Below are 72,089 nucleotides of genomic sequence, written 5' to 3'. Positions count from 1 at the left end.
ATGGGTTTTGAGGAGCCCAGCAAGAATTTTCAGGAGGTAAGGAAGACTGCCAGGTGCGTATGAAAACCTTCTCCCAAGCATGAAGGTGGCAGGTGAGAAGAGAACATGCTTCTGCACTTTTGTATTGAGGGCTTAGTCAGTGAGAGGTGCTGTCAGGGCCGGCTCAGAATTCAGAGCTGTTTTCTGGGCACTCAGTGGGAAATAATGGAGGAAGGAGGGTAATTCATGAAAGGCCTTAGCAACTCTGTTTGCTGTGAGAGAAGACACTTGAAGGGTTTTAGGAGAATGTGCTTTGTGATGAAGGGAATAAGTTCAGAAGATGATCTTTAGAGCAGCTTTCTGAATGGATCTGAGTGGGGCAAGGCTGTATTTCAGGACAGAAGAGGATGTTGCAGTAGTTGAGCTGATCATGCCTTGAGGAAGAGGTGTAATTTTGCAATACCTCGTGAAGGCAGTACCTCACCCATGTTCCACAGCCTGTGCAAGACTTGAACAAGGGGAATAAAAACCTATAAAAAGGTTCAAGCCAAAATTTGTGTGCATCATAATTATCATCCTGTATGCATCGTAATTAACTGAAGCTCTCTCAGGAGCTCCCTTCTTGACTTGTCCTGCTGTTTTTGGTAACAGCTGTGAATACGAAGTTCAGGGGAAATCGGGGCAATAGATTCACAAATACAGCTACTTTGCAAGGCTTTACAGTTACTTTGCAAGGCTCTGGCCTATCATATGCCAAAGTCAAGCTGCATATAAGTACCATGTGCCTTTTTTTTTTTTTTTTTTAACTTCTCAACAAAGATGGAATTTTGCTCTCTCAAGGAAGAACATGTAATGCAGTTTGAAATCAGATGCACGACGAATATATATAACGGGCTGGAAACGTCATAGATCTCACAGTACCTTCTGGGGTAGACTGCACTTGATTTTTGACTTAGTGTGACCTAATCTTGTTTTTGTTATTGCCTTTGAAATGCTTGCAGATGGAAACACGCAGTCTATAGGAGCGATTCCGCATCCTCCGCTGCTGCTGATGAGCAACATTCTGCCCAGGAATCTACTGAATAGGAGGAGCAAGTGCCTGACTGTGAAGCATTCTCCTCCCTGCTCTTGTAGAGAGTCTAAATGGTGGCAATACTTAATGCGCTGGCATAATATGTAAGTTGTTGGCACTGGTGGCTCTTAACTGGGCTCTCTACCATTGGACTTTTAGAATTGATTCTTTAAGAGCAATTGGATTTCTTTGGAGAGGTTAGGCATAAACTCTAAATAGTTTAATGTAAAATTCTACTGCCCCTGTGCTTTACAGTAGGCTATTCAGAAAGAACCCCCCCCCTAACAGAAAATGTATAAATAGAGGCAAGGATGGGGTTTCTTTGCCTTCCTTTAACCTAGGACATGGGTTCTGTTGAATTTATCTTTAGGTAAACTGAGGCATCAATACATCTGTGTGCTTGAAAAACTCCTGCCAACACTGGGCTTTTATAGTAGTAGTAAAAAGCCAGTTCTTAAGAATTTTTAAAATGCAGACTATATGGAGATTCAAGGTAGAGAGAATTCCTTGCCATAGTTAAAGGCTTAGTGACTTGTGTGATCAAAGGAAAGTCTACTCCAAAAGTGTCCTGGTTTAAAAAGGTGCTTTGTGGTTTTGTCGTCTTTGAGTGTTTCATGTACATGTGACCTTGATTAGTGTATAAGCAGGAGAGGGTTATCTGTTAGAAGTCAATTGTAATCTTTTGCTTGAAAGAGCAGGTGTTTCCCTTTGTGGGCACAATAGCTGAAGATTTAAGAGTTAGCTGTATATATTCTCTATCATCAGCAAAATTCAATTCACAGCATGATGAAACAGAACTTTAAATTCTTCTCTTTCAATAAGGTTAAAAGTACTGCAAATAAGGAAACCAAAACCTTCAACTGTTTTGCTGCTTTCTTCATTGACATGCTCTTCTAAACAACAGTAGGTTAGCTTTGCTAGTTGGTATTTAAGTATTATCTGGAAATGCAGAATACCTTTTTCTTCCTCCCACCTTTACCCTTTCTCCTCAGCTCTTGCCGACCAGTTCTGGGAGACAAAATCCAATAACTTGCAACTTTTTAAGGAATGAAAGGCTTTGCTATCAAGTCCTGCTTGTCTATCTGGAGATAGATCAGATCCATGGACTAGTAGACTGAGTTTAGTGAACTGTTAAAGATATGAAGTGGAAATGGGAGGAGGCAGATGGGCTGTGGGGAAGCAGCAAGGCTTTAGATAGCAGGACAGCATGAGTCATGATATTTGATGATGTCATTTGAAGGAACTGCAAGAAAGGCTTCAGGTAGAGCCTCAAAGATGTCAATGTCTGAGGTAGTGCTACTTGGGCTGAAGGGCTTTGAACTCTTTGAGGAGGCCTACGTTAATTGTTATATGCTAAATCCATTTTCTTCTCATCCTCTTTGGAAAGATAAGGTGGAACTTTTGCACCTTGGCTGCTGGACATCAGAGAGTGACATGGCTTCCCCCAGCCTGAGGAAATGGAGGACTGTTTCCAGGGCCAGCACTGACCCCTGACCTGGGGGCTTAGCCCGGAACTACTGGAGCCTTCTGTGAGAAAAGGGACCCGCTTTGCTGCCAGAAACTGTTGACATGCTGGAATTTCAGTATTCAGTTTTAGAAGGAATTTACCAACAGTCTCCAAGTTAAGCACTTTCAAAGCCTTTGGTGGTAAACACATCCAGTTAGGGTTTGTGTTTCCATGTTCAGGAAGACATCAGCAGCTGGAGAGTAACCTGTTTCATCTTTTAAACACCTTCCTTTAAGGCCTGCTCTCAGAAGCCTGGAAAGTGAAGGCTGTACTCCTCCTGAAGTCTGCTGATGGAAATTGAGGTAGTTGTTGTCTTCCTAAAGTCACTGAAACACAAGATGGGATTGAGCTTCATAATTTTTCAAGCTTTGGCCTTTATGAAGCAAGAGCTGACACTGTAGTTAAGGCGTTGAAGTGCTCAACTGATTTCTCTGCTGAACAATGTAACAACTCTACTTTGCAGTGGCAGACTGTGGGAAGGTATGCTTTTAGTGAACCCATCTTGATTGCCTTTTACATTGCACTCATTGCATACACTGGGCGCAGGATATAAACAGCCATCTCAAAGTCACCGCAGTGATTCCCCTAGGCAAACTTCCAGATCTGTCAAGTAAGCCTGTGTGTGTGAGAACGTGGGGAAGGCTGGGTCCGAGTGAATCTTGACTCCGAAAACACTTCAGAAAAAAGTTTTCAGTATTGTTTTCCGGCTAAGCAAATGTTAATAGGTTCAGGTAGGGTGCCCCTGTGATAACAGTATCCAGTTGCTTGGGAAAGCACAGCATTCAGGTGCTTCATCTTCACTTCACTGTGCCCTTGAAACTGGAAAAGGAAACTCAAAACAATACCTATCCATCCATCTGAATTTGCAAGCAACAAAACTTGTGCATATGCTGGACTGTTCTGTAGTAATGTTGTAAATGGAGCTTCCCAGGAGACTCCAAAAGCCTCCCACCTTACGTGGACATGTGGAACATAAATGAGAGTTGGTGTTGTCCTCTGGCCTGCCTGTGTGCTGGTGAAAAGGAAGTTTGTAGGAGAATATTGAGCCATGTAGAATAGGCTGTTATGTAACTAATAACTCTGTATCTATGCAAACAAACACATGTAAACAGGATGTAAAATGTAAACTGATGAAAACTGTATCAACCAGATAGATAGTACATGGAGACAAAGTGTCAGAACACACCTACCAAGACAAACTGATGACTTAATAATAGGGTATAATTTCTGCTCCGCTTAAATTACAGACCTAGCTACACAGACAGAAATAGACCTTAACCTCTGCCTGACTTCAGAGCTACAGAGATGTAAGTCACTCCTAAGGAGCCTCACAGCTTGGTTTGTGTGGGGCATGCTTGAGAAAATAAGCCGAGCCCTTCAGCAAGGTGGATGAGCCTGGGTGCACTGCTGCACCCCCGGGACTGCTGAGTTTGCAGCTCAGGATGGACTTGTGCCCAAGTCAGTCTGGAGTGCAAGGCAGGAAAGGTGAGGGCAGGCACTGTCCTGTTCATGAATCATAATTTCAAAGGTCATTTTGGAAGAGGTGACCAGCCTTCAAGCTGTCTGAAGAGCTCCCCAGCTCACAGCCTGCTGCCTCATTTCCAGAGGCTCCTTCAGACCAGGTTTCTTGCTCAGGAACATCACAAGCCATTGCATTGCCTGTACGTGGTGCCTCAAGCACATTAGCACATGCTGTTGGTACATGGGGGCACTGACTAGACATTATTGGTAGATGACCAGAGAGGCAACCATCAGATAACCCAAATGGAGATCTTCCTCTTGTGTGACAGATGAGCCCTCAACCATGTAACATGTGTGCCCATACTGTCACAGCTCTCAAATGTTTCTAGTAAAGGTCCAGCTGCTCTAATACAGTGAATCTTCTGTAAATTCTCTCCCTGCCACCCTGGAGCATGGTTTCTGAAATACTCATGGATATCTGGTGCCGCTTGCTGGACCAATAGGCTCACTGCCAGCCTTTCATTAACATTTTCCACAGACATCCCTCCATAGCATAAGAGCAGACTTTGCCACAAGCAAACTAGTCCAAAAATCGAGTGTTCCTCAGACTTTTGCTAACACTAGTACCTTTTCTGAGATAACCCCCATTTGCCCTGCAGTTCGTATAGCTAAAACCAGATTTTGGCATGCCATTTCACATGCTGCCCAATCATTTGTATTATTATAATCCCAATTCGGATCTCCTCGTGGGCAAGGTAGTCGGTTATCATCTCAGTCTGCCAATTCCCTATCCTTTTTCCAATATCCATTCTCTATCCCCTGGCTGAAATATCTGTTGAAACAATACTTGAACATCCCCCCAACAAATGGGATGTCCCTCTACTCTTGTACAAAACAGTTGAGCTGCCTTTTCCGGGTCCTCCCACACGTGGGGCATTTGCTGTGCCCATTGAAGTAGATCTCCGGTTGCCCATGGCCAATAAACGTAGGCATGCAAGAACAGTGCCAGTGCTCACCAGATGGCAACCTCGCTGTCTTCTATGTGGGGTGCCAAACAAATAAAATAATCTGTTCCGTTTTGTTTGCTCTCGGGTACTGGTAATGAGGAGCAGGAGTCATATTTCTAGGTTTTTAAGTATTATTGCTGGCAATAAGGTCCTTCTTATGCTCTCAGCCAGGTAGTGAGAAAAAGTGATTTCCAGCTAAGCTGTAATGCCTTTTAGTTGCTACTGGCCTATGAGACGCGAAGGCAAAAGTGAAATCACATCTGCATCGAAACCATGTGCTTCCTGCTGCCCTATAAGTTACAGGGGCACAATGACCTCCCAAAGACAAAAGAGCCATGCGCCTACAGTGCCATTATGTAGTGCTGAGGTAGAAGTAACCTGACAGGTAAAAAACAGCACACGTGACCAGTACTGGCCTATCAGGCACTAAGCCACAAGTGACATCACAATCACAAACTGCAGCCACATCACCAGCACTGGCCTATCAGGCACTGAGCCACAAGTGACATCACAACCACAAACTGCACCAACATCACCAGCACTGGCTTATCAGGCACTCAGCCACAAGTGACATCACAAACACAAACTGCAGCCATGTGACCAGCACTGCCCTATCAGGCAGTGAGCCAAAACTGACATCACAACCACAAACTGCAGCCACATCACCAGCACTGGCCTAGCAGGCACTCAGCCACAAATGACATCACAACCATAAACTGCAGCCACATCACCAGCACTGGCCTATCAGGCACTGAGCCACAAGTGACATCACAACCACAAACTCCACCCACAGGACCAGCACTGGCCTATCAGGCACTCAGCCACAAGTGACATCACAAACACAAACTGCAGCCACGTGACTAGCACTGGCTGATCAGGCACTGAGACACAAGTGACATCACAACCGCAAACTGCACCCACATCACCAGCACTGGCCTATCAGGCACTCAGCCACAAGTGACATCACAAACACAAACTGCAGCCACATCACCAGCACTGGCCTATCAGGCACTCAGCCACAAGTGACATCACAACCACAAACTGCAGCCAGAAGACCAGCACTGGCCTATCAGGCACTGAGCCATAAGTGACATCACAACCGCAAACTGCAGCCACATCACCTGCACTGGCCTCTCAGGCACTGAGCCACAAGTGACATAACAAACACAAACTGCACCCACATCACCAGCACTGGCCTATCAGGCACTCAGCCACAAGTGACATCACAACCACAAACTGCACCCACACGACGAGCACTGGCCTATCAGGCACTCAGCCACAAGTGACATCACAAACACAAACTGCAGCCACATCACCAGCACTGGCCTATCAGGCACTCAGCCACAAGTGACATCACAACCACAAACTGCAGCCATATCACCGGCACTGGCCTATCAGGCACTGAGCCACAAGTGACATCACAACCACAAACTGCACCCACAGGACCAGCACTGGCCTAGCAGGCACTGAGCTACAAGTGACATCACAAACACAAACTGCAGCCACATCACCAGCACTGGCCTATCAGGCACTGAGCCACAACTGACATCACAACCACAAACTCCACCCACAGAACCAGCACTGGCCGATCAGGCACTGAGCCACAAGTGACCTCACAACCACAAAGTGCAGCCACATCACCAGCACTGGCCTATCAGGCACTCAGCCACAAGTGACATCACAACCACAAACTGCACCCACAGGAACAGCACTAGCCTATCAGGCACTCAGCCACAAGTGACATCACAAACACAAACTGCACCCACAGGACACGCACTGGCCTATCAGGCACTCAGCCACAAGTGACATCACAACCACAAACTGCAGCCACATCACCAGCACTGGCCTATCAGGCACTCAGCCACAAGTGACATCACAAACACAATCTCCACCCACATCACCAGCACTGGCCTATCAGGCACTCAGCCACAACTGACATCACAACCACAAACTGCACCCACAGGACCAGCACTGCCCTAGCAGGCACTGAGCCACAAGTGACATCACAACCACAAACTGCAGCCACATCAACAGCACGGGCCTATCAGGCACTGAGCCACAAGTGACATCACAACCACAAACTGCACCCACAGGACCAGCACTGGCCTATCAGGCACTGAGCCACAAGTGACATCACAACCACAAACTGCAGCCACATCACCAGCACTGGCCTATCAGGCACTCAGCCACAAGTGACATCACAAACACAATCTCCACCCACATCACCAGCACTGGCCTATCAGGCACTCAGCCACAACTGACATCACAACCACAAACTGCACCCACAGGACCAGCACTGCCCTAGCAGGCACTGAGCCACAAGTGACATCACAACCACAAACTGCAGCCACATCAACAGCACGGGCCTATCAGGCACTGAGCCACAAGTGACATCACAACCACAAAGTGCAGCCACATCACCAGCACTGGCCTATCAGGCACTCAGCCACAAGTGACATCACAAACACAAACTCCACCCACATCACCAGCACTGGCCTATCAGGCACTCAGCCACAACTGACATCACAACCACAAACTGCAGCCACATCAACAGCACGGGCCTATCAGGCACTGAGCCACAAGTGACATCACAACCACAAACTGCACCCACATCACCAGCACTGGCCTATCAGGCACTCAGCCACAAGTGACATCACAAACACAAATTGCAGCCATGTGACCAGCACTGGCCTATCAGGCACTCAGCCACAAGTGACATCACAACCACAAACTGCAGCCATGTGACCAGCACTGGCCTATCGGGCACTGAGCCACAAGTGACATCACAAACACAAACTGCAGCCACATCACCGGCACTGGCCTATCAGGCACTCAGCCACAAGTGACATCACAACCATAAACTGCAGGTATGTGACCAGCACTGGACTATCAGGCATTGAGACACAAGCGACCTCACAACCACAAACTGCACCCACATCACCAGCACTGGCCTATCAGGCACTGAGCCACAAGTGACCTCACAACCACAAACTGCAGCCAAGTCACCAGCACTGGCCTATCAGGCACTGAGCCACAAGTGACATCACAACCATAAACTGCAGCCATGTGACAAGCACTGGCCTATCAGGTACTGAGCAACAAGTGACATCACAAACACAAACTGCACTCACAGGACCAGCACTGGCCTATCAGGCACACAGCCACAAGTGACATCACAACCATAAACTGCAGCCATGTGACCAGCACTGGCCTATCAGGCATTGAGACACAAGCGACCTCACAACCACAAACTGCACCCACAGGACCAGCACTGGCCTATCAGGCACTCAGCCACAAGTGACATCACAACCACAAACTGCACCCACAGCACCAGCACTGGCCTATCAGGCACTGAGCCATAAGTGACATCACAACCGCAAACTGCAGCCACATCACCTGCACTGGCCTATCAGGCACTGAGCCACAAGTGACATCACAAACACAAACTGCACCCACATCACCAGCACTGGCCTTTCAGGCACTGAGCCACAAGTGACATCACAAACACAAACTGCACCCACAGGACCAGCACTGGCCTATCAGGCACTGAGCCACAAATGACATCACAACCACAAACTGCACCCACAGGACCAGCACTGGCCTATCAGACACTCAGCCACAAGTAACATCACAACCACAAACTGCAGCCATGTGACCAGCACTGCCCTATCAGGCAGTAAGCCAAAACTGACATCAAAACGACAGACTGCACCCACATCACCAGCAATGGCCTATCAGGAACTGAGCCACAAGCGACATCAGAACCACAAACTGCACCCACATCACCAGCACTGGCCTATCAGGCACTGAGCCACAACTGACATCACAATCACAAACTGCACCCACAGGACCAGCACTGGCCTATCAGGCACTGAGCCACAAGTGACATCACAACCACAAACTCCACCCACAGGAACAGCACTGGCCTATCAGGCACTGAGCCACAAGTGACATCACAACCACAAACTGCACCCACAGGAACAGCACTAGCCTATCAGGCACTCAGCCACAAGTGACATCACAAACACAAACTGCACCCACAGGACCAGCACTGGCCTATCAGGCACTCAGCCACAAGTGACATCACAACCACAAACTGCACCCACATCACCAGCACTGGCATATCAGGCACTCAGCCACAACTGACATCACAACCATAAACTGCAGGTATGTGACCAGCACTGGCCTATCAGGCATTGAGACACAAGCGACCTCACAACCACAAACTGCACCCACATCACCAGCACTGGCCTATCAGGCACTGAGCCACAAGTGACATCACAACCACAAACTGCAGCCAAGTCACCAGCACTGGCCTATCAGGTACGGAGACACAAGTGACATCACAACCACAAACTGCACCAACATCACCAGCACTGGCCTATCAGGCACTCAGCCACAAGTGACCTCACAAACACAAACTGCACCAACATCACCAGCACTGGCCTATCAGGCACTGAGCCACAAGTGACATCACAAACACAAACTGCAGCCACATCACCAGCACTGGCCTATCAGGCACTCAGCCACAAGTGACATCACAACCACAAACTGCAGCCACATCACCAGCACTGGCCTATCAGGCACTGAGACACAAGTGACATCACAACCACAAACTGCAGCCACATCACCAGCACTGGCCTATCAGGCACTCAGCCACAAGTGACATCACAACCACAAACTGCAGCCACATCACCAGCACTGGCCTATCAGGCACTCACCCACAAGTGACATCACAACCACAAACTGCAGCCACATCACCAGCACTGGCCTATCAGGCACTCAGCCACAAGCCACATCACAAACACAAACTGCAGCCATATCACCGGCACTGGCCTATCAGGAACTGAGCCACAAGTGACATCACAACCAGAAACTTCACCCACATCACCAGCACTGGCCTATCAGGCACTGAGCCACAAGTGACATCACAAACACAAACTGCACCCACAGGACCAGCACTGGCCTATCAGGCACTCAGCCACAAGTGACATCACAACCACAAACTGCACCCACAGGACCAGCACTGGCCTATCAGGCACTCAGCCACAAGTGACATCACAAACACAAACTGCAGCCACATCACCAGCACTGGCCTATCAGGCACTCAGCCACAAGTGACATCACAAACACAAACTGCAGCCATATCACCGGCACTGGCCTATCAGGCACTCAGCCACAAGTGACATCACGAACACAAACTCCACACACATCACCAGCACTGGCCTATCAGGCACTGAGCCACAAGTGACATCACAACCACAAACTGCACCCACATCACCAGCACTGGCCTATCAGGCACTCAGCCACAAGTGACATCACAAACACAAACTGCACCCACATCACCAGCACTGGCCTATCAGGCACTCAGCCACAACTGACATCACAACCACAAACTGCACCCACAGGACCAGCACTGCCCTAGCAGGCACTGAGCCACAAGTGACATCACAACCACAAACTGCAGCCACATCAACAGCACGGGCCTATCAGGCACTCAGCCACAAGTGACATCACAACCACAAACTGCACCCACAGGACCAGCACTGGCCTATCAGCCACTCAGCCACAAGTGACCTCACAAACACAAATTGCAGCCATGTGACCAGCACTGGCCTATCAGGCACTCAGCCAAAAGTGACATCACAACCACAAAATGCAGCCACATCACCGGCACTGGCCTATCAGGAACTGAGCCACAACTGACCTCACAAACACAAACTGCACCCACATCACCAGCACTGGCCTATCAGGCACTGAGCCACAAGTGACATCACAACCATAAACTGCAGCCATGTGACCAGCACTGGCCTATCGGGCACTGAGCCACAAGCGACCTCACAACCACAAACTGCACCCACATCACCAGCACTGGCCTATCAGGCACTGAGCCACAAGTGACATCACAACCACAAACGGCAGCCACGTCACCAGTACTGGCCTATCAGGCACTGAGCCACAAGTGACATCACAAACACAAACTGCAGCCACATCACCAGCACTGGCCTATCAGCCACTCAGCCACAAGGGACCTCACAAACACAAATTGCAGCCATGTGACCAGCACTGGCCTATCAGGAACTGAGCCACAAGTGACATCACAACCATAAACTGCAGGTATGTGACCAGCACTGGCCTATCAGGCATTGAGACACAAGCGACCTCACAACCACAAACTGCACCCACATCACCAGCACTGGCCTATCAGGCACTCAGCCACAAGTGACATCACAACCACAAACTGCACCCACATCACCAGCACTGGCCTATCAGGCACTGAGCCACAAGTGACATCACAAACACAAACGGCAGCCACGTCACCAGCACTGGCCTATCAGGCACTGAGCCACAAGTGACATCACAACCACAAACTGCACCCACATCACCAGCACTGGCCTATCAGGCACTCAGCCACAAGTGACATCACAACCACAAACGGCAGCCACGTCACCAGCACTGGCCTATCAGGCACTGAGCCACAAGTGACATCACAACCACAAACTGCACCCACATCAACAGCACTGGCCTATCAGGCACTCAGCCACAAGTGACATCACAAACACAAACTGCAGCCACATCACCAGCACTGGCCTATCAGGCACAGAGCTACAAGTGACATCACAACCAAGAACTGCAGCCACATCACGAGCACTCGCCTATCAGGCACTCAGCCACAAGTGGCATCACAACCACAAACTGCAACCACAGGACCAGCACTGGCCTATCAGGCACTCAGCCACAAGTGACATCACAAACATAAACTGCAGCCATGTGACCAGCACTGCCCTATCAGGCACTGAGCCACAAGTGACCTCACAAACACACTCTGCACCAACATCACCAGCACTGGCCTATCAGGCACTGAGCCACAAGTGACATCACAACCACAAACTGCACCCACATCACCAGCACTGGCCTATCAGGAACTGAGGCACGAGTGACCTCACAACCACAAACTGCACCCACATCATCAGCACTGGCCTATCAGGCACTCAGCCACAAGTGACCTCACAACCACAAATTGCACCCACATCACCAGCACTGGCCTATCAGGCACTCAGCCACAAGTGACATCACAACCACAAACTGCACCCACAACACCAGCACTGGCCTATCAGGCACTGAGCCACAAGAGACATCACAACCACAAACTGCAGCCATGTAACCAGCACTGGCCTATCAGGCACTGAGCCACAAATGACATCACAACCAGAAACTGCACCCACAGCACTAGCACTGGCCTATCAGGCACTGAGCCACAAGTGACATCACAACCACAAATTGCACCCACAGGAACAGCACTGGCCTATCAGGCACTCAGCCACAAGTGACCTCACAAACACAAACTGCACCCACAGGACCAGCACTGGCCTATCAGGCACTCAGCCACAAGTGACATCACAACCACAAACTGCACCCACATCACCAGCACTGGCCTATCAGGAACTGAGGCACGAGTGACCTCACAACCACAAACTGCACCCAAATCATCAGCACTGGCCTGTCAGGCACTGAGCTACAAGTGACATCACAACCACAAACTTCAACCACATCACCAGCACTGGCCTATCAGGCACTCAGCCACAAGTGACATCACAACCACAAACTGCACCCACAGGAACAGCACTGGCCTGTCAGGTACGGAGACACAAGTGACATCACAACCATAAACTGCAGCCATGTGACCAGCACTGGCCTATCAGGTACGGAGACACAAGTGACATCACAACCACAAACTCCACCCACAGGACTAGCACTGGCCTATCAGGCACTGAGCCACAAGTGACATCACAAACACAAACTCCACCCACATCACCAGCACTGGCCTATCAGGCACTGAGCCACAAGTGACATCACAACCACAAACTGCACCCACAGGACCAGCACTGCCCTAGCAGGCACTGAGCCACAAGTGACATCACAACCACAAACTGCAGCCACATCAACAGCACGGGCCTATCAGGCACTGAGCCACAAGTGACATCACAACCACAAACTGCACCCACAGCACCAGCACTGGCCTATCAGGCACTGAGCCACAAGTGACCTCACAAACACAAACTGCACCAACATCACCAGCACTGGCCTATCAGGCACTGAGCCACAAGTGACATCACAAACACAAACTGCAGCCACATGACCAGCACTGGCCTATTAGACACTCAGCCACAAGTGACATCACAACCACAAACTGCAGCCACATCACCAGCACTGGCCTATCAGGCACTCAGCCACAAGTGACATCACAAACACAAACTCCACCCACATCACCAGCACTGGCCTATCAGGCACTGAGCCACAAGTGACATCACAACCACAAACTCCACCCACAGGACCAGCACTGGCCTATCAGGCACACAGCCACAAGTGACATCACAACCACAAACTGCACCCACAACACCAGCACTGGCCTATCAGGCACTGAGCCACAACTGACATCACAACCACAAACTCCACCCACAGAACCAGCACTGGCCGATCAGGCACTGAGCCACAAGTGACATCACAACCACAAACTGCACCCACATCACCAGCACTGGCCTATCAGGCACTCAGCCACAAGTGACATCACAAACACAAACTGCACCCACATCACCAGCACTGGCCTATCAGGCACTCAGCCACAACTGACATCACAACCACAAACTGCACCCACAGGACCAGCACTGCCCTAGCAGGCACTGAGCCACAAGTGACATCACAACCACAAACTGCACCCACATCACCAGCACGGGCCTATCAGGCACTGAGCCACAAGTGACATCACAACCACAAAATGCACCCACATCACCAGCACTGGCCTATCAGGCACTGAGCCACAAGTGACATCACAACCACAAACTGCTCCCACAGGACCAGCACTGGCCTATCAGCCACTCAGCCACAAGTGACCTCACAAACACAAACTGCAGCCATGTGACCAGCACTGGCCTAGCAGGCACTCAGCCACAAGTGACATCACAAACACAAACTGCAGCCACATCACCGGCACTGTCCTATCAGGAACTGAGCCACAAGTGACATCACAACCATAAACTGCAGGTATGTGACCAGCACTGGCCTATCAGGCATTGAGACACAAGCGACCTCACAACCACAAACTGCACCCACATCACCAGCACTGGCCTATCAGGCACTGAGCCACAAGTGACCTCACAACCACAAACTGCAGCCAAGTCACCAGCACTGGCCTATCAGGCACTCAGCCACAACTGACATCACAAACACAAACTGCAGCCACATCACCAGCACTGGCCTATCAGGCACTCAGCCACAAGTGACATCACAAACACAAAATGCAGCCACATCACCAGCACTGGCCTATCAGGCACTCAGCCACAAGTGACATCACAACCACAAACTGCAGCCACATCACCAGCACTGGCCTATCAGGCACTCAGCCACAACTGACATCACAACCACAAACTGCACCCACAGGACCAGCACTGCCCTAGCAGGCACTGAGCCACAAGTGACATCACAACCACAAACTGCAGCCACATCAACAGCACGGGCCTATCAGGCACTGAGCCACAAGTGACATCACAACCACAAACTGCACCCACAGGACCAGCACTGGCCTATCAGCCACTCAGCCACAAGTGACCTCACAAACACAAATTGCAGCCATGTGACCAGCACTGGCCTATCAGGCACTCAGCCAAAAGTGACATCACAACCACAAAATGTAGCCACATCACCGGCACTGGCCTATCAGGAACTGAGCCACAAGTGACCTCACAAACACAAACTGCACCCACATCACCAGCACTGGCCTATCAGGCACTGAGCCACAACTGACCTCACAACCACAAATTGCACCCACATCACCAGCACTGGCCTATCAGGCACTCAGCCACAAGTGACATCACAACCACAAACTGCACCCACAACACCAGCACTGGCCTATCAGGCACTGAGCCACAAGAGACATCACAACCACAAACTGCAGCCATGTAACCAGCACTGGCCTATCAGGCACTGAGCCACAAATGACATCACAACCAGAAACTGCAACCACAGCACTAGCACTGGCCTATCAGGCACTGAGCCACAAGTGACATCACAACCACAAATTGCACCCACAGGAACAGCACTGGCCTATCAGGCACTCAGCCACAAGTGACCTCACAAACACAAACTGCACCCACAGGACCAGCACTGGCCTATCAGGCACTCAGCCACAAGTGACATCACAACCACAAACTGCACCCACATCACCAGCACTGGCCTATCAGGAACTGAGGCACGAGTGACCTCACAACCACAAACTGCACCCAAATCATCAGCACTGGCCTATCAGGAACTGAGCCACAAGTGACATCACAACCACAAACTGCAGCCACATCAACAGCACTGGCCTATCAGGCACTCAGCCACAAGTGACATCACAACCACAAACTGCACCCACAGGAACAGCACTGGCCTGTCAGGCACTGAGCTACAAGTGACATCACAACCACAAACTTCAACCACATCACCAGCACTGGCCTATCAGGCACTCAGCCACAAGTGACATCACAACCACAAACTGCACCCACAGGAACAGCACTGGCCTGTCAGGTACGGAGACACAAGTGACATCACAACCATAAACTGCAGCCATGTGACCAGCACTGGCCTATCAGGTACGGAGACACAAGTGACATCACAAACACAAACTCCACCCACAGGACTAGCACTGGCCTATCAGGCACTGAGCCACAAGTGACATCACAACCACAAACTGCACCCACAGCACCAGCACTGGCCTATCAGGCACTGAGCCACAAGTGACCTCACAAACACAAACTGCACCCACATCACCAGCACTGGCCTATCAGGCACTCAGCCACAAGTGACATCACAACCACAAACTGCACCCACAGGAACAGCACTGGCCTGTCAGGCACTGAGCTACAAGTGACATCACAACCACAAACTTCAACCACATCACCAGCACTGGCCTATCAGGCACTCAGCCACAACTGACATCACAAACACAAACTGCAGCCACATCACCAGCACTGGCCTATCAGGCACTCAGCCACAAGTGACATCACAACCACAAACTGCAGCCACATCACCAGCACTGGCCTATCAGGCACTCAGCCACAAGTGACATCACAAACACAAACTGCACCCACATCACCAGCACTGGCCTATCAGGCACTCAGCCACAAGTGACATCACAACCACAAACTGCACCCACATCACCAGCAGTGGCCTATCAGGCACTGAGCCACAAGTGACATCACAACCACAAACTGCTCCCACAGGACCAGCACTGGCCTATCAGCCACTCAGCCACAAGTGACCTCACAAACACAAATTGCAGCCATGTGACCAGCACTGGCCTATCGGGCACTCAGCCACAAGTGACATCACAACCATAAACTGCAGGTATGTGACCAGCACTGGCCTATCAGGCATTGAGACACAAGCGACCTCACAACCACAAACTGCACCCACATCACCAGCACTGGCCTATCAGGCACTGAGCCACAAGTGACATCACAACCACAAACTGCTCCCACAGGACCAGCACTGGCCTATCAGCCACTCAGCCACAAGTGACCTCACAAACACAAATTGCAGCCATGTGACCAGCACTGGCCTATCAGGCATTGAGACACAAGCGACCTCACAACCACAAACTGCACCCACATCACCAGCACTGGCCTATCAGGCACTCAGCCACAAGTGACATCACAACCATAAAATGCAGGTATGTGACCAGCACTGGCCTATCAGGCATTGAGACACAAGCGACCTCACAACCACAAACTGCACCCACATCACCAGCACTGGCCTATCAGGCACTGAGCCACAAGTGACATCACAACCACAAACGGCAGCCACGTCACCAGTACTGGCCTATCAGGCACTGAGCCACAAGTGACATCACAAACACAAACTGCAGCCACATCACCAGCACTGGCCTATCAGGCACTGAGACACAAGGGACATCACAACCATAAACTGCAGCCATGTGACCAGCACTGGCCTATCGGGCACTGAGCCACAAGCGACCTCACAACCACAAACTGCACCCACAGGACCAGCACTGGCCTATCAGGCACTCAGCCACAAGTGACATCACAAACACAAACTGCACCCACAGGAACAGCACTGGCCTGTCAGGCACTCAGCCACAAGTGACATCACAACCACAAACTCCAACCACATCACCAGCACTGGCCTATCAGGCACTCAGCCACAAGTGACATCACAAGCACAAACTGCACCCACATCACCAGCACTGGCCTATCAGGCACTGAGCCACAAGTGACATCACAACCACAAACTGCTCCCACAGGACCAGCACTGGCCACTCAGCCACAAGGGACCTCACAAACACAAATTGCAGCCATGTGACCAGCACTGGCCTATCAGGAACTGAGCCACAAGTGACATCACAACCATAAACTGCAGGTATGTGACCAGCACTGGCCTATCAGGCATTGAGACACAAGCGACCTCACAACCACAAACTGCACCCACATCACCAGCACTGGCCTATCAGGCACTCAGCCACAAGTGACATCACAACCACAAACTGCACCCACATCACCAGCACTGGCCTATCAGGCACTGAGCCACAAGTGACATCACAACCACAAACGGCAGCCACGTCACCAGCACTGGCCTATCAGGCACTGAGCCACAAGTGACATCACAACCACAAACTGCACCCACATCACCAGCACTGGCCTATCAGGCACTGAGCCACAAGTGACATCACAACCACAAACGGCAGCCACGTCACCAGCACTGGCCTATCAGGCACTGAGCCACAAGTGACATCACAACCACAAACTGCAGCCACATCAACAGCACTGGCCTATCAGGCACTCAGCCACAAGTGACATCACAAACACAAAATGCAGCCATGTGACCAGCACAGGCCTATCAGGCACTCAGCCACAAGTGACATCACAACCATAAACTGCAGCCATGTGACCAGCACTGGCCTATCAGGTACGGAGACACAAGTGACATCACAACCACAAACTCCACCCACAGGACCAGCACTGGCCTATCAGCCACTCAGCCACAAGTGACATCACAAACACAAACTGCACCCATGTGACCAGCACTGGCCTATCAGGCTCTGAGCGAAAAGTGACATCACAAACACAAACTGCACCCACATCACCAGCACTGGCCTATCAGGCACTGAGCCACAAGTGACATCACAACCAAGAACTGCACCCACACGACCAGCACTGGCCTATCAGGCACTCAGCCACAAGTGACATCACAACCACAAACTGCACCCACATCACCAGCACTGGCCTATCAGGCACTCAGCCACAAGTGACATCACAACCACAAACTGCACCCACATCACCAGCACTGGCCTATCAGGCACTCAGCCACAAGTGACATCACAAACACAAAATGCAGCCACATCACCAGCACTGGCCAATCAGGCACTGAGCCACAAGTGACCACACAACCACAAAGAGCAGCCACAGGAACAGCACTGGCCTATCAGGCACTCAGCCACAAGTGACCTCACAACCACAAAGAGCAGCCACAGGAACAGCACTGGCCTATCAGGCACTCAGCCACAACTGACATCACAAACACAAACTGCACCCACATCACCAGCACTGGCCTATCAGGCACACAGCCTCAAGTGACATCACAAACACAACTCCACCCACATCACCAGCACTGGCCTATCAGGCACTCAGCCACAAGTGACATCACAAACACAAACTGCACCCACATCACCAGCACTGGCCTATCAGGCACTGAGCCACAAGTGACATCACAACCACAACCTGCACCCACATCACCAGCACTGGCCTATCAGGCACTGAGCCACAGGTGACATCACAACCACAAACTGCAGCCACATGACCAGCACTGGCCTATTAGACACTCAGCCACAAGTGACATCACAACCACAAACTGCAGCCACATCACCAGCACTGGCCTATCAGGCACTCAGCCACAAGTGACATCACAAACACAAACTCCACCCACATCACCAGCACTGGCCTATCAGGCACTGAGCCACAAGTGACATCACAACCACAAACTGCACCCACAGGACCAGCACTGGCCTAGCAGGCACTGAGCTACAAGTGACATCACAAACACAAACTGCAGCCACATCACCAGCACTGGCCTATCAGGCACTGAGCCACAACTGACATCACAACCACAAACTCCACCCACAGAACCAGCACTGGCCGATCAGGCACTGAGCCACAAGTGACATCACAACCACAAACTGCACCCACATCACCAGCACTGGCCTATCAGGCACTCAGCCACAAGTGACATCACAAACACAAACTGCACCCACATCACCAGCACTGGCCTATCAGGCACTCAGCCACAACTGACATCACAACCACAAACTGCACCCACAGGACCAGCACTGCCCTAGCAGGCACTGAGCCACAAGTGACATCACAACCACAAACTGCACCCACATCACCAGCACGGGCCTATCAGGCACTGAGCCACAAGTGACATCACAACCACAAAATGCACCCACATCACCAGCACTGGCCTATCAGGCACTGAGCCACAAGTGACATCACAACCACAAACTGCTCCCACAGGACCAGCACTGGCCTATCAGCCACTCAGCCACAAGTGACCTCACAAACACAAATTGCAGCCATGTGACCAGCACTGGCCTAGCAGGCACTCAGCCACAAGTGACATCACAAACACAAACTGCAGCCATGTGACCAGCACTGGCCTATCGGGCACTGAGCCACAAGTGACATCACAAACACAAACTGCAGCCACATCACCGGCACTGTCCTATCAGGAACTGAGCCACAAGTGACATCACAACCATAAACTGCAGGTATGTGACCAGCACTGGCCTATCAGGCATTGAGACACAAGCGACCTCACAACCACAAACTGCACCCACATCACCAGCACTGGCCTATCAGGCACTGAGCCACAAGTGACCTCACAACCACAAACTGCAGCCAAGTCACCAGCACTGGCCTATCAGGCACTCAGCCACAACTGACATCACAAACACAAACTGCAGCCACATCACCAGCACTGGCCTATCAGGCACTCAGCCACAAGTGACATCACAAACACAAAATGCAGCCACATCACCAGCACTGGCCTATCAGGCACTCAGCCACAAGTGACCTCACAACCACAAACTGCAGCCACATCACCAGCACTGGCCTATCAGGCACTCAGCCACAACTGACATCACAACCACAAACTGCACCCACAGGACCAGCACTGCCCTAGCAGGCACTGAGCCACAAGTGACATCACAACCACAAACTGCAGCCACATCAACAGCACGGGCCTATCAGGCACTGAGCCACAAGTGACATCACAACCACAAACTGCACCCACAGGACCAGCACTGGCCTATCAGCCACTCAGCCACAAGTGACCTCACAAACACAAATTGCACCCACAGGACCAGCACTGGCCTATCAGGCACTCAGCCAAAAGTGACATCACAACCACAAAATGTAGCCACATCACCGGCACTGGCCTATCAGGAACTGAGCCACAAGTGACCTCACAAACACAAACTGCACCCACATCACCAGCACTGGCCTATCAGGCACTGAGCCACAACTGACCTCACAACCACAAATTGCACCCACATCACCAGCACTGGCCTATCAGGCACTCAGCCACAAGTGACATCACAACCACAAACTGCACCCACAACACCAGCACTGGCCTATCAGGCACTGAGCCACAAGAGACATCACAACCACAAACTGCAGCCATGTAACCAGCACTGGCCTATCAGGCACTGAGCCACAAATGACATCACAACCAGAAACTGCAACCACAGCACTAGCACTGGCCTATCAGGCACTGAGCCACAAGTGACATCACAACCACAAATTGCACCCACAGGAACAGCACTGGCCTATCAGGCACTCAGCCACAAGTGACCTCACAAACACAAACTGCACCCACAGGACCAGCACTGGCCTATCAGGCACTCAGCCACAAGTGACATCACAACCACAAACTGCACCCACATCACCAGCACTGGCCTATCAGGAACTGAGGCACGAGTGACCTCACAACCACAAACTGCACCCAAATCATCAGCACTGGCCTATCAGGAACTGAGCCACAAGTGACATCACAACCACAAACTGCAGCCACATCAACAGCACTGGCCTATCAGGCACTCAGCCACAAGTGACATCACAACCACAAACTGCACCCACAGGAACAGCACTGGCCTGTCAGGCACTGAGCTACAAGTGACATCACAACCACAAACTTCAACCACATCACCAGCACTGGCCTATCAGGCACTCAGCCACAAGTGACATCACAACCACAAACTGCACCCACAGGAACAGCACTGGCCTGTCAGGTACGGAGACACAAGTGACATCACAACCATAAACTGCAGCCATGTGACCAGCACTGGCCTATCAGGTACGGAGACACAAGTGACATCACAAACACAAACTCCACCCACAGGACTAGCACTGGCCTATCAGGCACTGAGCCACAAGTGACATCACAACCACAAACTGCACCCACAGCACCAGCACTGGCCTATCAGGCACTGAGCCACAAGTGACCTCACAAACACAAACTGCACCCACATCACCAGCACTGGCCTATCAGGCACTCAGCCACAAGTGACATCACAACCACAAACTGCACCCACAGGAACAGCACTGGCCTGTCAGGCACTGAGCTACAAGTGACATCACAACCACAAACTTCAACCACATCACCAGCACTGGCCTATCAGGCACTCAGCCACAACTGACATCACAAACACAAACTGCAGCCACATCACCAGCACTGGCCTATCAGGCACTCAGCCACAAGTGACATCACAACCACAAACTGCAGCCACATCACCAGCACTGGCCTATCAGGCACTCAGCCACAAGTGACATCACAAACACAAACTGCACCCACATCACCAGCACTGGCCTATCAGGCACTCAGCCACAAGTGACCTCACAACCACAAACTGCAGCCAAGTCACCAGCACTGGCCTATCAGGCACTCAGCCACAACTGACATCACAAACACAAACTGCAGCCACATCACCAGCACTGGCCTATCAGGCACTCAGCCACAAGTGACATCACAAACACAAAATGCAGCCACATCACCAGCACTGGCCTATCAGGCACTCAGCCACAAGTGACATCACAACCACAAACTGCAGCCACATCACCAGCACTGGCCTATCAGGCACTCAGCCACAAGTGACATCACAACCACAAACTGCACCCACATCACCAGCACTGGCCTATCAGGCACTGAGCCACAAGTGACATCACAACCACAAACTGCTCCCACAGGACCAGCACTGGCCTATCAGCCACTCAGCCACAAGTGACCTCACAAACACAAATTGCAGCCATGTGACCAGCACTGGCCTATCAGGCATTGAGACACAAGCGACCTCACAACCACAAACTGCACCCACATCACCAGCACTGGCCTATCAGGCACTCAGCCACAAGTGACATCACAACCATAAAATGCAGGTATGTGACCAGCACTGGCCTATCAGGCATTGAGACACAAGCGACCTCACAACCACAAACTGCACCCACATCACCAGCACTGGCCTATCAGGCACTGAGCCACAAGTGACATCACAACCACAAACGGCAGCCACGTCACCAGTACTGGCCTATCAGGCACTGAGCCACAAGTGACATCACAAACACAAACTGCAGCCACATCACCAGCACTGGCCTATCAGGCACTGAGACACAAGGGACATCACAACCATAAACTGCAGCCATGTGACCAGCACTGGCCTATCGGGCACTGAGCCACAAGCGACCTCACAACCACAAACTGCACCCACATCACCAGCACTGGCCTATCAGGCACTCAGCCACAACTGACATCACAAACACAAACTGCAGCCACAGGAACAGCACTGGCCTGTCAGGCACTCAGCCACAAGTGACATCACAACCACAAACTCCAACCACATCACCAGCACTGGCCTATCAGGCACTCAGCCACAAGTGACATCACAAGCACAAACTGCACCCACATCACCAGCACTGGCCTATCAGGCACTGAGCCACAAGTGACATCACAACCACAAACTGCTCCCACAGGACCAGCACTGGCCACTCAGCCACAAGGGACCTCACAAACACAAATTGCAGCCATGTGACCAGCACTGGCCTATCAGGAACTGAGCCACAAGTGACATCACAACCATAAACTGCAGGTATGTGACCAGCACTGGCCTATCAGGCATTGAGACACAAGCGACCTCACAACCACAAACTGCACCCACATCACCAGCACTGGCCTATCAGGCACTCAGCCACAAGTGACATCACAACCACAAACTGCACCCACATCACCAGCACTGGCCTATCAGGCACTGAGCCACAAGTGACATCACAACCACAAACGGCAGCCACGTCACCAGCACTGGCCTATCAGGCACTGAGCCACAAGTGACATCACAACCACAAACTGCACCCACATCACCAGCACTGGCCTATCAGGCACTGAGCCACAAGTGACATCACAACCACAAACGGCAGCCACGTCACCAGCACTGGCCTATCAGGCACTGAGCCACAAGTGACATCACAACCACAAACTGCAGCCACATCAACAGCACTGGCCTATCAGGCACTCAGCCACAAGTGACATCACAACCATAAACTGCAGCCATGTGACCAGCACTGGCCTATCAGGTACGGAGACACAAGTGACATCACAACCACAAACTCCACCCACAGGACCAGCACTGGCCTATCAGCCACTCAGCCACAAGTGACATCACAAACACAAACTGCACCCATGTGACCAGCACTGGCCTATCAGGCTCTGAGCGAAAAGTGACATCACAAACACAAACTGCACCCACATCACCAGCACTGGCCTATCAGGCACTGAGCCACAAGTGACATCACAACCACAAACTGCACCCACACGACCAGCACTGGCCTATCAGGCACTCAGCCACAAGTGACATCACAACCACAAACTGCACCCACATCACCAGCACTGGCCTATCAGGCACTCAGCCACAAGTGACATCACAACCACAAACTGCACCCACATCACCAGCACTGGCCTATCAGGCACTCAGCCACAAGTGACATCACAAACACAAAATGCAGCCACATCACCAGCACTGGCCAATCAGGCACTGAGCCACAAGTGACCACACAACCACAAAGAGCAGCCACAGGAACAGCACTGGCCTATCAGGCACTCAGCCACAAGTGACCTCACAACCACAAAGAGCAGCCACAGGAACAGCACTGGCCTATCAGGCACTCAGCCACAACTGACATCACAAACACAAACTGCACCCACATCACCAGCACTGGCCTATCAGGCACACAGCCTCAAGTGACATCACAAACACAACTCCACCCACATCACCAGCACTGGCCTATCAGGCACTCAGCCACAAGTGACATCACAAACACAAACTGCACCCACATCACCAGCACTGGCCTATCAGGCACTGAGCCACAAGTGACATCACAACCACAACCTGCACCCACATCACCAGCACTGGCCTATCAGGCACTGAGCCACAGGTGACATCACAACCACAAACTGCACCCACAGGACCAGCACTGGCCTATTAGACACTCAGCCACAAGTGACATCACAACCACAAACTGCAGCCACATCACCAGCACTGGCCTATCAGGCACTCAGCCACAAGTGACATCACAAACACAAACTCCACCCACATCACCAGCACTGGCCTATCAGGCACTGAGCCACAAGTGACATCACAACCACAAACTGCACCCACAGGACCAGCACTGGCCTAGCAGGCACTGAGCTACAAGTGACATCACAAACACAAACTGCAGCCACATCACCAGCACTGGCCTATCAGGCACTGAGCCACAACTGACATCACAACCACAAACTCCACCCACAGAACCAGCACTGGCCGATCAGGCACTGAGCCACAAGTGACATCACAACCACAAACTGCACCCACATCACCAGCACTGGCCTATCAGGCACTCAGCCACAAGTGACATCACAAACACAAACTGCACCCACATCACCAGCACTGGCCTATCAGGCACTCAGCCACAACTGACATCACAACCACAAACTGCACCCACAGGACCAGCACTGCCCTAGCAGGCACTGAGCCACAAGTGACATCACAACCACAAACTGCACCCACATCACCAGCACGGGCCTATCAGGCACTGAGCCACAAGTGACATCACAACCACAAAATGCACCCACATCACCAGCACTGGCCTATCAGGCACTGAGCCACAAGTGACATCACAACCACAAACTGCTCCCACAGGACCAGCACTGGCCTATCAGCCACTCAGCCACAAGTGACCTCACAAACACAAATTGCAGCCATGTGACCAGCACTGGCCTAGCAGGCACTCAGCCACAAGTGACATCACAAACACAAACTGCAGCCATGTGACCAGCACTGGCCTATCGGGCACTGAGCCACAAGTGACATCACAAACACAAACTGCAGCCACATCACCGGCACTGTCCTATCAGGAACTGAGCCACAAGTGACATCACAACCATAAACTGCAGGTATGTGACCAGCACTGGCCTATCAGGCATTGAGACACAAGCGACCTCACAACCACAAACTGCACCCACATCACCAGCACTGGCCTATCAGGCACTGAGCCACAAGTGACCTCACAACCACAAACTGCAGCCAAGTCACCAGCACTGGCCTATCAGGCACTCAGCCACAACTGACATCACAAACACAAACTGCAGCCACATCACCAGCACTGGCCTATCAGGCACTCAGCCACAAGTGACATCACAAACACAAAATGCAGCCACATCACCAGCACTGGCCTATCAGGCACTCAGCCACAAGTGACCTCACAACCACAAACTGCAGCCACATCACCAGCACTGGCCTATCAGGCACTCAGCCACAACTGACATCACAACCACAAACTGCACCCACAGGACCAGCACTGCCCTAGCAGGCACTGAGCCACAAGTGACATCACAACCACAAACTGCAGCCACATCAACAGCACGGGCCTATCAGGCACTGAGCCACAAGTGACATCACAACCACAAACTGCACCCACAGGACCAGCACTGGCCTATCAGCCACTCAGCCACAAGTGACCTCACAAACACAAATTGCACCCACAGGACCAGCACTGGCCTATCAGGCACTCAGCCAAAAGTGACATCACAACCACAAAATGTAGCCACATCACCGGCACTGGCCTATCAGGAACTGAGCCACAAGTGACCTCACAAACACAAACTGCACCCACATCACCAGCACTGGCCTATCAGGCACTGAGCCACAACTGACCTCACAACCACAAATTGCACCCACATCACCAGCACTGGCCTATCAGGCACTCAGCCACAAGTGACATCACAACCACAAACTGCACCCACAACACCAGCACTGGCCTATCAGGCACTGAGCCACAAGAGACATCACAACCACAAACTGCAGCCATGTAACCAGCACTGGCCTATCAGGCACTGAGCCACAAATGACATCACAACCAGAAACTGCAACCACAGCACTAGCACTGGCCTATCAGGCACTGAGCCACAAGTGACATCACAACCACAAATTGCACCCACAGGAACAGCACTGGCCTATCAGGCACTCAGCCACAAGTGACCTCACAAACACAAACTGCACCCACAGGACCAGCACTGGCCTATCAGGCACTCAGCCACAAGTGACATCACAACCACAAACTGCACCCACATCACCAGCACTGGCCTATCAGGAACTGAGGCACGAGTGACCTCACAACCACAAACTGCACCCAAATCATCAGCACTGGCCTATCAGGAACTGAGCCACAAGTGACATCACAACCACAAACTGCAGCCACATCAACAGCACTGGCCTATCAGGCACTCAGCCACAAGTGACATCACAACCACAAACTGCACCCACAGGAACAGCACTGGCCTGTCAGGCACTGAGCTACAAGTGACATCACAACCACAAACTTCAACCACATCACCAGCACTGGCCTATCAGGCACTCAGCCACAAGTGACATCACAACCACAAACTGCACCCACAGGAACAGCACTGGCCTGTCAGGTACGGAGACACAAGTGACATCACAACCATAAACTGCAGCCATGTGACCAGCACTGGCCTATCAGGTACGGAGACACAAGTGACATCACAAACACAAACTCCACCCACAGGACTAGCACTGGCCTATCAGGCACTGAGCCACAAGTGACATCACAACCACAAACTGCACCCACAGCACCAGCACTGGCCTATCAGGCACTGAGCCACAAGTGACCTCACAAACACAAACTGCACCCACATCACCAGCACTGGCCTATCAGGCACTCAGCCACAAGTGACATCACAACCACAAACTGCACCCACAGGAACAGCACTGGCCTGTCAGGCACTGAGCTACAAGTGACATCACAACCACAAACTTCAACCACATCACCAGCACTGGCCTATCAGGCACTCAGCCACAACTGACATCACAAACACAAACTGCAGCCACATCACCAGCACTGGCCTATCAGGCACTCAGCCACAAGTGACATCACAACCACAAACTGCAGCCACATCACCAGCACTGGCCTATCAGGCACTCAGCCACAAGTGACATCACAAACACAAACTGCACCCACATCACCAGCACTGGCCTATCAGGCACTCAGCCACAAGTGACCTCACAACCACAAACTGCAGCCAAGTCACCAGCACTGGCCTATCAGGCACTCAGCCACAACTGACATCACAAACACAAACTGCAGCCACATCACCAGCACTGGCCTATCAGGCACTCAGCCACAAGTGACATCACAAACACAAAATGCAGCCACATCACCAGCACTGGCCTATCAGGCACTCAGCCACAAGTGACATCACAACCACAAACTGCAGCCACATCACCAGCACTGGCCTATCAGGCACTCAGCCACAAGTGACATCACAACCACAAACTGCACCCACATCACCAGCACTGGCCTATCAGGCACTGAGCCACAAGTGACATCACAACCACAAACTGCTCCCACAGGACCAGCACTGGCCTATCAGCCACTCAGCCACAAGTGACCTCACAAACACAAATTGCAGCCATGTGACCAGCACTGGCCTATCAGGCATTGAGACACAAGCGACCTCACAACCACAAACTGCACCCACATCACCAGCACTGGCCTATCAGGCACTCAGCCACAAGTGACATCACAACCATAAAATGCAGGTATGTGACCAGCACTGGCCTATCAGGCATTGAGACACAAGCGACCTCACAACCACAAACTGCACCCACATCACCAGCACTGGCCTATCAGGCACTGAGCCACAAGTGACATCACAACCACAAACGGCAGCCACGTCACCAGTACTGGCCTATCAGGCACTGAGCCACAAGTGACATCACAAACACAAACTGCAGCCACATCACCAGCACTGGCCTATCAGGCACTGAGACACAAGGGACATCACAACCATAAACTGCAGCCATGTGACCAGCACTGGCCTATCGGGCACTGAGCCACAAGCGACCTCACAACCACAAACTGCACCCACATCACCAGCACTGGCCTATCAGGCACTCAGCCACAACTGACATCACAAACACAAACTGCAGCCACAGGAACAGCACTGGCCTGTCAGGCACTCAGCCACAAGTGACATCACAACCACAAACTCCAACCACATCACCAGCACTGGCCTATCAGGCACTCAGCCACAAGTGACATCACAAGCACAAACTGCACCCACATCACCAGCACTGGCCTATCAGGCACTGAGCCACAAGTGACATCACAACCACAAACTGCTCCCACAGGACCAGCACTGGCCACTCAGCCACAAGGGACCTCACAAACACAAATTGCAGCCATGTGACCAGCACTGGCCTATCAGGAACTGAGCCACAAGTGACATCACAACCATAAACTGCAGGTATGTGACCAGCACTGGCCTATCAGGCATTGAGACACAAGCGACCTCACAACCACAAACTGCACCCACATCACCAGCACTGGCCTATCAGGCACTCAGCCACAAGTGACATCACAACCACAAACTGCACCCACATCACCAGCACTGGCCTATCAGGCACTGAGCCACAAGTGACATCACAACCACAAACGGCAGCCACGTCACCAGCACTGGCCTATCAGGCACTGAGCCACAAGTGACATCACAACCACAAACTGCACCCACATCACCAGCACTGGCCTATCAGGCACTGAGCCACAAGTGACATCACAACCACAAACGGCAGCCACGTCACCAGCACTGGCCTATCAGGCACTGAGCCACAAGTGACATCACAACCACAAACTGCAGCCACATCAACAGCACTGGCCTATCAGGCACTCAGCCACAAGTGACATCACAACCATAAACTGCAGCCATGTGACCAGCACTGGCCTATCAGGTACGGAGACACAAGTGACATCACAACCACAAACTCCACCCACAGGACCAGCACTGGCCTATCAGCCACTCAGCCACAAGTGACATCACAAACACAAACTGCACCCATGTGACCAGCACTGGCCTATCAGGCACTCAGCCACAAGTGACATCACAAACACAAACTGCACCCACATCACCAGCACTGGCCTATCAGGCACTGAGCCACAAGTGACATCACAACCACAAACTGCACCCACACGACCAGCACTGGCCTATCAGGCACTCAGCCACAAGTGACATCACAACCACAAACTGCACCCACATCACCAGCACTGGCCTATCAGGCACTCAGCCACAAGTGACATCACAACCACAAACTGCACCCACATCACCAGCACTGGCCTATCAGGCACTCAGCCACAAGTGACATCACAAACACAAAATGCAGCCACATCACCAGCACTGGCCAATCAGGCACTGAGCCACAAGTGACCACACAACCACAAAGAGCAGCCACAGGAACAGCACTGGCCTATCAGGCACTCAGCCACAAGTGACCTCACAACCACAAAGAGCAGCCACAGGAACAGCACTGGCCTATCAGGCACTCAGCCACAACTGACATCACAAACACAAACTGCACCCACATCACCAGCACTGGCCTATCAGGCACACAGCCTCAAGTGACATCACAAACACAACTCCACCCACATCACCAGCACTGGCCTATCAGGCACTCAGCCACAAGTGACATCACAAACACAAACTGCACCCACATCACCAGCACTGGCCTATCAGGCACTGAGCCACAAGTGACATCACAACCACAACCTGCACCCACATCACCAGCACTGGCCTATCAGGCACTGAGCCACAGGTGACATCACAACCACAAACTGCACCCACAGGACCAGCACTGGCCTATCAGACACTCAGCCACAAGTGACATCACAACCACAAACTGCAGCCACATCACCAGCACTGGCCTATCAGGCACTCAGACACAAGTGACATCACAACCACAAACTCCACCCACAGCACCAGCAATGGCCTATCAGGCACTCAGCCACAAGTGACATCACAAACACAAACTGCACCCACAACACCAGCACTGGCCTATCAGGCACTCAGCCACAAGTGACATCACAAACACAAACTGCACCCACAGCACCAGCACTGGCCTATCAGGCACTCAGCCACAAGTGACATCACAACCACAAACTGCACCCACAGGACCAGCACTGGCCTATCAGGCACTCAGCCACAAGTGACATCACAAACATAAACTGCAGCCATGTGACCAGCACTGCCCTATCAGGCACTGAGCCACAAGTGACATCACAAACACAAACTGCACCAACATCACCAGCACTGGCCTATCAGGCACTCAGCCACAAGTGACATCACAACCACAAACTGCACCCACAGCACCAGCACTGGCCTAGCAGGCACTGAGCCACAAATGACATCACAACCAGAAACTGCACCCACAGCACTAGCACTGGCCTATCAGGCACTGAGCCACAAGTGACATCACAAACACAAACTGCACCCACATCACCAGCACTGGCCTATCAGGCACTCAGCCACAAGTGACATCACAAACACAAACTGCAGCCATGTGACCAGCACTGGCCTATCAGGCACTCAGCCACAAGTGACATCACAAACACAAAATGCAGCCACATCACCGGCACTGGCCTATCAGGAACTGAGCCACAAGTGACATCACAACCACAAACTGCAGCCACATCACCAGCACTGGCCTATCAGGCACTCAGCCACAAGTGACATCACAACCACAAACTGCAGCCACATCACCAGCACTGGCCTATCAGGAACTGAGCCACAACTGACATCACAACCACAAACTGCACCCACATCATCAGCACTGGCCTATCAGGCACTCAGCCACAAGTGACATCACAACCACAAACTGCAGCCACATCAACAGCACTGGCCTATCAGGCACTCAGCCACAAGTGACATCGCAAGCACAAACTGCACCCACATCACCAGCACTGGCCTATCAGGCACTGAGCCACAAGTGACATCACAACCACAAACTGCAGCCATGTGACCAGCACTGGCCTATCAGGCACTCAGCCACAAGTGACATCACAAACACAAACTGCACCCACATCACCAGCACTGGCCTATCAGGCACTCAGCCACAAGTGACATCACAAACACAAAATGCACCCACATCACCAGCACTGGCCTATCAGGCACTCAGCCACAAGTGACATCACAACCACAAACTGCACCCACATCACCAGCACTGGCCTATCAGGCACTGAGCCACAAGTGACATCACAACCACAAACTGCTCCCACAGGACCAGCACTGGCCTATCAGCCACTCAGCCACAAGGGACCTCACAAACACAAATTGCAGCCATGTGAACAGCACTGGCCTATCGGGCACTCAGCCACAAGTGACATCACAACCATAAACTGCAGGTATGTGACCAGCACTGGCCTATCAGGCATTGAGACACAAGCGACCTCACAACCACAAACTGCACCCACATCACCAGCACTGGCCTATCAGGCACTGAGCCACAAGTGACATCACAACCACAAACTGCTCCCACAGGACCAGCACTGGCCTATCAGCCACTCAGCCACAAGTGACCTCACAAACACAAATTGCAGCCATGTGACCAGCACTGGCCTATCAGGCACTGAGCCACAAGTGACATCACAAACACAAACTGCAGCCATGTGACCAGCACTGGCCTATCAGGCACTCAGCCAAAAGTGACATCACAACCACAAAATGCAGCCACATCACCGGCACTGGCCTATCAGGAACTGAGCCACAACTGACCTCACAAACACAAACTGCACCCACATCACCAGCACTGGCCTATCAGGCACTCAGCCACAAGTGACATCACAAACATAAAATGCAGGTATGTGACCAGCACTGGCCTATCAGGCATTGAGACACAAGCGACCTCACAACCACAAACTGCACCCACATCACCAGCACTGGCCTATCAGGCACTGAGCCACAAGTGACATCACAACCACAAACGGCAGCCACGTCACCAGTACTGGCCTATCAGGCACTGAGCCACAAGTGACATCACAAACACAAACTGCAGCCACATCACCAGCACTGGCCTATCAGGCACTGAGACACAAGGGACATCACAACCATAAACTGAAGCCATGTGACCAGCACTGGCCTATCGGGCACTGAGCCACAAGCGACCTCACAAACACAAACTGCACCCACATCACCAGCACTGGCCTATCAGGCACTCAGCCACAAGTGACATCACAACCACAAACTGCACCCACAGGAACAGCACTGGCCTGTCAGGCACTCAGCCACAAGTGACATCACAACCACAAACTCCAACCACATCACCAGCACTGGCCTATCAGGCACTCAGCCACAAGTGACATCACAAGCACAAACTGCACCCACATCACCAGCACTGGCCTATCAGGCACTCAGCCACAAGTGACATCACAACCACAAACTGCTCCCACAGGACCAGCACTGGCCTATCAGCCACTCAGCCACAAGGGACCTCACAAACACAAATTGCAGCCATGTGACCAGCACTGGCCTATCAGGAACTGAGCCACAAGTGACATCACAACCATAAACTGCAGGTATGTGACCAGCACTGGCCTATCAGGCATTGAGACACAAGCGACCTCACAACCACAAACTGCACCCACATCACCAGCACTGGCCTATCAGGCACTCAGCCACAAGTGACATCACAAACACAAACTGCACCCACATCACCAGCACTGGCCTATCAGGCACTCAGCCACAAGTGACATCACAACCACAAACGGCAGCCACGTCACCAGCACTGGCCTATCAGGCACTGAGCCACAAGTGACATCACAACCACAAACTGCACCCACAGGACCAGCACTGCCCTAGCAGGCACTGAGCCACAAGTGACATCACAAACACAAACTGCACCCACATCACCAGCACTGGCCTATCAGGCACTCAGCCACAAGTGACATCACAAACACAAAATGCAGCCACATCACCGGCACTGGCCTATCAGGAACTGAGCCACAAGTGACATCACAACCACAAACTGCAGCCACATCACCAGCACTGGCCTATCAGGCACTCAGCCACAAGTGACATCACAACCACAAACTGCAGCCACATCACCAGCACTGGCCTATCAGGAAATGAGCCACAACTGACATCACAACCACAAACTGCACCCACACGACCAGCACTGGCCTATCAGGAACTGAGCCACAAGTGACATCACAACCACAAACTGCAGCCACATCATCAGCACTGGCCTATCAGGCACTGAGCCACAAGTGACCTCACAACCACAAACTGCAGCGACATCACCAGCACTGCCCTATCAGGCACTCAGCCACAAGTGACATCACAACCACAAACTGCAGCCACATCACCGGCACTGGCCTATCAGGAACTGAGCCACAAGTGACATCACAAACACAAACTGCACCCATATCACCAGCACTGGCCTATCGGGCACTCAGCCACAAGTGACATCACAAACACAAACTGCAGCCACATCACCAGCACTGGCCTATCAGGCACTGAGCCACAAGTGACATCACAACCACAAACTGCACCCACATCACCAGCACTGGCCTATCAGGCACTCAGCCACAAGTGACATCACAACCACAAACTGCAGCCACATCACCAGCACTGGCCTATCAGGCACTGAGCCACAAATGACATCACAACCAGAAACTGCGCCCACAGCACTAGCACTGGCCTATCAGGCACTGAGCCACAAGTGACATCACAACCACAAATTGCACCCACAGGAACAGCACTGGCCTATCAGGCACTCAGCCACAAGTGACCTCACAAACACAAACTGCACCCACAGGACCAGCACTGGCCTATCAGGCACTCAGCCACAAGTGACATCACAAACACAAACTGCAGCCACATCACTAGCACTGGCCTATCAGGCACTGAGCCACAAGTGACATCACAACCACAAACTGCACCCACATCACCAGCACTGGCCTATCAGGAACTGAGGCACGAGTGACCTCACAACCACAAACTGCACCCACATCATCAGCACTGGCCTATCAGGAACTGAGCCACAAGTGACATCACAACCACAAACTGCAGCCACATCAACAGCACTGGCCTATCAGGCACTCAGCCACAAGTGACATCACAAGCACAAACTGCACCCACATCACCAGCACTGGCCTATCAGGCACTGAGCCACAAGTGACATCACAACCACAAACTGCACCCACAGGACCAGCACTGGCCTATCAGCCACTCAGCCATAAGTGACATCACAACCACAAACTGCAGCCACATGACCAGCACTGGCCTATCAGGCACTCAGCCACAAGTGACATCACAACCACAAAATGCAGCCACATCACCGGCACTGGCCTATCAGGAACTGAGCCACAAGTGACATCACAAACACAAACTGCAGCCACATCACCAGCACTGGCCTATCAGGCACTCAACCACAAGTGACATCACAACCACAAACTGAGCACACATCAACAGCACTGGCCTATCAGGCACTGAGCCACAAGTGACATCACAACCACAAACTGCAGCCACATCACCAGTACTGGCCTATCAGGCACTGAGCCACAAGTGACATCACAAACACAAACTGCAGCCACATCACCAGCACTGGCCTATCAGGCACTGAGACACAAGGGACATCACAACCATAAACTGCAGCCATGTGACCAGCACTGGCCTATCGGGCACTGAGCCACAAGCGACCTCACAACCACAAACTGCACCCACATCACCAGCACTGGCCTATCAGGCACTCAGCCACAAGTGACATCACAAACACAAACTGCACCCACAGGAACAGCACTGGCCTGTCAGGCACTCAGCCACAAGTGACATCACAACCACAAACTCCAACCACATCACCAGCACTGGCCTATCAGGCACTCAGCCACAAGTGACATCACAAGCACAAACTGCACCCACATCACCAGCACTGGCCTATCAGGCACTGAGCCACAAGTGACATCACAACCACAAACTGCTCCCACAGGACCAGCACTGGCCTATCAGCCACTCAGCCACAAGGGACCTCAAAAACACAAATTGCAGCCATGTGACCAGCACTGGCCTATCAGGAACTGAGCCACAAGTGACATCACAACCATAAACTGCAGGTATGTGACCAGCACTGGCCTATCAGGCATTGAGACACAAGCGACCTCACAACCACAAACTGCACCCACATCACCAGCACTGCCCTATCAGGCACTCAGCCACAAGTGACATCACAACCACAAACTGCACCCACATCACCAGCACTGGCCTATCAGGCACTGAGCCACAAGTGACATCACAACCACAAACGGCAGCCACGTCACCAGCACTGGCCTATCAGGCACTGAGCCACAAGTGACATCACAACCACAAACTGCACCCACAGCACCAGCACTGGCCTATCAGGCACTGAGCCACAAGTGACATCACAACCACAAACGGCAGCCACGTCACCAGCACTGGCCTATCAGGAACTGAGCCACAACTGACATCACAACCACAAACTGCACCCACATCATCAGCACTGGCCTATCAGGAACTGAGCCACAAGTGACATCACAACCACAAACTGCAGCCACATCAACAGCACTGGCCTATCAGGCACTCAGCCACAAGTGACATCGCAAGCACAAACTGCACCCACATCACCAGCACTGGCCTATCAGGCACTGAGCCACAAGTGACATCACAACCACAAACTGCACCCACAGGACCAGCACTGGCCTATCAGCCACTCAGCCACAAGTGACATCACAAACACAAACTGCACCCACAGGACCAGCACTGGCCTATCAGGCACTCAGCCACAAGTGACATCACAAACACAAACTGCACCCACATCACCAGCACTGGCCTATCAGGCACTCAGCCACAAGTGACATCACAAACACAAACTGCACCCACATCACCAGCACTGGCCTATCAGGCACTCAGCCACAAGTGACATCACAACCACAAACTGCACCCACATCACCAGCACTGGCCTATCAGGCACTCAGCCACAAGTGACATCACAAACACAAACTGCTCCCACAGGACCAGCACTGGCCTATCAGCCACTCAGCCACAAGGGACCTCACAAACACAAATTGCAGCCATGTGACCAGCACTGGCCTATCGGGCACTCAGCCACAAGTGACATCACAACCATAAACTGCAGGTATGTGACCAGCACTGGCCTATCAGGCATTGAGACACAAGCGACCTCACAACCACAAACTGCACCCACATCACCAGCACTGGCCTATCAGGCACTGAGCCACAAGTGACATCACAACCACAAACTGCTCCCACAGGACCAGCACTGGCCTATCAGCCACTCAGCCACAAGTGACCTCACAAACACAAATTGCAGCCATGTGACCAGCACTGGCCTATCAGGCACTGAGCCACAAGTGACATCACAAACACAAACGGCAGCCATGTGACCAGCACTGGCCTATCAGGCACTCAGCCAAAAGTGACATCACAACCACAAAATGCAGCCACATCACCGGCACTGGCCTATCAGGAACTGAGCCACAACTGACCTCACAAACACAAACTGCACCCACATCACCAGCACTGGCCTATCAGGCACTCAGCCACAAGTGACATCACAACCATAAAATGCAGGTATGTGACCAGCACTGGCCTATCAGGCATTGAGACACAAGCGACCTCACAACCACAAACTGCACCCACATCACCAGCACTGGCCTATCAGGCACTCAGCCACAAGTGACATCACAAACACAAAATGCAGCCATGTGACCAGCACTGGCCTATCAGGCACTCAGCCACAAGTGACATCACAACCATAAACTGCAGCCATGTGACCAGCACTGGCCTATCAGGTACGGAGACACAAGTGACATCACAACCACAAACTCCACCCACAGGACCAGCACTGGCCTATCAGCCACTCAGCCACAAGTGACATCACAAACACAAACTGCACCCATGTGACCAGCACTGGCCTATCAGGCTCTGAGCGAAAAGTGACATCACAAACACAAACTGCACCCACATCACCAGCACTGGCCTATCAGGCACTGAGCCACAAGTGACATCACAACCACAAACTGCACCCACACGACCAGCACTGGCCTATCAGGCACTGAGCCACAAGTGACATCACAACCACAAACTGCAGCCACATCACCAGCACTGGCCTATCAGGCACTCAGCCACAAGTGACATCACAACCACAAACTGCACCCACAGGACCAGCACTGGCCTATCAGGCACTGAGCTACAAGTGACATCACAAACACTAACTGCAGCCACATCACCAGCACTGGCCAATCAGGCACTGAGCCACAAGTGACCACACAACCACAAACTGCACCCACAGGAACAGCACTGGCCTATCAGGCACTGAGCCACAAGTGACCTCACAACCACAAAGAGCAGCCACAGGAACAGCACTGGCCTATCAGGCACTCAGCCACAACTGACATCACAAACACAAACTGCACCCACATCACCAGCACTGGCCTATCAGGCACACAGCCTCAAGTGACATCACAAACACAACTCCACCCACATCACCAGCACTGGCCTATCAGGCACTCAGCCACAAGTGACATCACAAACACAAACTGCACCCACATCACCAGAACAGGCCTATCAGGCACAGAGCCACAAGTGACATCACAACCACAACCTGCACCCACATCACCAGCACTGGCCTATCAGGCACTGAGCCACAGGTGACATCACAACCACAAACTGCACCCACAGGACCAGCACTGGCCTATCAGACACTCAGCCACAAGTGACATCACAACCACAAACTGCACCCACAACACCAGCACTGGCCTATCAGGCACTCAGCCACAAGTGACATCACAAACACAAACTGCACCCACAGCACCAGCACTGGCCTATCAGGCACTCAGCCACAAGTGACATCACAACCACAAACTGCACCCACAGGACCAGCACTGCCCTATCAGGCACTGAGCCACAAGTGACATCACAAACACAAACTGCACCCACATCACCAGCACTGGCCTATCAGGCACTCAGCCACAAGTGACATCACAAACACAAACTGCAGCCATGTGACCAGCACTGGCCTATCAGGCACTCAGCCACAAGTGACATCACAAACACAAAATGCAGCCACATCACCGGCACTGGCCTATCAGGAACTGAGCCACAAGTGACATCACAACCACAAACTGCAGCCACATCACCAGCACTGGCCTATCAGGCACTCAGCCACAAGTGACATCACAACCACAAACTGCAGCCACATCACCAGCACTGGCCTATCAGGAACTGAGCCACAACTGACATCACAACCACAAACTGCACCCACACGACCAGCACTGGCCTATCAGGAACTGAGCCACAAGTGACATCACAACCACAAACTGCAGCCACATCAACAGCACTGGCCTATCAGGCACTCAGCCACAAGTGACATCACAACCACAAACTCCACCCACATCATCAGCACTGGCCTATCAGGCACTGAGCCACAAGTGACCTCACAACCACAAACTGCAGCGACATCACCAGCACTGCCCTATCAGGCACTCAGCCACAAGTGACATCACAACCACAAACTGCAGCCACATCACCGGCACTGGCCTATCAGGAACTGAGCCACAAGTGACATCACAAACACAAACTGCACCCATATCACCAGCACTGGCCTATCGGGCACTCAGCCACAAGTGACATCACAAACACAAACTGCAGCCACATCACCAGCACTGGCCTATCAGGCATTGAGACACAAGTGACATCACAACCACAAACTGCAGCCACATCACCAGCACTGGCCTATCAGGAACTGAGCCACAAGTGACATCACAACCACAAACTGCACCCACATCACCAGCACTGGCCTATCAGGCACTGAGCCACAAATGACATCACAACCAGAAACTGCGCCCACAGCACTAGCACTGGCCTATCAGGCACTGAGCCACAAGTGACATCACAACCACAAATTGCACCCACAGGAACAGCACTGGCCTATCAGGCACTCAGCCACAAGTGACCTCACAAACACAAACTGCACCCACAGGACCAGCACTGGCCTATCAGGCACTCAGCCACAAGTGACATCACAAGCACAAACTGCACCCACATCACCAGCACTGGCCTATCAGGCACTGAGCCACAAGTGACATCACAACCACAAACTGCACCCACATCACCAGCACTGGCCTATCAGGAACTGAGGCACGAGTGACCTCACAACCACAAACTGCACCCACATCATCAGCACTGGCCTATCAGGAACTGAGCCACAAGTGACATCACAACCACAAACTGCAGCCACATCACCAGCACTGGCCTATCAGGCACTCAACCACAAGTGACATCACAACCACAAACTGAACACACATCAACAGCACTGGCCTATCAGGCACTGAGCCACAAGTGACATCACAACCACAAACTGCACCCACATCACCAGCACTGGCCTATCAGGCACTGAGCCACAAGTGACATCACAAACACAAACTGCACCAACATCAACAGCACTGGCCTATCAGGCACTCAGCCACAAGTGACCTCACAACCACAAACTGCAGCCATGTGACCAGCACTGGCCTATCAGGCACTGAGACACAAGTGACATCACAACCACAAACAGCAGCCACATCATCAGCACTGGCCTATCAGGCACTGAGCCACAAGTGACATCACAACCACAAACTGCAGCCACATCACCAGTACTGGCCTATCAGGCACTGAGCCACAAGTGACATCACAAACACAAACTGCAGCCACATCACCAGCACTGGCCTATCAGGCACTGAGACACAAGGGACATCACAACCATAAACTGCAGCCATGTGACCAGCACTGGCCTATCGGGCACTGAGCCACAAGCGACCTCACAACCACAAACTGCACCCACATCACCAGCACTGGCCTATCAGGCACTCAGCCACAAGTGACATCACAAACACAAACTGCACCCACAGGAACAGCACTGGCCTGTCAGGCACTCAGCCACAAGTGACATCACAACCACAAACTCCAACCACATCACCAGCACTGGCCTATCAGGCACTCAGCCACAAGTGACATCACAACCACAAACTGCAGCCACATCACCAGCACTGGCCTATCAGGCACTGAGCCACAAGTGACATCACAACCACAAACTGCTCCCACAGGACCAGCACTGGCCTATCAGCCACTCAGCCACAAGGGACCTCACAAACACAAATCGCAGCCATGTGACCAGCACTGGCCTATCAGGCACTGAGCCACAAGTGACATCACAACCATAAACTGCAGGTATGTGACCAGCACTGGCCTATCAGGCATTGAGACACAAGCGACCTCACAACCACAAACTGCACCCACATCACCAGCACTGGCCTATCAGGCACTCAGCCACAAGTGACATCACAACCACAAACTGCACCCACATCACCAGCACTGGCCTATCAGGCACTCAGCCACAAGTGACATCACAACCACAAACTGCACCCACAGCACCAGCACTGGCCTATCAGGCACTGAGCCACAAGTGACATCACAACCACAAACGGCAGCCACATCAACAGCACTGGCCTATCAGGCACTCAGCCACAAGTGACATCACAAACACAAAATGCAGCCATGTGACCAGCACTGGCCTATCAGGCACTCAGCCACAAGTGACATCACAACCATAAACTGCAGCCATGTGACCAGCACTGGCCTATCAGGTACGGAGACACAAGTGACATCACAAACACAAACTGCACCCACAGGACCAGCACTGGCCTATCAGGCACTCAGCCACAAGTGACATCACAAACATAAACTGCAGCCATGTGACCAGCACTGCCCTATCAGGCACTGAGCCACAAGTGACCTCACAAACACAAACTGCACCAACATCACCAGCACTGGCCTATCAGGCACTGAGCCACATGTGACATCACAGCCACAAAATGCAGCCACGTGAGTGGAATTGGCCTATCAGGCACTCAGCCACAAGTGACATCACAACCACAAACTGCACTCAGAGGACCAGCACTGGCCTATGAGGCACTGAGCTACAAGTGACATCACAACCACAAACTGCAGGCACATCACCAGCACTGGCCTATCAGGCACTCGGCCACAAGTGACATCACAACCACAAACTGCACCCACAGCACCAGCACTGGCCTATCAGGCACTGAGCCACAAATGACATCACAACCACAAACTGCACCCACATCACCAGCACTGGCCTATCAGGCACTGAGCCACAAGTGACATCACAAACACAAACTGCACCCACATCACCAGCACTGGCCTATCAGGCACTCAGCCAAAAGTGACATCACAAACACAAACTGCACCCACATCACCAGCACTGGCCTATCAGGCACTCAGCCACAAGTGACATCACAAACACAAAATGCAGCCACATCACCGGCACTGGCCTATCAGGAACTGAGCCACAAGTGACATCACAAACACAAACTGCAGCCACATCACCAGCACTGGCCTATCAGGCACTCAGCCACAAGTGACATCACAACCACAAACTGCAGCCACATCACCAGCACTGGCCTATCAGGCACTGAGCCACAACTGACATCACAACCACAAACTGCAGCCACACGACCAGCACTGGCCTATCAGGAACTGAGCCACAAGTGACATCACAACCACAAACTGCAGCCACATCAACAGCACTGGCCTATCAGGCACTCAGCCACAAGTGACATCACAACCACAAACTCCACCCACATCATCAGCACTGGCCTATCAGGCACTGAGCCACAAGTGACCTCACAACCACAAACTGCAGCCACATCACCAGCACTGCCCTATCAGGCACTCAGCCACAAGTGACATCACAACCACAAACTGCACCCACATCACCAGCACTGGCCTATCAGGCACTCAGCCACAAGTGACATCACAACCACAAACTCCACCCACATCACCGGCACTGGCCTATCAGGAACTGAGCCACAAGTGACATCACAAACACAAACTGCACCCATATCACCAGCACTGGCCTATCAGGCACTGAGCCACAAGTGACATCACAAACACAAACTGCACCCACATCACCAGCACTGGCCTATCAGGCACTGAGCCACAAGTGACCTCACAACCACAAAGAGCAGCCACAGGAACAGCACTGGCCTATCAGGCACTCAGCCACAACTGACATCACAAACACAAACTGCACCCACATCACCAGCACTGGCCTATCAGGCACACAGCCTCAAGTGACATCACAAACACAACTCCACCCACATCACCAGCACTGGCCTATCAGGCACTCAGCCACAAGTGACATCACAAACACAAACTGCACCCACATCACCAGAACAGGCCTATCAGGCACAGAGCCACAAGTGACATCACAACCACAACCTGCACCCACATCACCAGCACTGGCCTATCAGGCACTGAGCCACAGGTGACATCACAACCACAAACTGCACCCACAGGACCAGCACTGACCTATCAGACACTCAGCCACAAGTGACATCACAACCACAAACTGCACCCACAACACCAGCACTGGCCTATCAGGCACTCAGCCACAAGTGACATCACAAACACAAACTGCACCCACAGCACCAGCACTGGCCTATCAGGCACTCAGCCACAAGTGACATCACAACCACAAACTGCACCCACAGGACCAGCACTGCCCTATCAGGCACTGAGCCACAAGTGACATCACAAACACAAACTGCACCCACATCACCAGCACTGGCCTATCAGGCACTCAGCCACAAGTGACATCACAAACACAAACTGCAGCCATGTGACCAGCACTGGCCTATCAGGCACTCAGCCACAAGTGACATCACAAACACAAAATGCAGCCACATCACCGGCACTGGCCTATCAGGAACTGAGCCACAAGTGACATCACAACCACAAACTGCAGCCACATCACCAGCACTGGCCTATCAGGCACTCAGCCACAAGTGACATCACAACCACAAACTGCAGCCACATCACCAGCACTGGCCTATCAGGAACTGAGCCACAACTGACATCACAACCACAAACTGCACCCACACGACCAGCACTGGCCTATCAGGAACTGAGCCACAAGTGACATCACAACCACAAACTGCAGCCACATCAACAGCACTGGCCTATCAGGCACTCAGCCACAAGTGACATCACAACCACAAACTCCACCCACATCATCAGCACTGGCCTATCAGGCACTGAGCCACAAGTGACCTCACAACCACAAACTGCAGCGACATCACCAGCACTGCCCTATCAGGCACTCAGCCACAAGTGACATCACAACCACAAACTGCAGCCACATCACCGGCACTGGCCTATCAGGAACTGAGCCACAAGTGACATCACAAACACAAACTGCACCCATATCACCAGCACTGGCCTATCGGGCACTCAGCCACAAGTGACATCACAAACACAAACTGCAGCCACATCACCAGCACTGGCCTATCAGGCATTGAGACACAAGTGACATCACAACCACAAACTGCAGCCACATCACCAGCACTGGCCTATCAGGAACTGAGCCACAAGTGACATCACAACCACAAACTGCACCCACATCACCAGCACTGGCCTATCAGGCACTCAGCCACAAGTGACATCACAACCACAAACTGCACCCACATCACCAGCACTGGCCTATCAGGCACTGAGCCACAAATGACATCACAACCAGAAACTGCGCCCACAGCACTAGCACTGGCCTATCAGGCACTGAGCCACAAGTGACATCACAACCACAAATTGCACCCACAGGAACAGCACTGGCCTATCAGGCACTCAGCCACAAGTGACCTCACAAACACAAACTGCACCCACAGGACCAGCACTGGCCTATCAGGCACTCAGCCACAAGTGACATCACAAGCACAAACTGCACCCACATCACCAGCACTGGCCTATCAGGCACTGAGCCACAAGTGACATCACAACCACAAACTGCACCCACATCACCAGCACTGGCCTATCAGGAACTGAGGCACGAGTGACCTCACAACCACAAACTGCACCCACATCATCAGCACTGGCCTATCAGGAACTGAGCCACAAGTGACATCACAACCACAAACTGCAGCCACATCACCAGCACTGGCCTATCAGGCACTCAACCACAAGTGACATCACAACCACAAACTGAACACACATCAACAGCACTGGCCTATCAGGCACTGAGCCACAAGTGACATCACAACCACAAACTGCACCCACATCACCAGCACTGGCCTATCAGGCACTGAGCCACAAGTGACATCACAAACACAAACTGCACCAACATCAACAGCACTGGCCTATCAGGCACTCAGCCACAAGTGACCTCACAACCACAAACTGCAGCCATGTGACCAGCACTGGCCTATCAGGCACTGAGACACAAGTGACATCACAACCACAAACAGCAGCCACATCATCAGCACTGGCCTATCAGGCACTGAGCCACAAGTGACATCACAACCACAAACTGCAGCCACATCACCAGTACTGGCCTATCAGGCACTGAGCCACAAGTGACATCACAAACACAAACTGCAGCCACATCACCAGCACTGGCCTATCAGGCACTGAGACACAAGGGACATCACAACCATAAACTGCAGCCATGTGACCAGCACTGGCCTATCGGGCACTGAGCCACAAGCGACCTCACAACCACAAACTGCACCCACATCACCAGCACTGGCCTATCAGGCACTCAGCCACAAGTGACATCACAAACACAAACTGCACCCACAGGAACAGCACTGGCCTGTCAGGCACTCAGCCACAAGTGACATCACAACCACAAACTCCAACCACATCACCAGCACTGGCCTATCAGGCACTCAGCCACAAGTGACATCACAACCACAAACTGCAGCCACATCACCAGCACTGGCCTATCAGGCACTGAGCCACAAGTGACATCACAACCACAAACTGCTCCCACAGGACCAGCACTGGCCTATCAGCCACTCAGCCACAAGGGACCTCACAAACACAAATCGCAGCCATGTGACCAGCACTGGCCTATCAGGCACTGAGCCACAAGTGACATCACAACCATAAACTGCAGGTATGTGACCAGCACTGGCCTATCAGGCATTGAGACACAAGCGACCTCACAACCACAAACTGCACCCACATCACCAGCACTGGCCTATCAGGCACTCAGCCACAAGTGACATCACAACCACAAACTGCACCCACATCACCAGCACTGGCCTATCAGGCACTCAGCCACAAGTGACATCACAACCACAAACTGCACCCACAGCACCAGCACTGGCCTATCAGGCACTGAGCCACAAGTGACATCACAACCACAAACGGCAGCCACATCAACAGCACTGGCCTATCAGGCACTCAGCCACAAGTGACATCACAAACACAAAATGCAGCCATGTGACCAGCACTGGCCTATCAGGCACTCAGCCACAAGTGACATCACAACCATAAACTGCAGCCATGTGACCAGCACTGGCCTATCAGGTACGGAGACACAAGTGACATCACAAACACAAACTGCACCCACAGGACCAGCACTGGCCTATCAGGCACTCAGCCACAAGTGACATCACAAACATAAACTGCAGCCATGTGACCAGCACTGCCCTATCAGGCACTGAGCCACAAGTGACCTCACAAACACAAACTGCACCAACATCACCAGCACTGGCCTATCAGGCACTGAGCCACATGTGACATCACAGCCACAAAATGCAGCCACGTGAGTGGAATTGGCCTATCAGGCACTCAGCCACAAGTGACATCACAACCACAAACTGCACTCAGAGGACCAGCACTGGCCTATGAGGCACTGAGCTACAAGTGACATCACAACCACAAACTGCAGGCACATCACCAGCACTGGCCTATCAGGCACTCGGCCACAAGTGACATCACAACCACAAACTGCACCCACAGCACCAGCACTGGCCTATCAGGCACTGAGCCACAAATGACATCACAACCACAAACTGCACCCACATCACCAGCACTGGCCTATCAGGCACTGAGCCACAAGTGACATCACAAACACAAACTGCACCCACATCACCAGCACTGGCCTATCAGGCACTCAGCCAAAAGTGACATCACAAACACAAACTGCACCCACATCACCAGCACTGGCCTATCAGGCACTCAGCCACAAGTGACATCACAAACACAAAATGCAGCCACATCACCGGCACTGGCCTATCAGGAACTGAGCCACAAGTGACATCACAAACACAAACTGCAGCCACATCACCAGCACTGGCCTATCAGGCACTCAGCCACAAGTGACATCACAACCACAAACTGCAGCCACATCACCAGCACTGGCCTATCAGGCACTGAGCCACAACTGACATCACAACCACAAACTGCACCCACACGACCAGCACTGGCCTATCAGGAACTGAGCCACAAGTGACATCACAACCACAAACTGCAGCCACATCAACAGCACTGGCCTATCAGGCACTCAGCCACAAGTGACATCACAACCACAAACTCCACCCACATCATCAGCACTGGCCTATCAGGCACTGAGCCACAAGTGACCTCACAACCACAAACTGCAGCCACATCACCAGCACTGCCCTATCAGGCACTCAGCCACAAGTGACATCACAACCACAAACTGCACCCACATCACCAGCACTGGCCTATCAGGCACTCAGCCACAAGTGACATCACAACCACAAACTCCACCCACATCACCGGCACTGGCCTATCAGGAACTGAGCCACAAGTGACATCACAAACACAAACTGCACCCATATCACCAGCACTGGCCTATCAGGCACTGAGCCACAAGTGACATCACAAACACAAACTGCACCCACATCACCAGCACTGGCCTATCAGGCACTCAGCCAAAAGTGACATCACAAACACAAACTGCACCCACATCACCAGCACTGGCCTATCAGGCACTCAGCCACAAGTGACATCACAAACACAAAATGCAGCCACATCACCGGCACTGGCCTATCAGGAACTGAGCCACAAGTGACATCACAAACACAAACTGCAGCCACATCACCAGCACTGGCCTATCAGGCACTCAGCCACAAGTGACATCACAACCACAAACTGCAGCCACATCACCAGCACTGGCCTATCAGGCACTCAGCCACAAGTGACATCACAACCACAAACTGCACCCACATCACCAGCACTGGCCTATCAGGCACTCAGCCACAAGTGACATCACAACCACAAACTGCAGCCACATCACCGGCACTGGCCTATCAGGAACTGAGCCACAAGTGACATCACAAACACAAACTGCACCCATATCACCAGCACTGGCCTATCAGGCACTCAGCCACAAGTGACATCACAAACACAAACTGCACCCACATCACCAGCACTGGCCTATCAGGCACTGAGCCACAAGTGACATCACAACCACAAACTGCAGCCACATCAACAGCACTGGCCTATCAGGCACTGAGCCACAAGTGACATCACAAACACAAACTCCACCCACATCAGCAGCACTGGCCTATCGGGCACTCAGCCACAAGTGACATCACAACCACAAACTGCAGCCACATCACCAGCACTGGCCTATCAGGCACTGAGCCACAAGTGACATCACAACCACAAACTGCACCCACATCATCAGCACTGGCCTATCAGGCACTCAGCCACAAGTGACCTCACAACCACAAATTGCACCCACATCACCAGCACTGGCCTATCAGGCACTCAGCCACAAGTGACATCACAACCACAAACTCCACCCACAACACCAGCACTGGCCTATCAGGCACTGAGCCACAAGAGACATCACAACCACAAACTGCAGCCATGTAACCAGCACTGGCCTATCAGGCACTGAGCCACAAATGACATCACAACCAGAAACTGCACCCACAGCACTAGCACTGGCCTATCAGGCACTCAGCCACAAGTGACATCACAACCACAAACTGCACCCACATCATCAGCACTGGCCTATCAGGCACTCAGCCACAAGTGACATCACAAGCACAAACTGCACCCACATCACCAGCACTGGCCTATCAGGCACTGAGCCACAAGTGACATCACAACCACAAACTGCACCCACATCACCAGCACTGGCCTATCAGGCACTGAGCCACAAGTGACATCACAACCACAAACTGCACCCACATCATCAGCACTGGCCTATCAGGAACTGAGCCACAAGTGACATCACAACCACAAACGGCAGCCACATCAACAGCACTGGCCTATCAGGCACTCAGCCACAAGTGACATCACAAGCACAAACTGCACCCACATCACCAGCACTGGCCTATCAGGCACTGAGCCACAAGTGACATCACAACCACAAACTGCACCCACAGGACCAGCACTGGCCTATCAGCCACTCAGCCACAAGTGACCTCACAAACACAAACTGCAGCCATGTGACCAGCACTGGCCTATCAGGCACTCAGCCACAAGTGACATCACAACCACAAAATGCAGCCACATCACCGGCGCTGGCCTATCAGGAACTGAGCCACAAGTGACATCACAAACACAAACTGCACCCACATCACCAGCACTGGCCTATCAGGCACTCAACCACAAGTGACATCACAACCACAAACTGAACACACATCAACAGCACTGGCCTATCAGGCACTGAGCCACAAGTGACATCACAACCACAAACTGCACCCACATCAACAGCACTGGCCTATCAGGCACTCAGCCACAAGTGACCTCACAACCACAAACTGCAGCCATGTGACCAGCACTGGCCTATCAGGCACTGAGACACAAGTGACATCACAACCACAAACAGCAGCCACATCATCAGCACTGGCCTATCAGGCACTGAGCCACAAGTGACATCACAAACACAAACTGCACCCACAGCACCAGCACTGGCCTATCAGGCACTCAGCCACAAGTGACATCACAACCACAAACTCCACCCACAGGAACAGCCCTGGCCTATCAGGTACTCAGCCACAAGTGACATTACAACCACAAACTGCACCCACATCACCAGCACTGGCCTATCAGGCACTGAGCCACAAGTGACATCACAACCACAAACTGCAGACACATCACCAGCACTGGCCTAGCAGGCACTCAGCCACAAGTGACATCACAAACACAAACTCCACCCACAGGACCAGCCCTGGCCTATCAGGCACTGAGCCACAAGTGACATCACAACCACAAAATGCAGCCACGTGACCAGCACTGGCCTATCAGGCACTCAGCCACAAGTGACATCACAACCACAAACTGCACTCAGAGGACCAGCACTGGCCTATGAGGCACTGAGCTACAAGTGACATCACAACCACAAACTGCAGGCACATCACAGCACTGGCCTATCAGGCACTCAGCCACAAGTGACATCACAACCACAAACTGCACCCACAGCACCAGCACTGGCCTATCAGGCACTGAGCCACAAGTGACATCACAAACACAAACTGCACCCACATCACCAGCACTGGCCTATCAGGCACTCAGCCAAAAGTGACATCACAAACACAAACTGCACCCACATCACCAGCACTGGCCTATCAGGCACTCAGCCACAAGTGACATCACAAACACAAAATGCAGCCACATCACCGGCACTGGCCTATCAGGAACTGAGCCACAAGTGACATCACAAACACAAACTGCAGCCACATCACCAGCACTGGCCTATCAGGCACTCAGCCACAAGTGACATCACAACCACAAACTGCAGCCACATCACCAGCACTGGCCTATCAGGCACTGAGCCACAACTGACATCACAACCACAAACTGCACCCACACGACCAGCACTGGCCTATCAGGAACTGAGCCACAAGTGACATCACAACCACAAACTGCAGCCACATCAACAGCACTGGCCTATCAGGCACTCAGCCACAAGTGACATCACAACCACAAACTCCACCCACATCATCAGCACTGGCCTATCAGGCACTGAGCCACAAGTGACCTCACAACCACAAACTGCAGCCACATCACCAGCACTGCCCTATCAGGCACTCAGCCACAAGTGACATCACAACCACAAACTGCAGCCACATCACCAGCACTGGCCTATCAGGCACTCAGCCACAAGTGACATCACAACCACAAACTCCACCCACATCACCGGCACTGGCCTATCAGGAACTGAGCCACAAGTGACATCACAAACACAAACTGCACCCATATCACCAGCACTGGCCTATCAGGCACTGAGCGACAAGTGACATCACAAACACAAACTGCACCCACATCACCAGCACTGGCCTATCAGGCACTCAGCCAAAAGTGACATCACAAACACAAACTGCACCCACATCACCAGCACTGGCCTATCAGGCACTCAGCCACAAGTGACATCACAAACACAAAATGCAGCCACATCACCGGCACTGGCCTATCAGGAACTGAGCCACAAGTGACATCACAAACACAAACTGCAGCCACATCACCGGCACTGGCCTATCAGGAACTGAGCCACAAGTGACATCACAAACACAAACTGCACCCATATCACCAGCACTGGCCTATCAGGCACTCAGCCACAAGTGACATCACAAACACAAACTGCACCCACATCACCAGCACTGGCCTATCAGGCACTGAGCCACAAGTGACATCACAACCACAAACTGCAGCCACATCAACAGCACTGGCCTATCAGGCACTGAGCCACAAGTGACATCACAACCACAAACTCCACCCACATCATCAGCACTGGCCTATCGGGCACTCAGCCACAAGTGACATCACAACCACAAACTGCAGCCACATCAACAGCACTGGCCTATCAGGCACTGAGCCACAAGTGACATCACAACCACAAACTGCACCCACATCATCAGCACTGGCCTATCAGGCACTGAGCCACAAGTGACCTCACAACCACAAATTGCACCCACATCACCAGCACTGGCCTATCAGGCACTCAGCCACAAGTGACATCACAACCACAAACTCCACCCACAACACCAGCACTGGCCTATCAGGCACTGAGCCACAAGAGACATCACAACCACAAACTGCAGCCATGTAACCAGCACTGGCCTATCAGGCACTGAGCCACAAATGACATCACAACCACAAACTGCAGCCACATCAACAGCACTGGCCTATCAGGCACTCAGCCACAAGTGACATCACAACCACAAACTCCACCCACATCATCAGCACTGGCCTATCAGGCACTCAGCCACAAGTGACATCACAAACACAAACTGCAGCCACATCACCAGCACTGGCCTATCAGGCACTGAGCCACAAGTGACATCACAACCACAAACTGCACCCACATCACCAGCACTGGCCTATCAGGAACTGAGGCACGAATGACCTCACAACCACAAACTGCACCCACATCATCAGCACTGGCCTATCAGGAACTGAGCCACAAGTGACATCACAACCACAAACTGCAGCCACATCAACAGCACTGGCCTATCAGGCACTCAGCCACAAGTGACATCACAAGCACAAACTGCACCCACATCACCAGCACTGGCCTATCAGGCACTGAGCCACAAGTGACATCACAACCACAAACTGCACCCACAGGACCAGCACTGGCCTATCAGCCACTCAGCCACAAGTGACCTCACAACCACAAACTGCAGCCATGTGACCAGCACTGGCCTATCAGGCACTCAGCCACAAGTGACATCACAAACACAAAATGCAGCCACATCACCGGCACTGGCCTATCAGGAACTGAGCCACAAGTGACATCACAAACACAAACTGCAGCCACATCACCAGCACTGGCCTATCAGGCACTCAACCACAAGTGACATCACAACCACAAACTGAACACACATCAACAGCACTGGCCTATCAGGCACTGAGCCACAAGTGACATCACAACCACAAACTGCACCCACATCACCAGCACTGGCCTATCAGGCACTGAGCCACAAGTGACATCACAAACACAAACTGCACCCACATCAACAGCACTGGCCTATCAGGCACTCAGCCACAAGTGACCTCACAACCACAAACTGCAGCCATGTGACCAGCACTGGCCTATCAGGCACTGAGACACAAGTGACATCACAACCACAAACAGCAGCCACATCATCAGCACTGGCCTATCAGGCACTGAGCCACAAGTGACATCACAAACACAAACTGCACCCACAGCACCAGCACTGGCCTATCAGGCACTCAGCCACAAGTGACATCACAACCACAAACTGCAGCCACATCACCAGCACTGGCCTATCAGGCACTCACCCACAAGCGACATCACAACCACAAACTGCAGCCACGTGACCAGCACTGGCCTAGCAGGCACTCACCCACAAGCGACATCACAACCACAAACTGCAGCCACGTGACCAGCACTGGCCTATCAGGCACTCAGCCTCAAGTGACATCACAACCACAAACTGCAGCCAAGTCACCAGCACTGGCCTATCAGGCACTCAGCCACAACTGACATCACAAACACAAACTGCAGCCACATCACCAGCACTGGCCTATCAGGCACTGAGCCACAAGTGACATCACAACCACAAACTGCACCCACATCACCTGCACTGGCCTATCAGGCACTCACCCACAAGTGACATCACAACCACAAGCTGCAGCCATGTGACCAGCACTGGCCTATCAGGCACTCAGCCACAAGTGACATCACAACCACAAACAGCAGACACATCATCAGCACTGGCCTACCAGGCACTGAGCCACAAGCGACCTCACAAACACAAACTCCACCCACAGCACCAGCACTGGCCTATCAGGCACTCAGCCACAAGTGACATCACAAACACAAACTGCACCCACAGCACCAGCACTGGCCTATCAGGCACTGAGCCACAAGTGACATCACAAACACAAACTGCACCCACATCATCACTACTGGCCTATGAGGCACTCAGCCACAAGTGACATCACAACCACAAACTGCACCCACAGCACTAGCACTGGCCTATCAGGCACTGAGCCACAAGTGACATCACAAACACAAACAGCAGACACATCATCAGCACTGGCCTACCAGGCACTGAGCCACAAGCGACCTCACAAACACAAACTCCACCCACAGCACCAGCACTGGCCTATCAGGCACTCAGCCACAAGTGACATCACAACCACAAACTGCACCCACAGGAACAGCACTGGCCTATCAGCCACTCAGCCACAAGTGACCTCACAACCACAAACTGCAGCCATGTGACCAGCACTGGCCTATCAGGCACTCAGCCACAAGTGACATCACAACCACAAAATGCAGCCACATCACCGGCACTGGCCTATCAGGAACTGAGCCACAAGTGACCTCACAACCACAAACTGCACCCACAGGACCAGCACTGGCCTATCAGGCACTCAGCCACAAGTGACATCACAAACATAAACTGCACCCACAGGAACAGCACTGGCCTGTCAGGCACTGAGCTACAAGTGACATCACAACCAAGAACTGCAGCCACATCACGAGCACTCGCCTATCAGGCACTCAGCCACAAGTGACATCACAACCACAAACTGCACCCACAGGACCAGCACTGGCCTATCAGGCACTCAGCCACAAGTGACATCACAACCACAAACGGCAGCCAAGTCACCAGCACTGGCCTATCGGGCACTCAGCCACAAGTGACATCACAACCACAAACTGCAGCCACATCCCCAGCACTGGCCTATCAGGCACTGAGCCACAAGTGACATCACAACCATAAACTGCACCCATGTGACCAGCACTGGCCTATCGGGCACTGAGCCACAAGTGACATCACAAACACAAACTGCAGCCACATCACCAGCACTGGCCTATCAGGCACTCAGCCACAAGTGACATCACAACCACAAACTGAACACACATCAACAGCACTGGCCTATCAGGCACTCAGCCACAAGTGACATCACAACCACAAACTGCACCCACATCACCAGCACTGGCCTATCAGGCACTCAGCCACAAGTGACATCACAAACACAAACTGCACCCACATCAACAGCACTGGCCTATCAGGCACTCACCCACAAGTGACCTCACAACCACAAACTGCAGCCATGTGACCAGCACTGGCCTATCAGGCACTGAGACACAAGTGACATCACAACCACAAACAGCAGCCACATCATCAGCACTGGCCTATCAGGCACTGAGCCACAAGTGACATCACAACCACAAACTGCACCCACAGGACCAGCACTGGCCTATCAGGCACTCAGCCACAAGTGACATCACAACCACAAACTGCAGCCACATCACCAGCACTGGCCTAGCAGGCACTCACCCACAAGCGACATCACAACCACAAACTGCAGCCACGTGACCAGCACTGGCCTATCAGGCACTCAGCCTCAAGTGACATCACAAACACAAACTGCACCCACATCACCAGCACTGGCCTATCAGGCACTGAGCCACAAGTGACATCACAACCACAAACTGCACCCACATCACCTGCACTGGCCTATCAGGCACTCACCCACAAGTGACATCACAACCACAAGCTGCAGCCATGTGACCAGCACTGGCCTATCAGGCACTCAGCCACAAGTGACATCACAACCACAAACAGCAGACACATCATCAGCACTGGCCTACCAGGCACTGAGCCACAAGCGACCTCACAAACACAAACTCCACCCACAGCACCAGCACTGGCCTATCAGGCACTGAGCCACAAGTGACATCACAACCACAAACTGCACCCACATCATCACTACTGGCCTATCAGGCACTCAGCCACAAGTGACATCACAACCACAAACTGCACCCACAGCACTAGCACTGGCCTATCAGGCACTGAGCCACAAGTGACCTCACAACCACAAATTGCACCCACAGGACCAGCACTGGCCTATCAGGCACTGAGACACAAGTGACATCACAACCACAAACTGCACCCACATCACCAGCACTGGCCTATCAGGCACTCAGCCACAACTGACATCACAAACACAAACTGCTCCCACAGGACCAGCACTGGCCTACCAGGCACTCAGCCACAAGTGACATCACAACCACAAACTGCACCCACAGCACCAGCACTGGCCTATCAGGAACTGAGCTACAAGTGACATCACAACCACAAACTGCACCCACAGCGCCAGCACTGGCCTATCAGGAACTCAGCCACAAGTGACATCACAAACACAAACTGCACCCACATCACCAGCACTGGCCTATCAGGTACTGAGCCACAAGTGACATCACAACCACAAACTGCACCCACATCACCAGCACTGGCCTATCAGGAACTGAGCCACAAGTGACATCACAACCACAAACTGCACCAACAACACCAGCACTGGCCTATCAGGCACTCACCCACAAGCGACATCACAACCACAAACTGCACCCACATCACCAGCACTGGCCTATCAGGCACTGAGTCACAAGTGACATCACAACCACAAACTCAACCCACAGCACCAGCACTGGCCTATGAGGCACTCAGCCACAAGTGACATCACAACCACAAACTGCAGCCAAAGGACCACCACCGGCCTATCAGGCAATCAGCCACAAGTGACATCACAACCACAAACTCCACCCACAGGACCAGCCCTGGCCTATCAGGCACTCAGCCACGAGTGACATCACAAACACAAACTGCACCCACAGGAACAGCACTGGCCTATCAGGCACTGAGCCACAAGTGACATCACAACCACAAACTGCAGCCACAGCACCAGCACTGGCCTATCAGGCACTCAGCCACAAGTGACATCACAGACACAAACTGCACCCACATCACCACCACTGGCCTAGCAGGCACTCAGCCACAAGTGACATCACAAACACAAACTGCAGCCACGTGACTAGAACTGCCTATCAGGCACTGAGCCACAAGTGACCTCACAAACACAAACTGTACCCACATCACCAGCACTGGCCTATCAGGCACTCAGCCACAAGTGACATCACAAACACAAACTGCACCCCCAGCAACAGCACTGGCTTATCAGGCACTGAGCCACAAGTGACATCACAAACACAAACTACAGCCACATCACCAGCACTGGCCTATCAGGCACTCAACAGAAGTGACCTGAGAAATATAAAAAAGGAGCAATGGTGCTCCTAGTGGCTTAGCAGATACTGAGGCTGAATGACTCCACAAACACAAACAGCAGCAATATGCAGCAAGGTGGACTGTCAGGTCCTCAGGCTGAAGTGACCTCACAGGCAGCCATGAAGCCATATAGCTGCTCCTGGTCTCTTTGCGACTGAGGCACAATTGACCTCAACAAGCACAAACAGCAGCAATGTGCATGCTGATCGCCAGTCACATACTGATGCACAACTGACCACAAAAGCACCAACAGCAGCAACAGGCCTGCTCCCCCTTTATGAGGCATGGAGACACAAGAGACCTCACCATCATCACCAAAGCTACATGCATGCTGTTGGCCTACCAGATTCAGAGGCACAACTCACCTCACAAGCACAAATGGCATCGACCTGCCTGCTGCTGCCCTGTCTTTGACTGAGTCACAAGGGAGCTGAAAAGTGCAAACCTTCACAGAGGAAAAGTTCACCTGGGTCACTCTCACATCCTTCCATTACGCTGTGATCACTCCACACAGAACAGTCTCCTGCAAACGGCTTTCATGTCCTGGCAAGACTCTCTCCAGATCATGGCACAGCTCCACGCTTCACCCTGGCGACAAATCACAAAAGGGAACGATTGGTCTCGCTTTTCCTTTAGTACCATCAAGCTCGAGCTGGGAGCCTTTGCACTGCAGCACCTACACAATGACAGCAGCATGCCACTTCCATTTCTAGTGCATTTCTAGGGACAGAGATCAGCTGAGGGAGCAGCTCCACTGCAAAGGCTTTCTGACACTCTCAGATCAACTCGGCACTGCACCAGCCATCAACCTGACGCCAGACCTCTGCTCTGACACCTACTCTACAAACACACTGCCTCTGCCCCACACAGCTGCCTCTTCTGCTAGATACAACCAAGTGCCAGCAAGAAGAGATGCATGCAGGACACTCACCACTTGCACACTCCACAGCCACTGCTCTGCTCGCTGCCTTCCCTTGGCCCCACAACCCAGACACACAACCAAGCTCTTGCGGTAACACCACAAGGTGGCCAAGGCACTCTAGGCTCACAAGGCCTCTGCAAATGAGCAGCACAAGATCAGGCACAGAGCTGCCTCCTTGGGTGATGCTGCTCTTTTCAGAGGGAAGGATCCTGCATGCTTTGGGCACAGCAGGCTGCTGCTTTCCACCCCCATCCGCTCGCGAACCTCCTGCTATGGATGGGGGAATGGGGATTTTCTTTAGTAATATAAAAGTTACAGATACAATGCAGAAACAGTTGAGAGTCCGGAAGGCCTCCTGAACCCAAAGGAACCTCCCTTCCTTTCCTTTAGTTACTTGGACAAGGAGCCCCGGGGAAGGGAAAAAGGGGGCAGAGGCTTTGAAATGAGGCCCAAGCAGTGAGACAGCCCCACACTGGACGGCTGCTGAAATGACAGCTCTCCTGGCTGCGCAGCCTCTGCAGCAGCATCTAGGCTCCGCAGCTGGCTTCACAGAGCACTGAGGGCTGGGTGCCATGGGCAACCTGGCCCTGGGCACATCTTCACCCCTCCCAGAGCCAGCAGCCCAAGAGCTCTGAGACTTCCTCAGGTCAAGCTACAGACGCTTTGGGGCACTCACACAAAGGCACTCAAGACATGCTGGCATCTATTATAAGGCTCTTGGACTTGTCCTATATGGCACCACAACCTCCTAGGAAAAAGAGGGGGCACAAGAGCATTTGTTGAGCGAGCTGGCAGTAACAGCACTTGTGGGAGGCGGAATTGGCAGCACAGCAGAGGTACCAGGAGGTGAACCCACACCCCAAGTCACCCAGGGAAGACAGGTGCATTTATGGAAGCCTTCGCATCCACACGTAGCCTCTTCTCAGTCACTTCCAGCTGCTTTCACAGAGGGCTCACGACGCTGGCCAAGATGTTGACAGGTACTGGGACACAGCCTGGCATCCTGCCTCCATCCTCAGCGGCTCTAGCACTGCACTGGGAACCTCATGAGTGGAGCAACCTAGAAAGAAAGAAAGAATCAGAGTGTTACTGGCAGTTCTGCTGGCCTTACAGAGTTGCAACAGGCAGGGGCAAATGTCTCCCCTCTGTGCTGAGCTCTATTGCTGAGAGCCCAGCCAGCAGGGCCACCAAGACATTCTACCCCTCTTTTTGGCACAGGTGACACCATGTCTGTATACCAGGTCCCATTTGGGCTCTCCAGGTCTGCACAGGCACTAACACACTGCAGGGAGTCCAGCACAGGGACACCAAGATGGTCAGGGGCTGCAGCGTGGGGCATAAAAGGAGAGGCTGCGAGAGCTGGCTTTGTTCAGCCTAGACAAGAGAAGGCCAAGGGGCATCTTCATGCTGTGCACAGCTACCTTATGGAGGGCACAGAGAAGACGGAGCCGGATTTTCTTGGAGGTGCACACTAGTAGCATAGGAGGCAACAGGGACAAATTGGACAATGGGAAATACTTCTGAGACATTATGAAGAAACCTTTTTCTCCGTGACGGTGGCCAAACTGCGGCACAGGGATCCAGAGAGGTTCCCAGATCTCCATCCTTGGAAATAATCAAAACTTCACTGGAAAAGGCACCAAGATACCTCCTCTACTGGCACCTGCCTGGAGCAGGGCGTTGGAGCCCTGCTACCTCCACATGGCTCCCCCATTGCAGCCTCAAGGAATATGCTATTGTGAGACTCTTGCCAAAGGCACCAGAGGCTTTGCAGATGCCGCCTCCACCGCTCAACAAGGACAGGTGTCTCAGAGCCACCCATCGCCCTCACAGGCCTGACTTCTTGTGAGGGGGCATCTCCCCTCTCTGCAAGGCTCTGCATAGCCACAACGTGCAGAAATGCCTCTCACTGCTTTCATTAACTACCCATCTCGCTGAGGGATAGCAATGGATTAGCGTCTGAGATGGGAAGATGCAATGAGGGTCCAGCTTCAACAGAAAGCCTTTAAGGAGGGAGAAGAGAACTCTTGCCAGCAGTCACTAAAATCCCAAAGACTCATGGAAGCATCAAACCCTTCCGAAAGTGCAAGCCTGAACCTCAGCTGACAGAAACCACCAAACTGTGAGCAGCCCTGCCTCGCACCACGATGCTCCAAGGAGGCAACACGGTCACCAACAGTCCTCACCCACGTCTCCCAGAAGGACACTGTGATGGCAGGCTGGGCCTTGGGAGCAGAGCACTGCTCTCTCCAGACACCTCCTCCCACGCTGAGCACCAAAACACTGGCGCCACCACCCAGCTCCACCACAGGGCATCTCGCACTGTAACACGCCGTTACCTCCACACCTCACAGAGGGTTGGCAACCAACACACGCCTCTGCATCAGCAACACACAGCCCACAGCACCACACATGGCGGCACACAGGCCACCCCAAGCACCCCACAACACACAAAGCCCAACTCTCCAGACCTTCCATTCCTTTCTAGTCCTCCAAGGCCTTGCAACAGGCTCTGCCTCTGAACAGCCACTCACAGCCCGGGGCCTGCTCACTTCCCACCTTCCCACCAGGAAGCAGAGAAGAAGTGCTCTCACAGTGGCTGATCAGGCCAGCTCTTGCCTCTCGCTTGTGCCTCAACTTCTCTGAACAAGAAATCTCTTTCAAAATGTGGCCCATACCCTTTCTGGGGGGTGACATTCCTTCTGTCTCCTCCAACTGCCTTTGCACCCGTTCTCCAATGACTGCATACGTGGACAGAAAATCAGAGACCCCTAAAGTGTTACAGTTCCAAACGTGTCATAAAAGCAGCTGGACACCTCAAAGACAGACACAGCATTCAGACCTTGCAGGAAAATCTCACAAGCTCCCTGCTCTTTTGACAGGGGCAACTTCTAAAACACACACACACCCTGGCAAGAAGAGATTACTCACACCACTGCTCACACCAGCACTACATTCACTTAGCAGCCTCAAAAGTCTAGCTGGACTCCCTAGCTGACCGGGAGGAGGCTGCAAGCTTCTACTTAGCAACAAGCAGAAAGGCAAACTCCATGTCCATGCTCACCACAGAACATTATCTGCATTTTAAGTGTAGCAGTATTAACTCAGGATGACGGAGTGGAGTAAAATTTGTGTCAGATGATGTGGAACATCCACTTCTGCTTGATTAATGAGTTGCACTTCTGTATTGCGGTAGAGCTCTGCAGGGGTCAATCCCTCCTCTGAGCACACGCAACAAAACCAGAAGTGACCTCACCACCAGCATCCAAGCCATGTGTCTTCTCCTCAACTGTCAGCTGCTCACATAGAGGTGTCGTCACATCACAGATTCACATCAAGGCCTCATAATACTCACAATGCTCTGAAACACCCATTGCCTACCAGTTACTACACCAAAAGATTAGCTTCTGAATGCATTATCAACACCTAGCCTATGAAACTTAAGAATTTCAGAACAGCCTGCAAGTAATTCTTGGCAACATTTTCTAATGGGAGGATTGCATGGGAGCAGCGATCATGAAACTGAAGACAGCAGGGCCTCATGTCCCAGGCACAGGGAGAAGCTTCCCGCAACTCAGAACTCTGGTCCCTTCCCCAATGCTGAACAAAACCAGAAAATCCTCTACACATCCAGCACAACAAGCATTCTCCTATTTTAGGCCCTGACAACTGGAGACACGCGGAAGGACTCAGGCCAGGGCATCTCAGTTGGTGAAACCAGCAGAGACACAATTCAGCAACTCTTCACCCTGACCTAGGAGCATGGAAAGAACAACGGCAGGTGCAAGCACTGGCTGTTCATCAACTTTCAAGGCCGCTGACAAGCAAAACAGCTCACACTTACACAGCTCTTCTGCAAACACCCTTCACCCTGCTGCCAGGCTCACAGGTCTCGGCGCAAAGCAAGAGGCAGGGAGCAAAAACAACGGCTAAGGCACGGCATGACATGCGGGCACAGCCTCTCCCAGAGAGACTCCGAAATGCAGTTTTCACAACAAAAGACACCATTGGGAAGGGCACCTCGCGAGGACACCAGCAGCTTGCTCACACTTTGCCCAGCACCTCCCAAACGCAGCTCCCAGCAGCACCTGGGGCTGCGCTGGCAGCAGCAGCTCAGGGAAGCGCTTTAGCAGGGATCCCAGAGCCACCACAGGGACAAAGCTTCCTGCACCCAAACCCCACCGAGCTGCCCCGGCCCAGCTGCTCGGGGCAGGCCGCCACGTCTGGCTGCAGGGCAGCTCCCCCCTCTGGCCCACGTCGCTCTGGCCCCTGCTCACGGCCCCACCAGCCCCTGCTGCAGCTCCTGCAGCAAAGCAGCCTCATCGCCAGCACCGCTGCCCCGCCCCGGCGGGAGGGCACCCGCCGCCATTTGAACGCGCCCGCAGCCCCCACCAAACCCTCTCGCCCGCTCGCTTCTCGACTGCTTTGCTCCTGCTCCTCCTCCATGTCTTTAACGTCTTTTTTTTCCACGTTAGACTCCAATTGGCTGACAGAGCCATCAGTGAAAGCAATGCCCGCCCTCCTCCTCCTAACAGCCAATAGGAGGGCTGCACTGGGGCGATGCCATGGCAACATTGGGCCCTCCTGCCCTGGCGGCCAGCTCTGCCCCCTCCCCCGCCGTCGGGCGCCATGTTGTGGGCGGCAGCGCGGGGCGCGGCGGGGCCTGGGGGCAGCGCGGCGCCGTGTGGGCGGGCAGTGCGGGGCCCCGGGGTGCGGCCGCTGACCCGGCGGTACTGGGCTGTGCGGCAGGGGCCCCGCGGAGCTGCTGGCTGCCCTGCGCCCTGGGGGCCGTGCGGGGCGCGGGGGGGGCAGCTCTGGGGCGTGTGCTGGTGGCATCCGTGGCGCCAGCGTATGGGCCTTGGGGCTGGTCCGGGCGGCGGAGCCCGCAGGCAGCGTCCTGCTGCCCCCAGGGCAGGGCAGGGCAGGGCAGGGCAGTGTCCTCTCGCCCCTCCTGCCCCGGGCCCCTGCCCACGGCAGCCCTAGGGCTCGGCTAGGGAGCGGTGGTGTGAGGTCATGAGGGGGCTGGGGGAGATGGCTGTGTTGGGCTCACCCCAGCACTGCCCACCACAGCTCAGAGAAAAGACCTTGGCGTCAGCCAGGACCTGTTGAATGGGGATTGCACCTCTGCCTGTTTGCAATCTGCTCTCTCCAATGTATTTTCTTTTGGGTGCAGTGATTTGAGCCCAATTTGCAGGAGGACAGGGGCTGTGGCCATCTGAAGATGGCATCTCTGAGCGCAAAACATGCTGTGCCAAGTTGGAAGGATCCAGGGGGAAGGAACAGAGATTTTGCCAAACACGCAGAGGACTTGGGCTTATTAAAAGTGAAGGTTTTATTATCATATATGGACATTTCCAGCAGGGTCTTGAGAGCCCCATGGAGCTACAGGCCACCTCATCCTCTGGGATGCAGGACCCCTTTCCTGCCAGAGCCAGACCCCAAGGGGGGGACCCACTCCCAGGAAAACCTGTCATGGATTCCCATGCCCCGCCCACCCTAAGAGGCGATGGAGCTGGCCGCACAGAAGCCTTGGGGTCAGGACAGCCCCAGCCCCAGGACCCAGCAGTCTTGGCTGCCACATTGTCCCCCGAGACAGAGGGGACCCTCAGGCAGGGCTCTCGCAGCAGCCCCCAGCCCTGTGCAGCCACCCCCACAGCTCGAGATCCACAGCAGTTTTGGTAGTTAACAGTCTCTGTGCGACACCTCGGGAAGGAGCTCCCAAAGCCCTTACCCTTGGTGGAGAGCCGCAGGAGTGCTGGGAACAAGGAGCTGTGGTCCTGGCTGATGGTGTCCATCCAGCAGTCCTCCATCTCCCTTGCCCTCTTGCTCTCGTTTCACCTCTCCAGCCAGAGAAACAGGACGCTCTTCCCATCTCATTACCCAAAACTCCTTTCCAACATGCCCCTGCTCCTCCGCCTGTTGGTGAGGGGCCCCAACGTGGCCCCACTGCCTCCTGTCCCCTCTCCTTGCCATGGAGCCACTAGGAAGAGCAGCCGTGGGGAGGGTGTGAGCTGTGCCCAGGAGTGCCTGGGCCTCACAGGGAAGTGAGGGTCCCCACCCACGACACCGGGGAGACCTCCCTGTGATGTGGCACATCCCATTGGGACCTCAGCTCATGTCATCTGGGGTCTCATTAGGTCACTGCCATGGAGATGGCACAGGCAGGGAGAGAGCAGAGAGATTTCCCCTCACATCCTGGAAAGCCATCACTTCCCTTCACTGCAGTTATTTTCCATAATTTTCTGATAAATCCTTCAGGAATGTCTCCAGACACTGTCAAAGAATGTGAAATAGCTCAAATGGGGCACTGGAGACGTCACTTCTGCGCCCCTGCACTGACAGGTCACTTCACTGGGCAGACCTGTGCAGGAATCTGGGATTTGGGGGTTGGCGTTTTTACAGGACCCAAGGCATGTGGGATGAACCAGCACAAAGCATGGCCACAGGCTGAGAAATGCTTTGGTGAGCCTCAAAACTGGTTTCTGCTGTGGGCCACTCTTTTTGTGGAAGCACAATGTAGGACAATGTGGGACAGGACGTAGCCTTCCTCCTTTAGGCACCAAGGCAGGCTCTCTGCTTTTAAAAGTGCTCAGCAAGGTTTCTCAGTGGGCAGTGCTTGAGCTACAGATGCTATGCCAGAGAAGAGCAAACATAGCCTTAACACACATCATCCCGAGGTCCTTATCCAGGACCCTGGAGCCTGCCAGGCTCCAAAGCCATGGGCGAAGCCAGGTAGCAAATGTGGGGAAGTTTTCCCATTTCCCATGAAATTTGCCCATCTTTCCTTCTGGCTGAGCCTGAGGAAGCCATTTCTCATCCCTGGGCCTCATTTGGTCCTTGGTCCTTGGGCTTTTCAGTGTCACCTTGGGGCTGTGCTTCTCCCCTGGGTACGCTCCTCAGCCCCCTGCCCTCCTCCTCCCCACAAGGCACCCTTGCTCTCCCGGGGTCTGTACAGCCCTGACATCCTGGATCTCCCACATTTTATGACTCTGGGCTTCTCAGGACATGCCCACACACTGCAGTGCTGCTGTCCAGGCTCTGGTGCATAGTCTATGAGGCAGTGCAATGCCTCAGGTCCTGCATTTTGACTCAATCCCAAGTTTGTGAGATGACCAGCTCCTAGCTCTGCAGCTGCTGAAGTCTGAGAACATCCCTACAACCAACCTTCCTGCTCTTCCTAGTCTCTGCACAGTCCTGGGGCAAATCTTGCAGAAGGGAGACTCCATCCCCCTTGAACACTGTGAGGGATGTGGCTTTCCAAGTCACTGCAAAAGGAAGGACTCCTTTACTTCTTTGGGTTGCTTCTTGAGCCTGTGGCACCCCCTCTGTGATGCTGGGAGCCCCAGCTCTGCAGCCTGGTGTCTCTGCCCTTTCTCTCCCCTGTCTCCTGCTTGTCTACCCAAAGTCTTCTCTCCACACCAGGGGCATGGGAAGTGCTGCTTTGGAGAGCTCATTTGAAGCTGTGACATGTTGTGAATCTGAAGGCCTGAAGGAGGCTAGTCTGGGATGTGCCTGTGTCCCCACACCCCCTCCTGCTGCCAGCCCGAGGATGCAGGAAGGTCTCCAGGGAGAGCAGTGGGTTTGGTGTGGGTGGGATGGGTTTCCCTCAACATCTCTGGGTCGTGCATGGGTTTGTCTAAGCATCCAGGAAAACCCCTCTTCTCTAGTGCCTTGCATTAAGGCTTTTCCAGACTTTTGTACAGAAACCCAGCCTGGTCTGGGATCCCCAAGAGTAGCACGGCCCCCAGCATCGCCCAGGACCCCCAGGAGCTGTCTGGCTCTCTCTTCTCTTCCCACATCCCCCGATTAAATGGACAGTTTGTAACCTCACCTTTACAACACACCATCTGGACACTGCAACATTGTGACCCCTCCCCTAGCTCATTCCCATAGGCAGCTGCTGATTTGTGACCTGCCTATTGGCTGGCAGGAGGAGGAGGGCGGGTCTTGATTTCACTGATGGCTCTGTCAGCCAATTGGAGTCCACCATGTGGAAGAAAAAAAGACGTGAAAGAGAAGTGAAAGAGGAGAGGGAGCAAAGCAGGGGAGGCTTTGGGTGGGAAGCAGGACTGGGCTTGGGCAGCTTGTTTCTCAGAAGAACGTGAGAAACGCTCTGCGTCCCCTGCCCAGTATAACTGCTCTGCCTGGCACTGAGGCACTGGAGGACTCAGGGTGGAGATCAGGCTCTGCAGATAAGAGCCCCAGGGGCAGAGTTAGGAAACAAGAAAAGACCTCGAATGTGAAAAGGCAGCATCTTTAAGTACACCAGAAACCAGCAGGGGCTGGAAAATGCCCCAAGCTGTAGTAAAAGTTTCTGAGCATAAAGAAAAATCAATGAAAAGAAAAAAAAAACTGTTCAAATTTGAATAATAGATGGATGTAACCGAGTAACCTTAAAAGAAATAGCTTCAGCAGTTACAGTTAAAACCAAACTATAACAACCGAATGGCCTTGGTAGGGTTTCCTTTTTGTTTGGGTTTTACAGAGTGACCCTCTGAAGAGCAACAACTTGAAAAGAAGCAGCCAGAAAGAGTGGTAGAATTGTTAGGCTAAGTAATGTGGTTTTTTAAAGAATCTAAATAATAGAATGAATCTAGGAGCCAGAAGAGAAGTAACACCAAAGGAAGATGGCATACCTAAGAATGAGAGGATACTCATACCAGGCTGATAATGAAACTCAACAGCTGTATTCTAGTATTTGTAAAAACTGATGATCCTAAGTAAGGGGCTAACACCTTCCCTTGATGAAAGGAAAGGAAAGAAAGAGAAAAAGATGGTAAAATCTATGCATAAGTGTAACAGCTGTTGATCTGAAGTTAAAGTTGTCTGTTTACTATAGAGAAGACAGGGAAATATGGAAAAATAATTAAAAAAGGTGACCAACTCTATCTGAAGCTCCTGACGGGCGAGTGAAGAGTTAACAGGACTGAAGTTTGTCAATTGATATGCAGAAGAACTGATAGCACAAGAGCTGACCCGCACAAAGCTGTTGAACAGAGGACTTAACAGGACTAAAGTCCTCTACCAACCGATATGCGCAAGGACTGATATGCGCAAGGCTGCGGAATGATTAACAAGACTGAAGAAGTGAAGTCTGCCACCTGGAATCTGCACGGACCCCCGGGGAGGGAAGAAGCAATACGGAGGTATTGTGGTCTTGCCTCGCTAGCAGGGTCCTCCCAAGCAGACAAACAAACAGTCCTGTGATTGTGAAACTTGCTAAAAGTCAGCAAAAGCAGTGTTTGCCCAGAGCCCCAGCCATATAAAAAGAGACTTGGCAGCTAGGAGAGTTTGAGCAGGGACGGGAACGTGACCTGATCATCCTCTCCGGCTGGACCCTGAGTATTCCCCCCCTCCCCTTTTCCTGGCACGCTGGGTTAAGGTAACTCCTCGAGGTTGAGAGCCCTCTCACTAGGAGAGTGAACAAGAAAGCTTTCAAGTAGGGATAAGCAGTCCTTCCAATTAATAGCGCAGTAATCGACGGTTTCAGGTTATCCTTTCTAAATTAGTAACTGATGGTTTTGTGTTATCCTTTCTAAATTAGTAATCGCATTCTTTTAATGGATGTTACTAATCCAAGAACTTGTGTGAGGAAATAAACATCCTTTTTATTATTATTATTATTATTATATTACTGTCTCAGTCGTTGCTATCGAACCTTCATAGCATGACAGCATGACAGTTTTTGGCGTAGTCGGCAGGATAGGATAAGGATAGGATAGGACAGGACACAGACTTAGTGGATACATAAGCTGGGGTAACCGGATAGAAATATTTTTGAACTATGTCGCTGCGTGAGTTATTGAGAAGGCACGGAAGCGGACCCTCAAGCCCTGGGATTGACTGGGCAAATGATAATTGGGAAAATGAAGCCTCTGTTGTGTGTAGGACAGAGGAAGTCAGAGGTAACCAAAGAGATGGGAAAGGAAAAGGTGGTATATGTGCCATCTTAGGGGCCTGTTTACTGGCGGCCCAACAAGCCAATCGGACCCATCAAAAAACTAAGGAACAGTTACAAGAAAAGGTGCAGGAGTGTGTAGATCTTGAAAGAAAATTGAAATTAGAGAAAGAGCGAAATCAGAAATTACAAAACAAGTTAGAACTCGTCCTTTCAACAGCAAGGAAGCCTCCTACAGCAGCTCAGATTAGAAAAATGTTGGTGGAGTACCTGGACGATTGGGACGGAGATATATGGGGAAACAGCAGTAGTTCAGAGGACAATGGTGATTTGTACCCTCCAGAACCCTCACCTCTGGATGTGCGGCCGGCCGGTTGTAAAAACCCAAACCACAACAGGACCCCGTGGGGGTAACACTAGAACCACAGTTAGAACTACCCCTTACTCAGGAGACGAGATGGGAAAACTGCAAGAGAAATACTGCAGGCAACCTACAGAAACAGAAACTGAGTATTTGTGGCGGGTATCCTTAACAGGAGGTGATCGCATAATGCTAAGTGAAGAGGAGGCATCAGGATATTGGGGACCAGGAGTTTTCCTGACGGGTAGAGTTGGGAATCGCTCCCTCACCTCCCGAGTAGCCTACTGGGCAGGGGGACAAGACCCGACGAACGGAGGAGAACCTTTGAGAATAGGTATAAATACCCATAGTGAGCTTACAGAAGCCACACAAAAGGCAGCTTGCGTACAGCAGATATATGAAAGGGGAGCCTACGACGTCCCCATGCAAGCCCTGGTAAGCCCAAACAGCCTAACACCTTTAATATGGGGATTGCCTACAGTGTTAAAGCTGAAGCTACAAGCAATACGAGATCGCATTGTAGCTGCAGAGGCACACAATCATAATAACCTCAATGCCTCCCTCCCCATGCCAATACCGACATGGGCGGATACCTTGTTAGAAGTGCACTGAACAGCGCAAGAGATGGGGATGGAGACCAAACCACGGGAAAAGCGCATTAGACAGGCTACTGCCTCATATGCCCAGAGGAGAGGACATTCCCCTACCCCCCCCCACCCCCCGCAGGCAGCACAATAAGGAAATAGGGCCTAAAAAGAAAGACAGGGAGAAACGAAATAGATTGTGGCGACATGCCCTGGCATTAGGTATTCCATGATCCATTCTACATAATCAGAAAAAAGAGGACATAGAACAGATAGCGAGCAAACTGGAACAAGCAAAAAGGGTGACTCTGCCATCCGCCCCACCCGGCTCACAAGACAGCAAACAAGAATCTAAGCCTAGTAATCCCTTCTCGGAGTTACGAGAAGAGTTGCATGATCTAAAAAACTAGGTAGCGCTGGTCGAAAATCAGGAAAACCGACCTGAGTACTATCAATAGCGCAGCGGCCTGAAAGTTCAGAACCCGAGATTGTGATTCCGGTAGGACCTAGGAGCCACAAGTGACATCACAAACACAAACTGCACCCACAACACCAGCACTCACCTATCAGGCACTGAGCCACAAGTGACATCACAACCACAAACTGCAGCCACATCACCAGCACTGGCCTATCAGGCACTGAGCCACAAGTGACATCACAACCACAAACTGCAGCCACATCACCAGCAATGGCCTATCAGGCACTCAGCCACAAGTGACATCACAACCACAAACTGCACCCACAGGACCAGCACTGGCCTATCAGGCACTGAGCCACAAGTGACATCACAAACACAAACTGCAGCCACATCACCAGCATTGCCCTATCAGGCATTGAGCCACAAGTGACCTCACAAACACAAACTCCACCCACAGGACCAGCACTGGCCTATCGGGCACTCAGCCACAAGTGACATCACAACCACAAACTGCACCCACAACACCAGCAATGGCCTATCAGACACTGAGCCACAAGTGACATCACAACCACAAACTGCACCCACAGGACCAGCACTGGCCTATCAGGCACTGAGCCACAAGTGACATCACAACCACAAACTGCACCCACAGGACCAGCACTGGCCTATCAGGCACTCAGCCACAAGTGACATCACAACCACAAACTCCACCCACATCACCAGCACTGGCCTATCAGGCACTCAGCCACAAGTGACATCACAAACACAAACTGCAGCCACAACACCAGCACTGGCCTATCAGGCACTGAGCCACAAGTGACATCACAACCACAAACTGCACCCACAGCACCAGCACTGGCCTATCAGGCACTCAGCCACAAGTGACATCACAACCACAAACTGCAGCCACATCACCAGCACTGGCCTATCAGGCACTGAGCCACAAGTGACACCACAACCACAAACTGCGGCCACATCAGGCATGTGACCTCACAAGCCCAAAAGCAGCAATGCGCTTGATGGTGTCCATTCAGGCAGTGAAGCAAAAGTCATCTCACACGTACAAAAGGTGTAATCTGGCTGCTGGTGGCCTAGCAGATAATGAGGCCAAATGACTCCACAAACACAAGCAGCAGCAATATCCATCGAGCTGGACTGTCAGGTGTTCAGGCTGAAGTGACCTCACAGGCAGCCATGAAGCCTTATATCTGCTCCTGGCCTCTTTGCGACTGAGGCACATTTGACCTAAACAAGCACAAACAGCAGCAATGTCCATGCTGATCGCCAGTCACATACTGATGCACAACTGACCACAAAAGCACCAACAGCAGCCATGGGCCTGCTCCCCCTTTATGAGGCATGGAGACACAAGAGACCTCACCATCATCACCAATGCTACATGCATGCTGGTGGCCTACCAGATTCAGAGGCACAACTCACCTCACAAGCACAAATGGCATCGACCTGCCTGCTGCTGCCCTATCTTTGACTGAGTCACAAGGGAGCTGAAAAGTGCAAACCTTCACAGAGGAGAAGCTCACCTGGGTCACTCTCACATCCCTTGATTATGCTGTGATCACTCCATACAGAACAGTCTTCTGCAAATGGCTTTCATCTCCTGGCAAGACTCTCTCCAGATCATGGCACAGCTCCACTCTGGCACCCTGCACACAAATCACAAAAGGAAAGATTGGTCTTGCTTTTCCTTTAGTACCATCAAGTCCGAGCTGGGAGCCTTTGTACTGCAGCACCTACACAATGACAGCAGGATGCCACTTCCATTTCTAGTGCATTTCTAGGGACAGAGATCAGCTGAGGGAGCAGCTGCACTGCAAAGGTTTCTGACACTCTCAGATCAGATCAGCACTGCACCAGGCATCAAGCTGACACCAGACCTCTGCTCTGACACCTACTCTACAAACACACTGCCTCTGCCCCACACAGCTGCCTCTTCTGCTAGATACAACCAAGTGCCAGCAAGAAGAGATGCATGCAGGACACTCGCCACTTGCACACTCCACAGCCACTGCTCTGCTCGCTGCCTTCCCCTGGCTCCGCAACCCAGACACACAACCAAGCTCTTGCGGTAACACCACAAAGTGGCCAAGGCACTCTAGGCTCACAAGGCATGTGCAAATGAGCAGCACAAGATCAGGCACAGAGCTGCCTCCTTGGGTGATGCTGCTCTTTTCAGAGGGAAGGATCCTGCTTGCTTTGGGCACAGCAGGCTGCTGCTTTCCACCCCCATCCCCTCACGAACCTCCTGCCATGGATGGGGGCATGGGGATTTTCTGTAGCAATACAAAAGTTACAGATACAATGCAGAAACAGTTGAGAGTCCTGAAGGCCTCCTGAGCCCAAAGTAACCTCCCTTCCTTTCCTTTAGTTACTTGCACAAGGAGCCCCAGTGCAGGGAAAAAGGGTGCAGAGCCTTTGACATGAGGCCCAAGCAGTGAGACAGCCCCACACTGGACGGCTGCTGAAATGACAGCTCTCCTGGCTGCGCAGCCTCTGCAGCAGCATCTGGGCTCCACAGCTGGCTTCACAGAGCACTGAGGGCTGGGTGCCACGGGCAACCTGGCCCTGGACACATCTTCACCCCTCCCAGAGCCAGCAGCCCAAGAGCTCTGAGACTTCCTCAGGTCAAGCTACTTTGGGGCACTCACACAAAGGCACTCAGGACATGCTGGCATCTATTATAAGGCTCTTGGACTCGTCCTGTATGGCACCACAACCTCCTAGGAAAAGGAGGGGGCACCGTAGCATTTGCTGAGCGGGCTGGCAGTAACAGCAGTTGTAGGATGTGGAATTTGCAGCACAGCAGAGGTACCAGGAGCTGAACCCACACCCCAAGTCACCCAGGGAAGACAGGTGCATTTATGGAAGCCTCCGCATCCACACGTAGCCTCTTCTCAGTCACTTGCAGCTGCCTTCACAGAGGGCTCGCGATGGTGGCCAAGGTGTTGACAGGTACAGGGACACTCCCTGGCATCCTGCCTCCATCCTCAGCGGCTCTAGCACTGCACTGGGAACCTCCATGAGTGGAGCAACCTAGAAAGAAAGAAAGAATCGGAGTGGTACTGGCAGTTCTGCAGGCCTTGCATAGTCACAACAGGCAGGGGCAAATGTCTCCCCTCTGTGCTGAGCTCTATTGGTGAGAGCACAGCCAGCAGATCCACCGAGATCTTCCACCCCTCTTTTTGGCACAGCTGACACCATGTCTGTATACCGGGTTGTGTTTGGGAGACAACATTCAGACCTTGCAGGAAAATCTCACAAGCTCCCTGCTCTTTCAACAGGGGCAATTTCTAAAGCACACACACCCTGACAAGAAGAGATTACTCACACCACTGCTCCCACCATCACTACATTCATTTACACCAGCACTAGATTCACTTAGCAGTCTCAAAAGTCTAGCTGGACTCCCTAGATGACCAGGAGGAGGCTGCAACCTTCTACTTAGCAACAAGCAGAAAGGCAGACTCCAAGTCCGTGCTCACCACAGAACATCATCCACATTTGAAATGTAGCAGTACTAACTCATGATGACG

The sequence above is a fragment of the Apteryx mantelli genome, unplaced genomic scaffold (genome assembly GCF_036417845.1).
Source record: "Apteryx mantelli isolate bAptMan1 unplaced genomic scaffold, bAptMan1.hap1 HAP1_SCAFFOLD_33, whole genome shotgun sequence".
Classification (NCBI taxonomy): Eukaryota; Metazoa; Chordata; class Aves; order Apterygiformes; family Apterygidae; genus Apteryx; species Apteryx mantelli.
Note: the sequence above shows the minus strand (reverse complement) of the source record.